Source organism: Heptranchias perlo, unplaced genomic scaffold (genome assembly GCF_035084215.1).
Source record: "Heptranchias perlo isolate sHepPer1 unplaced genomic scaffold, sHepPer1.hap1 HAP1_SCAFFOLD_808, whole genome shotgun sequence".
NCBI classification, from domain to species: domain Eukaryota; kingdom Metazoa; phylum Chordata; class Chondrichthyes; order Hexanchiformes; family Hexanchidae; genus Heptranchias; species Heptranchias perlo.
Window position 1 is genome coordinate 1 of NW_027139843.1, and position 72,089 is coordinate 72,089.

The window sequence follows — 72,089 nt, forward strand, 5'->3', positions numbered from 1 at the left end:
TGTGAGGGTTTCAAATCAGTAAAATAGGTCCTTGAAATGTGGCTCATTCCAGCAGACAGGTCTCCTGGTCAAACCAGTCCTGCCCTGGGCTGTCCCTGGATTAACATGAGAACGGACAGGTCCCTGAGGGAGACACATTGAGATTCAGTCTAATATCTCAAATGATGTGGAGATGCCGGTGATGGACTGGGGTGGACAAATGTCAGGAATCTTACAACACCAGGTTATAGTCCAACAGTTTTATTTGAAAATCACAAGCTTTCGGAGGCTTTCTCCTTTGTCAGGTGAGTGTGGGATTCCATGAAAGGCACCGCTTTATAGTCAGAGCACAATGCCTGGTGATTACAGATAATCTTTCCAACTGCCCGTAGTCAAGGCAATCAAAGGAGTCGAATAGTGTTCAGAAAGAGATACGGGACAATCAGTATATTCAGTAGTCCCGTATGTAACGTCTCTCTGAACACTATTCGAATCCTTTGATTGCCTTGACAACGGGCAGTTGGAAAGATTATCTGTAATCACCAGGCATTGTGCTCTGACTGTGGAATCCCACACTCACCTGACAAAGGAGAAAGCCTCCGAAAGCTTGTGATTTTCAAATGAAACTGTTGGACTATAACCTGGTGTTGTAAGATTCCTTACAGAATATCTCAAAGGCTGAAGTGGAGAGCTCCCCGGGGGTAGGGGATGGCCGTGTGTCTCGTCCCAAACCCTCCCCAGGGGCGGGGGACAATCTCTCAGTCTGCCGGGGTCCTCCAGCCTGTCCTGAGTGTATTTCTCTCTCTCTCTCTCTCCCAACTTTTCTCTCTCTTCAGATTCTCTTGTTTGTAACCGGGATTTGTGTTTCAGTGTTGGGGCTGAGGGATTGTCGGTGTAACTGGGAGAGGGAGTGGGAGGGAGGGGGGAGAGAGAGGGGGAGTGGGAGGAGAGGAAACTCTGGGCTCTTGCTGTGCCTTTTTAATCCCTTGCTTTTGTGTTGTAATCAATTCCCTCTCTCCCCTCAGGAAACTTTTCGATGAAATGCTGCAAGGAGATGATCCAGGAAAGAGACATTTTGTGAGAAGGAGGAGGATGAGGGGGAATCCTGGGCCAAGAATCGTTCTCTCTGCTGGGGACTGACTGACTGAGACCTTCACCGCGGCCTGGACCCGATGGGGGCCACGTGAGTCATGTCTGGGTTACTCTGGGGTCACTGGGACATTCTGGGGATCACTGGGACATTCTGGGGACACTGGGGGATCACTGGGACATTCTGGGGACACTGGGGGATCACTGGGACATTCTGGGGACACTGGGGGTTCACTGGGACATTGTGCAGGAGCTGACACTGAGACACACACTGACCGTCTGACAGTGCAGCGCTCCCTCAGTACCGACCGTCCGACAGAATATCACCATCTGTTCACTGCAAGTGCAACTTTTCAGAAATAACACAAAGTGGATCAAACTATTCTTCAGAGGCTGACAATGTGACATATCTCGGGTCTTAATTGAAATTAAAAGCTCTTTCAGGGAGCGTCCTGCAGCACCCAGAGGGCCCAAATGTGAAAACAGACTCCAAATGTTTTCTTAGTTTGAAGTTTAATTTTTGAAAAGGTCACTGACAACTCAGAAAGAAATCGTGTTAATTCTCAAGCCATTTTGGGCCCCCATGTGAAATTGTATTGTAATGGAACCACACAGACACATGGGGAAGCTCGGGTGCAAACTGATTGGAATTTGAGATTTTAATCCCATATTCATTTGTGGCACAGCTCAGCTCAATTCAAACCCAATGTCTGTGCAAGGGACACGTGTCTCCTGACTGTACAGTCTGTGTGTGTGTGTGTGTGTGTGTGTGTGTGTGTGTGTCTCAGTCTCACTGGTCTCATAACATAACTTTAAAGCAGTAAAATTAACCAGAACTTGCTCCAAAGACAAAACCGATCCGCACCCATGAGGACGGCCTCAACCGGGATCTTGGATTCATGTCACGCTGCACGTAACCCCACCAGCGAACAAAAGCTATCTGTTTTTAATATAACGGGTCATATGCTGGCTTTCTCTGCCTTCTGGATGTTTCTGCCTCTCTCTTTTCTGTTTTTATTTGTGTTGACTGTATATTCGGGGGCTCTGTAGGTAACACCTCTCTGTCTGAACACTGTGATTGCCTTGGCAACGGGCAGTTGCAAAGACTATCTGTAATCACCATGTATTGTTCTGTGATTTATAAATGCGTAGGCTTCGAGGAGTTCCTGACATTTACCTGAGGAAGGAGGAAGCCTCCAAAAGCTTGTAAATTTCAAATAAAATCGTTGGACTATAACTTGGTGTTGTAAAATTGTTTACAATTGTCAACCCCAGTCCATCACCGGCATCTCCACATCATGGCTAAAACCGATCCAGATCTTGAAGGTGTGATGATTTCCTCCTTCTCTCTGCTCTGTTGGTGGGAGGCTCATTTCCAGTCCCAGGTATTTGTCTATTCCCCATGTCTGATGGGTTGGTTCCTGTGAACAGTTTGTCAGAGAGTGTTTCACTGCCTCAGGGTGTTTACAGAGAGTGCCTCAGGGTGTTTACAGTTTTTTTCCACACCGTTCACCTGAGGAAGGAGGAAGCCTCCGAAAGCTTGTGGAATTTAAAATAAATTTGTTGGACTATAACTTGGTGTTGTAAAATTGTTTAGAATTTACAGAGAGAGAGATAAGCAGCTCCCATCCTGGTCTGAAAGACCCAGTCAATGAGAGATTTATAAACAATCCAGCCCAGTGCAGTTAAACCTTGTCCCCCATTAATCCAAACACACCATATTGTGAGCAAAATTCAATATTTCACAGGGCCAGTGAGTCCAAGACACAGATTGTACCCACCTCCCGAAACTCAACTCCTTACTGTAAAAAGTGTCTGTCAAAACACAGCCCGTTTAGGGACTGAACCCCTCAAATAACCGTTACACTCAACATTGCAATCTCTCAGTGAATCATTCCCTTTTACCCACTGTGTGCTGTGCATGTCCAGGAGCTGACACTGAGACACACACGGGCCGTACAGTACCTGAGTACTTTTCAATCAAGAGAAATTCAGAAAGACAACAGAGAGAGAGGGGCAGAGAGAGAGAAAAGGACAGAGAGAGAGGGGGAGAGAGGCAGAGAGAGAGAGAGAAAAAGGCAGAGCGGGGAGAGAGTCAGAGAGAGAAAGACAGAGAGGGTGAGAGAGAGAGGAGCGAGAGGCAGAAGGAGAGAGGGGGACAGAGAGAAAGAAAAAGAGAGAGAGAGGGGCAGAGAGTGTGGTAGAGAGGCAGAGAGTGGATTGGTCCTGCCTGGTGATTTACCCATTTCCCGCGAGCAGCCAGGCCTTTCTGGGCTGTTTAATGGCTTCTCACCAGCAAGGGAGGGCCCCATCTCCCACCTCGCAATAAACTCTTTCAATCAGATGCTTCCTCTCACCCTCACACATTACCACTGTCACAAGCCGCACACCCACAACCCACAGGTCACACACACTGGCACCTATTCAACCATGACAGGCACATCACCCAAACAACCACCAGGTCCCTCACCGACACACGTCCCGTTTTCTTGCAGGGAGTCCCTCTCTCTCTGTCCCCCCTCTCTCTGTCCCCCCTCTCTCTGTCCCCCCTCTCTCTGTCCCCCCTCTCTCTGTCCCCCCTCTCTCTGTCTTTTTCTCTCTCTGTCTTTTTCTCTCTCTGTCTTTTTCTCTCTCTGTCTTTTTCTCGCTCTGTCTTTTTCTCGCTCTGTCTTTTTCTCGCTCTGTCTTTTTCTCGCTCTGTCTTTTTTTCTCTCTCTGTCTTTTTCTCTCTCTGTCTTTTTCTCTCTCTGTCTTTTTCTCTCTCTGTCTTTTTCTCTCTCTGTCTTTTTCTCTCTCTGTCTTTTTCTCTCTCTGTCTTTTTCTCTCTCTGTCTTTTTCTCTCTCTGTCTTTTTCTCTCTCTGTCTTTTTCTCTCTCTGTCTTTTTCTCTCTCTGTCTTTTTCTCTCTCTGTCTTTTTCTCTCTCTGTCTTTTTCTCTCTCTGTCTTTTTCTCTCTCTGTCTTTTTCTCTCTCTGTCTTTTTCTCTCTCTCTCTTTTTCTCTCTCTGTCTTTTTCTCTCTCTGTCTTTTTCTCTCTCTGTCTTTTTCTCTCTCTGTCTTTTTCTCTCTCTCTCCCACTCTCTCTCTCTACCGCTATCTCTGTCACTCTCTCTCTCTCCCTCAGCCCTCTCACTGTCTTTTTCTCTCTCTCTCTCTGCCTCTCTCCCGCTCTCTCTCTTCCCCTCTCTCTTTGTGACTCCCTCTCTCCATCCCTCTCTCTGTCCCCATCTCTCTCTTTCTTTTTCTCTCCACCTGTCTCTCTCTCTCTCTCTCTCTCTCCCCCCCCCCCCTCGCTGCCGCTCTTCCTCTCTCTGTCCCTATCTCTCTCCCCCTGTCTCTCTCTCTCTCTCGCTGCCTCTCTCCCTTCTCTGTCTTTTTCTCTCTCTCTCTCTCTCTCTCTATCTTTTTCTCTGTCTCTCTGTCCCTCTCTCTCCCTCTGCCTCTTTGCCCCTCTCTCTCTCTGTCTCTCTCTCTGTCTTTTTCTCTCTCTCTGTCCCTCTCACCCCTCTCTCTCTCTCACCCCTCCCACTCTGTCTTTTTCTCTCTCTCTCTGTCTCTCCCCCTCTCTCTCACCCCCCCCTCTCTCTGCCTCTCTCCTGCTCTCACTCTGTCTCTCTCTCTTCCCCTCTCTTTCGCTGCCTCTCTTCCTCTCTCTGTCTTTTTCTCTCTCTCTCTCTCTCTCTCTATCTCTCTCTGCCTCTCTCTCTGTCTTATTCTCTGTCTCTCCCCCATCCTCTGTCGTTTTCGCTCTCTCTCTCTGCCTCTTTCCCCCTCTTCCTCTGTCTCTCTCTCTCTCTGTCTTTTTCTCTGTCTCTCTGTCCCTCTCTCTCCCTCTGCCTCTTTCCCCCTCTCTCTCTGTTTCTCTCTTTCTCTGTGTGTGTCTCTCTCTCTCTGCCTCTCTCCCTCGTCTCTCCGTCCTTTTCTCTCTCTCTATCCCTCTCTCCCGCTCTCTCTGTCTTTTTCTCTCTCTATCCCTCTCTCCATCATTCTCTCTCTCTCTCTGCCTCTCTCCTCCACTCTCTCTGTCCCTCCCTCTCTCAGCCTCTCTTCTCCTCTCTCTGACCTTTTCTCTCTCTCTCTCTCCCCCTCTCTCTCTCTGTTTTATTCTCTATCTATCTGTCCCCCTCGCTTTCTCGCTGCCTATCTCCCCCTCTCCCTCTGTCTTTTTCTCTCTCTGACCTTCTCTCTCTCTCTCTCTCTCTCTCCCCCTCTCTCTCTCTGTCCATTTCTCTCTCTCCCCCTCTCTCTCTCTCTCTCTCTCGGCCTCTCACACCCTCTGACACTGAGACACACATGGGCCGTACAGTACCAGACAGGAGTGAATCGTTCCCTTTTACCCACTGTGTACTATACATGTACAGGAGCTGACACTGAGACACACACAGGCCGTACAGTACCTGAGTACTTTCCTAACAAGAGAAATTCGGAAAGACAACAGAGAGAGAGGGACAGAGAGAGAGGGGGTGAGAGGCAGAGAGAGAGAGAGAGAGAAAAAGACAGAGCGGGGAGACAGAGAGAGAGGAGGCGAGAGGCAGAGAGAGAGAGAAAAAGATGGAGACAGGGCGAGAGAGAGGCAGAGAGTGAATTGGTACTGCCTGGTGATTTACCCGATTCCTGCGAGCAGCCAGGCCTCTCTGGGCTGTTTAATGGCTTCTCAACAGCAAGGGGGGCCCCCATCTCCCACCCACCAAAAAACTCTTTCAATCAGATGCTTCCTCTCACCCTCACACATTACCACTGTTGCAAGCCGCACACCCACAACTCACAGGTCACACACACTGGCAGCTATTCAACCATGACAGGCACATCACCCAAACACCCTGCAGGACCCTCACCGACACAAGTCCCGCTTTCTGGCAGGAGACCCCCTCACACTCTCTCTCCCCCTCGCTCTGTCTTTTTCTCTCACCCTCTGTTCGCTGTCTTTCTCTGCCTCTCTCCCCTCTCTGTCATTTTCTCTCTCTCTCTTTCTCTCTCTCTATCTCTCTGCCTCTCTCTGTTATTCTCTCTCTCTCCCCCCACTCTCTCTGTCTTTTTCTGTCTCTGCCTCTGTCTCTCTCTGCCTCTCTCCCCTTCTCTCTGTCCCTCTCTCTCCCTCTGCCTCTTTACCCCTCTCTCTGTCTCTCTCTGCCTCTCTCGCCCTGTCTTTGCCTTTTTCTCTGTCTCTCTCTCGCTCTCTTTCTATCTCTCTCTCCATCATTCTCTCTCTCTCTCTCCTCCTCTCCCTCTCTATCCCCCTCTCTCTCTCTCGGCCTCTCTTCCCCTCTCTGACTTTTTCTCTCTCTCTCTCCCCCTCGCTCTCTTTCTCTCTCTCTCTGTTTTTCTCACGACCTATCTGTCCCCCTCGCTGTCTCTCTGCCTATCTCCCACTCTCCCGCTGTGTTTTTCGCAATCTGTCTCTCTCTCTCTCTCTCTCTCTCTCTCGCTGTTACTCTCTCTCTCTCTCTCTATCTCTGTCACCCTCTCTCTGTCTCGGCCTCTCACACCTTTGACACTGAGACACACACGGGCCGTACAGTACCAGACAGGAGTGAATCGTTCCCTTTAACCCACCATGTGCTGTACATGTACAGGAGCTGACACTGAGACACACAGTAACAAACTTTATATGGTATCAGGAGTTAACCCCTTACATGCTGTTTCTAGCAATACAAAAATATAAGTTAAATTAGATGGTGGGGAGGGCAGGAATGCTGTGGACCAAATCGCTCATCTCTGCCCAGCTCCGTCATGCCAGAATATCAGCATCTGTTCGAGCCCAAATTCCTCCCTTCGTTCACTGCAAGTGCAACTTTTCAGAAATAACACAAAGTGGATCAAACTATTATTCAGAGGCTGACAATGTGACATATCTCGGGTCTTAATTGAAATTAAAAGCTCTTTCAGGGAGCGTCCTGCAGCACCCAGAGGGCCCAAATGTGAAAACAGCCTCCAAATGTTTTCTTAGTTTGAAGTTTAATTTTTGAAAAGGTCACTGACAACTCAGAAAGAAATCGTGTTAATTCCGAAGCCATTTTGGGCCCCCATGTGAAATTGTATTGTAATGGAACCACACAGACACATGGGGAAGCTCGGGAGCAAACTGATTGGAATTTGAGATTTTAATCCCATATTCATTTGTGGCACAGCTCAGCTCAATTCAAACCCAATGTCTGTGCAAGGGCCACGTGTCTCCTGACTGTACAGTCTGTGTGTGTGTGTGTGTGTGTGTGTGTCTCAGTCTCACTGGTCCCATAACATAACTTTAAAGCAGTAAAATTAACCAGAACCTGCTCCAATGACAAAACCGATCCAGATCTTGAAGGTGTGATGATTTCCTCCTTCTCTCTGCTCTGTTGGTGGGAGGCTCATTTCCAGTCCCAGGTATTTGTCTATTCCCCATGTCTGATGGGTTGGTTCCTGTGAACAGTTTGTCAGAGAGTGTTTCACTGCCTCAGGGTGTTTACAGAGAGAGAGAGAGAAGCAGCTCCCATCCTGGTCGGAAAGACCCAGTCAATGAGAGATTTATAAAACAATCCAGCCCAGTGCAGTTAAACCTTGTCCCCCATTGATCCAAACACACCATATTGTGAGCAAAATTCAATATTTCACAGGGCCAGTGAGTCCCAGACACGGATTGTACCCACCTCCCTAAACTAAACTCAACTCCTTACTGGAAAAAGTGTCTGTCAAAACACAGCCCGTTTAGGGACTGAACCCCTCAAATAACCGTTACACTCAACATTGCAATCTCTCAGTGAATCGTTCCCTTTTACCCACTGTGTGCTGTACATGAACAGGAGCTCACACTGAGACACACACGGGCCGTACAGTACCAGACAGGAGTGAATCCTTCCCTTTTACCCACCGTGTGCTGTACATGTACAGGAGCTGACACTGAGACACACACGGGCCGTACAGTACCAGACAGGAGTGAATCGTTCCCTTTTACCCACTGTGTACTGTACATGTACAGGAGCTGACACTGAGACACACACGGGCCGTACAGTACCAGACAGGAGTGAATCGTTCCCTTTTACCCACTCTGTGCTGTACACGTACAGTACAGTTGTGGTGGTGGTTGTTGTGGCGGCCCAAACGCAAAGGCCGCCGCTCTGGCATCGCTCTGGGATCCCCAGCTGCACCCTGGCCTCTGGGCTGACTGGGTGCACGCTGGGATCCCGGCATCACTCTGGGGTCACTGGGACATTCTGGGGTCACTGCGGGATCACTGGGACATTCTGGGGTCACTGCGGGATCACTGGCGACACTCTGTCGGCCTCTTGCCGCCATCTGATAAGATGACGGCGGCGGCCATTTTTTCCAAGATGGTGGCCGTGCTTGCCGCCATTTTATCCAAGATGTCGGCCGCGCCTGCTGCCATGTTTTCCAAGATGGCGGCCGTGCTTGCTGCCATTTTTTCCAAGATGGTGGCCGCGCCGGCCGCCATTTTGTCCAATACGGACTCTGCGCTTGCCTCCATTTTGTCCAAGCTGGCTTCATTTATTATATAAATAATTGAAAAGTTTAAAATGTAAAATAAATAACTCAATATTTTAATTCATTAAATAAATGCTTATTTTATTATATCAATAATCAAATTGTTTTCAAGTGTTTAATTTATTATATGAATACTTCAAATGTTTCATTTATTATAAAGTGAATTCAATAGTTTAAATTATTCGATTGATTAATTTATTATGTAAATAACCGAGTTTAATTTATTGTATAAAAAATTCAACAGCTAAATTTATTATGTAAATAGTTCAATTGTTTAATATTTTATAAATAATTCAAGCGTTTAATTTTTATGTAAATTATTGAATTGTTTAATTTATTATATGAATAATTAAATTGATATATTTGATAAATAATTCAGTAGTTTAATTATATAATTGAAGTGTATAATTTACTATATAAATAGCTCCGTTTAATTTATTGTATAAATAATTCAATTTGTGAATTTATTATACAAATAAACAAGTGTTTAATTTATTATATGAAGCATTCAAGTGTATAATTTATTACGTAAATACTTCATTTGTTTAATTTATTATCTAAATAATTCAACTGTTTCATTTATTATATAAATAATTCAATAGTTTAATTCATTATATAAATAATCATTTGTTTAATTTCTTACATAACTACGTCAGTTGTTAAATTAAACTATTGAATTATTTTCATAATAAATTAAATATCCAAATCATTCAATAGTTTAATTTATTATATAATAATGCATGTCTAATTTATTATATAAAAAAATCAATTGTTTAATTTATTATATAAATAATTCAAGTGTTAAATTTATTCTATGAAGAAACAATGGTTTAATTCATTATACAAATAATTTGTGTTTAATTTATTATATAAATAATTCAACAGCTTAATTTATTACATAAATCACACAAGTGTTAAATTTATTATATAAATAACCAATTATATTGTTTAGTTTATTATATAAATAATCCAAGTGTTAAAATTATTATATAAAGAGGTCAAGTGTTTAAATTGTATAATTAATTCACAGGTTTAACTTATCATACAAAGATTCAAGTGTTTATTTAATCATATTAATAATCCATTATTTAATTTATTGAATGAAGAATTTCAAAACGTTATTCATTATATAAATAATCAAGTGTTTCATTCATTATATAAATAATCAAGTGTTTCATTTATTATATAAATAATCAAGTGTTTCATTTATTATATAAATAATCAAGTGTTTCATTTATTATATAAATAATCAATTGTTGACTTTATTACATAAAGAAGTCTCGTGTTTAATTTATTATATAAATAATTCACCTAAATATTGAGTTCTTTATATAATAAATTAAACGAAGGAATATTTATATAATGAATTAAACTATTGAATTATTTCTATGATAAATTAAACACTAATTTTTTATGTAATAAATTAAAGAATTGATTATTTAATGAATTGAACTATTCAATTATTTATGAAATGAATTGAATGATTGAATTATTTAGAAAATAAATTAAACACTTGAATTATATGCTTCCAATGTCTTTGTTTTTCGGTCTGATATTAAGATCATCAATGGCGGCTGCATCACCCAGCATGCAGCGCGGTTCAGATTGTGCCCTGTCTGAATCAGTGGAGCCCAGTGCGCAGGCGCAGTAGTGACTCATTACCGGTCAGTGTGTCCTGAGCATGCGCGGCCAGTCGAGGCTGCGGGAGGAGCGCGTTCGGTGCAGGTCAGAGGATCGGAGCAAGAGGCTCAATAAACCCCGGGGCCCGGGTCCGGGCTCAGGCCCAGGCTCAGGCTTTACAAACCCCGAGTGCGGCCCCAGACCCGAATATAAAACAGTGAACATTATCCCCCCCTCACTCCCCGCCGGGAAATGAAGGGGAAATGGGGATCGGTCAGGGAGCGTCTGTAAATGAAGGGGAAATGGTGATCGGTCAGGGAGCGTCTGTAAATGAAGGAGAAATGGTGATTGGTCAGGGAGCGTCTGTAAATGAAGGAGAAATGGAGATCGGTCAGGGAGCGTCTGTAAATGAAGGAGAAATGGAGATCGGTCAGGGAGCGTCTGTAAATGAAGGAGAACTGGTGATCGGTCAGGGAGCGTCTGTAAATGAAGGAGAACTGGTGATCGGTCAGGGAGCGTCTGTAAATGAAGGGGAAATGGGGATCGGTCAGGGAGCGTCTGTAAATGAAGGAGAAATGTTGATCGGTCAGGGAGCGTCTGTAAATGAAGGAGAAATGGAGATCGGTCAGGGAGCGTCTGCAAATGAAGGGGAAATGGGGATCGGTCAGGGAGCGTCTGTAAATGAAGGAGAAATGGGGATCGGTCAGGGAGCGTCTGTAAATGAAGGAGAAATGGAGATCGGTCAGGGAGCGTCTGTAAATGAAGGAGAAATGGAGATCGGTCAGGGAGCGTCTGTAAATGAAGGAGAACTGGTGATCGGTCAGGGAGCGTCTGTAAATGAAGGAGAACTGGTGATCGGTCAGGGAGCGTCTGTAAATGAAGGGGAAATGGGGATCGGTCAGGGAGCGTCTGTAAATGAAGGAGAAATGGAGATCGGTCAGGGAGCGTCTGCAAATGAAGGGGAAATGGGGATCGGTCAGGGAGCGTCTGTAAATGAAGGAGAAATGGGGATCGGTCAGGGAGCGTCTGTAAATGAAGGAGAAATGGAGATCCGTCAGGGAGCGTCTGCAAATGAAGGGGAAATGGTGATCGGTCAGGGAGCGTCTGTAAATGATGGAGAAATGGTGATCGGTCAGGGAGCGTCTGTAAATGAAGGAGAAATGGTGATCTCTATATCTTCAGTCATCCAGGGAGCTCTAGCTTTGGATGCTGTTCCTTTCCTCCTCGTGGGAATTTGTCTACTCTGTACCCAAACCCACTCCTCCTTGAAGGCCTCCCACTGTTCAATTACTGTTCTGCCTGCCAATTTTTGATTCCAATCCACCTGGACAAGATCCCTTTTTAACTCACTGGAATTTGCCCTCCTCCAGTTAAGTATTTTCACATTTGACTGTCCCCTGTCCTTTTCCATAACTGTTCTAAACCGAATGAGATTATGATCACTGCTGCCCCACTGAAACATGCTCCACCTGCCCCACTTCATTCTCCACACCGAGCCCACTGCTGCTCTCACACTCACTCACTCTCTCACCCTTTCACTCATGGTTTTGGGCCACTGAAAGATGATGCGATGGGTTTGGATTTCAGCACAGGGAGGAGGGAGAGTGTGTGGGACGGGGATTTACAGCTTTGAGGAATGAGAGAGGAAATAATGTTCCATAGAAAGTAGAGTTATCTGATCTGAATTTCTATCCTGCAATTACAGTGATAACTTTTATAAACTCCTTTTACAGGGGAGGATTTACAGAGGGAAACTCAAACCAAAGATCACGTCAAGATCTGACAGAGTCACTCGATTCATCAGGACCTGAATATCATCGGCCTTTGAATGTTGAAGGAGAAATGTTTGTCTGTTCTATCCGTGGGAGAAGATTTCAAACATCAGTGTGAGTGGAAAAGCACCGAGACACACACACCCGAGTGAGAGTGTTCCAGTGCACTGATTGTGGAAAGAGCTTTAACCAGTTGCACAGCCAGAAAAAACATCGCACCATTCACAGCGGGGAGAAACCGTACACGGGTTCTGTGCTTGGACGAGGCTTCAACTGATCGTCCAACCTGGAGAGACACAAGGACACCCAGACCATGGAGAAACCGTGGAAATGTGGGGACTGTGGGAAGGGATTCAATTACCCTTCAGAGCTGGAAACTCATCGACGCAGTCACACTGGGGAGAGGCCGTTCACCTGCTCCTTGTGTGGGAAGGGATTCACTCAGTCATCCGACCTGCTGAAACACCAGCGAGTTCACACTGGGGAGAGACCTTTCAAATGTTCTGACTGTGAGAAGAGATTTAAAAGCAAAATTGAACTGCTGAGACACCAACGCACCCACACTGGGGAGAGGCCGTTCACCTGCTCCGTGTGTGGGAAAGGATTCACTCAGTCATCTGCCCTGCTGACACACCAGCGAGTTCACACTGGGGAGAGACCTTTTAAATGTTCTGACTGTGAGAAGAGGTTTAAAAGCAAATTTAATCTGCTGAAACACCAACGCACTCACACTGGGGAGAGGCCGTTCACCTGCTCCGTGTGTGGGAAAGGATTCACTCAGTCATCTGCCCTGCTGACACACCAGCGAGTTCACACTGGGGAGAGACCTTTTAAATGTTCTGACTGTGAGAAGAGGTTTAAAAGCAAATTTAATCTGCTGAAACACCAACGCACTCACCAGCGAGTTCACACTGGGGAGAGGCCGTTCTCCTGCTCTGTGTGAAAGAAGAGATTCACTCGGTCATCCCTCCTTCTGTCACACCAGCGAGTTCACACTGAAGAGAGACCTTTCAATGTTCTGACTGTGAGAAAAGATTTAAAATCAGAAATGATCCGCTGAGACATCGACGCACTCACACTGGGGAGAGACTGTTCACCTGCTCCGTGTGTGGGAAGGGATTCACGAATTCATCCCACCTTCTGAAACATCCACTTGTTGACACTATTGAGTGACCTTTTAACTCAGTGACTGTGAGAAGAGCTTTAAAAGCAGAAATGAACTGCTGACACATCAACGCATGCCCATTGGTTGAGAGACTGTTCACCTGCTCTGTGTGTGGGAAGGGATTCACTCAGTCATCACACATGCTGAGACTCCAGCGAGTTCACAGATGACTGCAGGGGTTGGATTCTGCTGTTAATCCCATCCAGGACTGAACCATGTTCATTCTGACAGTTGGGGTTTGTTTCTGCTGATGTTAATAAGCCCTATAACTGGGCTGGAGTTTAATATTCTGCGGTACCAGAGGAATCCTTACTAAGGAACCGTCTGGGGTTTTACCTCTCAGTGTGGGTCTAGCGGTGAATGATTCCTGACTCCCCGAACTGTCTTACATTTAACCCAGATCGGATCAGGATGAATTCAGTTTACAGGAGAATTGGGTCAAATATCACCCACAATCGAGGGAGACAAAAGCAGCCATTAGAGAAGCTCAGAGATCTTTGGAAAAGAAGATGGTGCCCAATTCTGAGAATAATAGCAAATGTCTTTCCAGCTACGTCAGGAGTCAGAAGACCATTAAAGATGCTTTAGGGCCACTGAAAGACAGTTCAGGACAGATTCCTGGGCTATGGCAGAGCTGTTGAATGACTATTTCTCATCAGTCTGTGGATGAGGCTCAGATTCCAGCTGTGGGATGTGCTGTCAACAATAACATCATAAATATTAAAATAGAATGGGATGTCACTTTGGTTAAAATATGAACTCTCAAAATGCATTGTGCTCCAGGTCCAGATGATATCCACCCCCGGGTGTTTAAAGAGATGGGACGGGTGCTCTGTGAGCCCCTTGCCTGTATCTTCAACAGCTCAATAGAGTCAGGGATTGTCCCCTGAGATTGGAAGGGAGCTCATGTAGTTCCCATTTTCATTAAAGGGGACAAATCAGAGCCGGGGAATGACAGGCCCATCAGTGTGACCTCGATCAGAGGGAAGATGCTTGAAGGGATCCTAAGAGATGCTGTTTATGATCACGGGGAAAGAGAGGGAGCCATTAGAGATACTCAACACGGCTTCTGGGAAAGAAAATGGTGTCTGACAAACTTGCTTGAGTTTTTTGAAGAAGTTGCTGGGTTAGTGGATGAGGGTAATCCGGTTCACATTGTCTATCTCAGGGATGTCAAACTCATTTCCGATGGTGAACCTGACCCGATATCCTGGCACTTGGCCTGGGCCACATTCAGCAAAAGTTATTAAACTAGAAATAGATGAAGATGAACTGTATTGGTATTTACTTACATTTAGATTTTATTTACAGCTGCTGCTGCTCCCGATACCTGGCACCTCTGAGCTTGAACTATTGCACCAACATTTGGAGTAAATGACTGGGCTGAGGCCTGTCTTGGATAAAAACATGAGGACCACTTGTCATTACAGAACTGTGTGCCCCAAACACTAACCGTGGAAGTGAATTCCACAGACTGCCTACTCCCTGTGTAAAGAAGTTTCTCTTGACTACTGCTCTAAAACAGAGAGTGGGGTTAATTGTAGCGACTCACACTGTATAAGGTGGAAAGTGGGGCTCCACAAGGATTGGTTCTGGGACCACTGTTCACAATTCACATCAACGAATTGGACTCGGGAATCGGAAGTACAATTTCAAAATTTACAGATGACACCAGATTGGCGGGGTGGGGTGGAGTTTGGATAATATTGATGAAGATTGCGACCAAATACAAAATACATTAATAAACTTGCAAAATGGGTGTATAATTGGCCGATGAATTTTAATGCAGATGACAGTGAAGTGGAGCATTTTGGTAGCAAGAATTTGGAAATTGTGCCCTGTATCCCCAAGTCCAAGTCATTAATGTATATCAAGGAAAGCAGTGGTCCCAGCACCGACCCCTGGGGAACACCACTGTACACCTCCCTCCATTCCGAAAAACAACCGTTCACCACTACACTCTGTTTCCTGTTATTTAGCCAATTCTGTATCCATGCTGCTCCTGCTCCTTTTATTCCATGGGCTTCAATCTTGATGACAAACCCATTATGCGGCACTTTATCTGACGCCTTTTCGAAGTCCATACACACCACATTAACTGCATTGCCCTCATCTACTCTCTGTTACCTCATCAAAAAACTATCAATTTAATTAAACACGATTTGCCTTTAACAAATCCGTGCTGGCTTTCCCTAATCCTTGTCCAATTGACTGCTAATTCTATCCCGGATTATCGTTGCTAGAACTTTCTCCACTACCGAGGTTAAACTGACTGGTCAGTAGTTGCTGGATTTTTTCTTTCACCCTTTCTTGAACAGGGGTGTAACATTTGTAATTCTCCAGTCCTCTGGCATCACCCCCATATCTAAGGATGTTTGGAGGTTTTTTGCCAGTACCTCTGCAATTTCCACCGTTACTTCCCTCAGCAACCGAGGATGCATCCCATCCGGACCAGATGACGGATCTACTTTAAGTACAGCCAGCCTTTCCAGTACCTCCTGTTTATGAATTTTGAGCCAATCCAGTATCTCTACAACATCTTCCTTTACTGACACTCTGGCAGCGTCTTCTTCCTTGGGAAAGACAGATGCAATGTATTTATTTCGTACCTCCGCCATGCCCACTGCCTCCCACTGCTACTAATTCGTTATAATCTGGGCCAGTGGTGCAATGGATAACGCATTAGGTTCGATTCCGACCTGGCTTGGATTTTTTAATGCAAAATTTTATGGCATTCAATACCTTGCAAGCTGTCCTACTTGGTGGTGCTGCCTGGCTCCATACCTGGTAAGTGCCTTCTCAGTGCAGCAAGCAGTGCATCAGTGTCATAATCTGAAGGTCCTGAATTCAATCTTCAGAGAAGGCATCAAGGATTACGAAGCTTTTTTTCCATCTCTCACCTCATCTTTCCATCTTTGCTGCATAGCAAAATCAAGAACTTTTGCTTACTGCAGCACATCAAAAGATTTGCTGCCCCTTGATCTCTCTGTACCCAAACACACAGTGAAGTTTAGGAAGTCCATGGGCGATGGACTCACTGACAACACTCTTGTTTCTGTATAATTGCCCCAAGACAAACGGTGAGTGGAGAATATAATCAACGATCCCGCTACTTCTCACAGGCCAAGTGAGCGCTCCACCAGTTGAGCTAATTCCTCGTTTGCTGTTTGTAAATCGCCCCTCACAGTTCCTGCCTCACACTCGCCTTCAAGCTGCTCCAAGACCAGCAGAGAAATCTTGCCTTGGGTTGCCGCTCCCTGAATATATTAAATACTTTGCTCCAATCGGCGGTATCGAGCATCAGCAAGTGAGGAACAGCAGAACGGGAAGCCACAGTAATCATGAGTGATGCTGAGAAGAGCCCGAGCCTTCGGAAGGAAGACGAGGTCACCGGAAAGCAACAGCCGCCCGAGCTCGAGGAGCAGCGAGAGCCCTGACTGACTGACTGATCGAAGACCATTTTGCCTGAAATTGAGGGCGATTTGAAGTGTTGCTGCTCAAAGGCACTCCCTGCTGGTGAGCAGAGGGAAATGCTCGAGTGAAACAGCCGTGTTCAGGCAGACACAGAAAGTCTTTTGGTTTTGGAAAGGAGAAGAGGCGTCCTGTGCCTGAGTGACAACATGTTAATCTGTGAGCTGCCTGCAAAGTTCAGAGAGTGACCTTGAGGTAATTGCTGCTTATTCCAAAATCACACTCACTCCTTCGAGCCGGAATTGAACCAGCGACCTCAGGATGACTTTATTTTGTTTCATTCACTACAGTCCTCCGCTCTACCAGCTGAGCTATCGAAGGGAAGTAATAAACAGTGTTGTCTTTGGTGATTGTTCACCGTGCGCCTGTTGACACGTTCAGACTCGTGGAGTCCGGTGCTGATCGAAGACTTCTTTTGCCTGAAAGCGAGAGCTGAGTGTTTTGAAGTATTGCTGCTCAAAAGCGCTCCCTGCTGGTGAGCAGAGGCAGAGCAGCCTTGTTTGGGCAGACACAGAAAGTTTTCAGGTTTGAGAAAGGAAAAGAGGCGTCCTGTGCCTTCATGGCAACATGTTAATCTGTGAGGTGCCTGTAAAGTTCAGAGAGCGACCTTGAACTAATTGCTGCTTATTGCAAAATCACACGTTCTCCTTCGAGCAGGAATTGAACAAATGACGGAAGGATGACTTTGTCTTATTTTCCACGACAGTCTTGTCGCTCGACCAGCTGAGGTATCGAAGGGAAGCGGAAAAATGTTTCACTTTGGAGATTGTTCACCATGCACCTTTGACACACCCGGACTCGTGGATTCCAGTGCTCATGACTGAGGCTGACTCGGTACCTGCTCATACCGCAGTGCTGTGGGAGTGGGAGCTGCTCCGTGTTCTCCACAGCCTGGGCCAGTGACACAATGAATAATGGGACTGATTATTGATCTGGAGATTGTGGGTTCAAGTTTACGGAGGGTGTAAAGTGGATGGCCGGGCCTGGAGAGCATTGGAATAGTCGAGTCTGGAGGTAAACAAAGGCACGGATGAGGGTTTCAGCAGCAGAACATCATTCTGGAAGTTGGGATTTGTTTCTGCTGATGTTAATAACCGCAATAACTGGGCTGAAATTCAATCGATGTCAAATAAATCAACTTTGTTTCAAATAGAATGGGTCAATTACTTGATGAATTCAAGATAAGAGACTAATTGATGTCCTCATTACCGATTATTTTGCCTTTTCTCCTTTCTCACTGGAGATTATTTCAGTTCTCATACCTTCAATTACTCTCATGGCCAAGTCCCAGCTCCCCGGTCCTTCCCGAGTGCCTCTCCCAGCCTTGGGATCCAGGGAAGGTATCAGTAATGTACCCGGGATCACTAAACACAAAACCCAGTCTGTGAATCACTTTCAGCTACTGCACTTATCGTGTGTCCCACAGCATCTCTCTCACCTTCGATGTGTGAATAGAGCATCAGGCCTGGGAATCTCGTCTTAAATTTAAATACACTCAGCAAATGTATTTAACAAAATACAAACAAGTAAACACATCACGGCCCAATAATCCAGCACTAAATTCAAAGGAGTAAGTCTGTTATCAAACTCCTTGAGTGGACAGAATAAAGAAAAATCCCAACTCTGAGATCCCCTCGAATCCTTTGCAAATACCTTACAAATCTTGACAATAATCAACAAGTCTAATTGAATGTTGACCTTTATCTCGAGTGGGGTTGGAATACAGAAGTGATGCTTCAGTTGTAATGAACCTTGGTCAGACCCCACCTGGAGAACTGGGCACCGAACCGAGGGAGAGATAAATCGGCCTTAGAAAAGGTCCAGTGCAGATTCACCAGAATGATGCCGGGGTTAAAAGGGTTAAATTATGAGGAGAGGTGGCATAAACTTGGTTTTTATTCCCATAAGTTTAGAACATTGAGATGTGACCTCATCGAGGTGTTTAAAATAATAAAGGGATTCAATAAGGTAGATACAGAGAAATGATTTCTTCTGGAGGGGAATCCAGAACAAGAGTCATAAGAAATAGGAGCAGGAGTGGGCCATCCGGCCCCTCGAGGCTGCTCTGCCATTCAGTCAGAACATGGCTGATCTTCGACCTTAACTCCACTTTCCTGCCTGATTCCTTGATTCCCTTGGTGTCCAAAAATCTCTCGATCTCATTCTTGAATATACTCAATGACGGAGCATCCACAGCCCTCTGAGGTGGAGAATTCCAAATATTCACAATCCTCTGAATGAATAATTTTTTCCTCATCTCAGTCCTAAATGGCTGATCCCTTATCCTGAGACTGTGCCCCCTCGTTCTAGACTCTCCAGCAAGGAGAAACAGCCTCTCAGCATCTATCCTGTCAAGCCCTCCAAGAATTTTAGACGTTTCAATGAGATCACCTCTCATTCTTCTAAACTCCAGAGAATATAGGGCCATTCTGCTCAATCTCTCCTCATACAAGAACCCTCTCATCCCAGGAATCAATCTAGTGAACCTTTGTTGCACCCCCTCTAAGGCAAGTATATCCTTCCTCAGGTAAGGAGACCAAAACTGTACACAGTACTCCAGGTGTGGTCTCACCAAAGCCCGATATAATTGCAGCAAGGCTCCCTTACTCTTATTCTCCAACCCACTTGCAATAAAGGCCAACATAAGATTTGCTTTCCTAATTGTTTGCTGCACCTGCATATTAACTTTCTGTGATCCGTGTACAAGGACACACAAATCCCTCTGAACACCAACATTTCATGGTCTCTCACCTGTTCAAAAAATATTCTGCTTTTCTATTCTTCCGACCAAAGTGAATAATTTCACATTTCCCCACATTATACTCCATCTGCCACCTTCTTGATAATCTTAAAATTCGAGCTCGGTCATTTACGAGCAAAATAAGATGGCAATTTTTCACACAAAGGGTGGTGGAAATCTCAAGCTCAACTCCCCAAAAGGCTGTGGATGCTGGGGCTCGATTGAAATGTTCAATATTGAGATCGATAGATTTGTGTTGTGTGAGGGTTGAAAGGGATATGAAGCAAAGAAGAGCAAATGGAGTTGTGGTACAGATTAGTCCTGATCCAATTGAACGGCGGAGTGGGCTTCAGGGGCTAAATGGTTAATTCCAGTTCCTGAAACAAGTCACTGACACCAATCTCATCCACTCTGATATAAACCAATCCCACAGTCACTGACACCAATCTCACTGAATGGTGGAACAGGATCGAGGGGCTGAATGGCCTAATCCTGTTCCTAATGTTCCGATGTCACACTGAAGTTGCTAACATTCATCTTCACAGTTCTTAATGCTCCCGATCTTGGTGTTGTCAGGAAATGTTGATCTGATGCCCTTGTACCCAAGCCCAGGTCATTGCTCCATACTGAGAAGAGCAATGGTCCCAACACTGCCCCTGGGGGACACCACTGTTTACATCCCCACAGTCTGAAAAACATCCATTAACCAATACTCTGCCCATTATCCAACTTCCCATCCACACTGACCCACTCCCTGTAACACCGTGAGCTTTAATCTGATCAACAAGCCTCCTGTCCGGCATCTTATCAAACACTTTTTAACAATCCATCTTCACAACATCCATTGCATTTTATCCCTACACTGTGTTATTTCCTCCAATATTCCCTGCTGTCTGTCCTGAATTAATCCATTTTATCCCTACACTGTGTTATTCCCTCCAATAATCCCTGCTGTCTGTCCTGAATTAATCCATTTTATCCCTACACTGTGTTATTCCCTCCAATAATCCCTGCTGTCTGTCCTGAATTAATCCATTTTATCCCTACACTGTGTTATTTCCTCCAATAATCCCTGCTGTCTGTCCTGAATTAATCCATTTTATCCCTACACTGTGTTATTCCCTCCAATAATCCCTGCTGTCTGTCCTGAATTAATCCATTTTATCCCTACACTGTGTTATTCCCTCCAATATTCCCTGCTGTCTGTCCTGAATTAATCCATTTTATCCCTACACTGTGTTATTTCCTCCAATAATCCCTGCTGTCTGTCCTGAATTAATCCATTTTATCCCTACACTCTGTTATTCCCTCCAATATTCCCTGCTGTCTGTCCTGAATTAATCCATTTTATCCCTACACTGTGTTATTTCCTCCAATAATCCCTGCTGTCTGTCCTGAATTAATCCATTTTATCCCTACACTGTGTTATTCCCTCCAATATTCCCTGCTGTCTGTCCTGAATTAATCCATTTTATCCCTACACTGTGTTATTCCCTCCAATATTCCCTGCTGTCTGTCCTGAATTAATCCATTTTATCCCTACACTGTGTTATTTCCTCCAATATTCCCTGCTGTCTGTCCTGAATTAATCCATTTTATCCCCACACTGTGTTATTCCCTCCAATAATCCCTGCTGTCTGTCCTGAATTAATCCATTTTATCTCTACACTGTGTTATTCCCTCCAATATTCCCTGCTGTCTGTCCTGAATTAATCCATTTTATCCCTACACTGTGTTATTTCCTCCAATATTCCCTGCTGTCTGTCCTGAATTAATCCATTTTATCCCTACACTGTGTTATTCCCTCCAATATTCCCTGCTGTCTGTCCTGAATTAATCCATTTTATCCCTACACTGTGTTATTTCCTCCAATATTCCCTGCTGTCTGTCCTGAATTAATCCATTTTATCCCTACACTGTGTTATTCCCTCCAATATTCCCTGCTGTCTGTCCTGAATTAATCCATTTTATCCCTACACTGTGTTATTCCCTCCAATATTCCCTGCTGTCTGTCCTGAATTAATCCATTTTATCCCTACACTGTGTTATTTCCTCCAATATTCCCTGCTGTCTGTCCTGAATTAATCCATTTTATCCCTACACTGTGTTATTCCCTCCAATAATCCCTGCTGTCTGTCCTGAATTAATCCATTTTATCCCTACACTGTGTTATTCCCTCCAATATTCCCTGCTGTCTGTCCTGAATTAATCCATTTTATCCCTACACTGTGTTATTCCCTCCAATAATCCCTGCTGTCTGTCCTGAATTAATCCATTTTATCCCCACACTGTGTTATTCCCTCCAATAATCCCTGCTGTCTGTCCTGAATTAATCCATTTTATCCCCACACTGTGTTATTTCCTCCAATATTCCCTGCTGTCTGTCCTGAATTAATCCATTTTATCCCTACACTGTGTTATTCCCTCCAATAATCCCTGCTGTCTGTCCTGAATTAATCCATTTTATCCCTACACTGTGTTATTTCCTCCAATATTCCCTGCTGTCTGTCCTGAATTAATCCATTTTATCCCTACACTGTGTTATTCCCTCCAATATTCCCTGCTGTCTGTCCTGAATTAATCCATTTTATCCCTACACTGTGTTATTCCCTCCAATATTCCCTGCTGTCTGTCCTGAATTAATCCATTTTATCCCTACACTGTGTTATTCCCTCCAATATTCCCTGCTGTCTGTCCTGAATTAATCCATTTTATCCCTACAATGTGTTATTCCCTCCAATAATCCCTGCTGTCTGTCCTGAATTAATCCATTTTATCCCCACACTGTGTTATTTCCTCCAATATTCCCTGCTGTCTGTCCTGAATTAATCCATTTTATCCCTACACTGTGTTATTCCCTCCAATAATCCCTGCTGTCTGTCCTGAATTAATCCATTTTATCCCTACACTGTGTTATTCCCTCCAATATTCCCTGCTGTCTGTCCTGAATTAATCCATTTTATCCCTACACTGTGTTATTTCCTCCAATATTCCCTGCTGTCTGTCCTGAATTAATCCATTTTATCCCTACACTGTGTTATTCCCTCCAATATTCCCTGCTGTCTGTCCTGAATTAATCCATTTTATCCCTACACTGTGTTATTCCCTCCAATATTCCCTGCTGTCTGTCCTGAATTAATCCATTTTATCCCTACACTGTGTTATTCCCTCCAATATTCCCTGCTGTCTGTCCTGAATTAATCCATTTTATCCCTACAATGTGTTATTCCCTCCAATAATCCCTGCTGTCTGTCCTGAATTAATCCATTTTATCCCCACACTGTGTTATTCCCTCCAATATTCCCTGCTGTCTGTCCTGAATTAATCCATTTTATCCCTACACTGTGTTATTTCCTCCAATATTCCCTGCTGTCTGTCCTGAATTAATCCATTTTATCCCTACACTGTGTTATTCCCTCCAATATTCCCTGCTGTCTGTCCTGAATTAATCCATTTTATCCCTACACTGTGTTATTCCCTCCAATATTCCCTGCTGTCTGTCCTGAATTAATCCATTTTATCCCTACAATGTGTTATTCCCTCCAATAATCCCTGCTGTCTGTCCTGAATTAATCCATTTTATCCCCACACTGTGTTATTCCCTCCAATATTCCCTGCTGTCTGTCCTGAATTAATCCATTTTATCCCTACACTGTGTTATTCCCTCCAATATTCCCTGCTGTCTGTCCTGAATTAATCCATTTTATCCCTACACTGTGTTATTTCCTCCAATAATCCCTGCTGTCTGTCCTGAATTAATCCATTTTATCCCTACACTGTGTTATTTCCTCCAATAATCCCTGCTGTCTGTCCTGAATTAATCCATTTTATCCCTACACTGTGTTATTTCCTCCAATATTCCCTGCTGTCTGTCCTGAATTAATCCATTTTATCCCCACACTGTGTTATTCCCTCCAATATTCCCTGCTGTCTGTCCTGAATTAATCCATTTTATCCCTACACTGTGTTATTCCCTCCAATATTCCCTGCTGTCTGTCCTGAATTAATCCATTTTATCCCTACACTGTGTTATTTCCTCCAATAATCCCTGCTGTCTGTCCTGAATTAATCCATTTTATCCCTACACTGTGTTATTTCCTCCAATATTCCCTGCTGTCTGTCCTGAATTAATCCATTTTATCCCTACACTGTGTTATTTCCTCCAATATTCCCTGCTGTCTGTCCTGAATTAATCCATTTTATCCCTACACTGTGTTATTCCCTCCAATATTCCCTGCTGTCTGTCCTGAATTAATCCATTTTATCCCTACACTGTGTTATTCCCTCCAATATTCCCTCCTCTTTGTCCTTTATTCAAGTCCAGTTTTTCCCTCGAGTTTGACATCAATCAGGTTTAAAATTGATGCAGAGTTTCAGCCAATGAGGGAGATCCGGGCTCAGCCCCGCCCACTCGGTGCCGCAAGTCCCGCCCCTCACCCACTCCCATTGGTTGGAGGACCAACCGCCCGCTCGGTCCTCCAGCCCCTCTCCGCTCTTCCTATTGGTCCGGAGCTCCCGTCAATCACCCGGGCAGTGTGAGCTGAGCATGCGCGGCGGGCGGGGAGTGAGGCCGAGATCGTGTCGGCAACAGGTGAGAGATGGGCGGGGGGAGCGGGTTAATAAACCCCGGGGGAGGGGGCGGGGGCTTCACAAACCCCGAGTGCGGCCCCGGGCCCGAATATCAAACAGTGAACATTCTCCTCTCTCTCTCTACACTCCGGGGGCTCCGGTTTAGATCAGACCCGAAACTCAACACACGGCCCGCGGCCTCCGAGCATGCGCAGTGTCAGCGTCAAACCTCGTGACTCATCGAATCAGGGAGCGTCTGTAAATGAAGGAGAAATGGGGATCGGTCAGGGAGCGTCTGTAAATGAAGGAGAAATGGTGATCGGTCAGGGAGCGTCTGTAAATGAAGCGGAAATGGTGTTCGTTCGGGAGCGTCTGTTAATGAAGGAGATGCTGTGATCATCAGGGAGTGTCTGTAAATGAAGGAGAAACGGTGATCGGTCAGGGAGCATCTGTAAATGAAGGAGAAATTGTTATCGGTCAGGGAGCGTTTGTAAATGAAGGAGAAATGGTGATCGGTCAGGGAGCGTCTGTAAATGAAGGAGAAATTGTGATCGGTCAGGGAGCGTTTGTAAATGAAGGAGAAATGGTGATCGGTCAGGGAGCGTCTGTAAATGAAGGAGAAATGGTGATTGGTCAGGGAGCGTCTGTCAATGAAGGAGAAATGGAGATCAGTCAGGGAGCGTCTGCAAATGACGGAGAAATGGTGATCGGTCAGGGAGCGTCCATAAATGAAGGGGAAATGGTGATCGGTCAGGGAGCGTCTGTAAATGAAGGAGAAATGGGGATCGGTCAGGGAGCGTCCGTAAATGAAGGAGAAATGGAGATCGGTCAGGGAGCGTCTGTAAATGAAGGAGAAATGGTGACGGTCAGGGAGCGTTTGTAAATGAAGGAGAAATGGTGATCGGTCAGGGAGCGTCTGTAAATGAAGGAGAAATGGTGATTGGTCAGGGAGCGTCTGTCAATGAAGGAGAAATGGAGATCAGTCAGGGAGCGTCTGTAAATGAAGGAGAAATGGTGATCGGTCAGGGAGCGTCCATAAATGAAGGAGAAATGGAGATCGGTCAGGGAGCGTCTGTAAATGAAGGAGAAATGGGGATCGGTCAGGGAGCGTCCGTAAATGAAGGAGAAATGGAGATCGGTCAGGGAGCGTCTGTAAATGAAGGAGAAATGGTGATCGGTCAGGGAGCGTCCGTAAATGAAGGAGAAATGGAGATCGGTCAGGGAGCGTCTGTGAATGAAGGAGAAATGGTGATCGGCCATGGAGCGTCTATAAAAGAAGGAGAAATGGTGATGAGTCGGGGAGCGTCTGTAAATGAAGGAGAGATCGAGATAAGTTAGGGAGTATCTGTAAATGAAGGAGAAGTGGTGATGAGTCGGGGAGCATCCGTTGATAAAGGACAAATGGTGATCGGTTTGGGAGCTGCTCCAACCGCCTTGCAATAAATTCCATCATTCCATTTGCTTTCCTGATTGCTCGCTGTACCTGCAAGTTAACTTTCTGTGTTTCTTGTACGAGGACACCCAAATCCCTCTGAACACCAACATTTAATAGTTTCTCACCATTTAAAAAGTATTCTGTTTTTCTATTCTTCCTACCAAAGTGAATAACCTCACATTTCCCCACATGATACTCTATCTGCCACCTTCTCGCCCACTCACTTAACCTGTCCATATCCCTTTGCAGACTCTTTGTGTCCCCCTCACAACTTACTTTCCCACTTAGCTTTGTATCATCAGCAAACTTGGATACATTGCACTTGGTTCCATCATCTAAGTCATTGATATATATTGTAAACAGCTGAGGCCCAAGCACTGATCCTTGCGGCACCCACTGGTTACACTTCTCGGTCATTAATATATCTCAAAAAAGAGTCATGGTCCGAATACCAACCCCTGTGGAACATCACTGTATACTTCCTTCCAGTCTGTAAAACAACGGTTCATCACTGATCTCCACGTTCTGTCTCTCAGCCAATTTTGTATCCATGCTGCCATGGGCTTCAATTTTACCAACAGGTCCATTTGGTGCTACTTTACCAAACGCCTTTTAAATGTCCATGTGCACAACATCGAGTCACTACCCTCATCAACCCTCTCGTTATTTCATTGAAGAACTCAATCAAATTAGTCAGACATGATTTTACTTTTATCAAATCTATATTGACTGTCATTTATTAACCCATGTTCTTCCAAGTGAGAATTAATTTTGTCCCAGATTCTGGTCTCTCGAAGTTTCCCACCACCGACGTTAGGCTGACTGGCCTGTAATTGCCGGGTTTATCCCTCTCCCACATTTATGAACGGGGTGTGACACTTGCAATCCTCCAGTCCTCAGACACCACTCCCACATCCAAGGAGGATTGGAAGATTGTGGTCAGAGCCTCTGCTATCTACACCCTTACTTCCCTCAGTAATCGAGGAGGCATCCCATCTGGACCGAAAGACTTTTTTACTTTGAGCACTGCCAATCTTTTAAGTACCTCCTCTTTATCGATTTTTATCGTCTCCAATATCAGAACGACCTCCTCCTTTCCTGCTAAAATGGCAGAATCCTCTTCTCTTGTGAAGACGGATGTAAAGTAATCATTTAGTGCCTCAGCCATGCCCTCTGCCTCCACAAGAAGATCTCCTTTTTTGTCCCGAATCGACCCCACCCTTCCTCTGACTCCCCTTTTACTATTTGTATGTTTATAAAAGACTTTTGGATTCCCTTTTATGTTTACCACCAATATATTCTCATACTCCCTCTTTGCACCTCTTATTCCCTTTTTTAGATCTCTGTACTTTCTTCGTTCAGCCTGGTTCACGACTGTATTATGAACCTTACATTCCTCATAAGCCTCCTTTTTCTGTTTCATTTTAATCTTTATCTCTTTCGTCATACAGGGAGCTCTAGCTTTGGATGCCCTTCCTTTCTCTCCCGTGGACATCTGTCTACTCTGCACCCAAACCAACTCCTCCTTGAAGGCCTCCCATTGTTCTGCCTGCCAATTTTTGATTCCAATCCACCTGGACAAGATCCCTTTTTAACTCACTGGAATTTGCCCTCCTCCAGTTAAGTATTTTCACATTTGACTGTCCCCTGTCCTTTTCTGTAACTATTCTAAACCTAATGAGATTATGATCACTGCTGCCCCACTGAAACATGCTCCACCTGCCCCACTTCATTCTCCACACCGAGCCCACTGCTGCACTCACACTCTCTCACACTCACTCTCTCACACTCACACTTTCTCACACTCACTCTCACACTCACTCTCACATTCACTCTCACATTCTTCTCTCAACCTTTCACTCACGGTTTAGGCCCACTGAAAGATGATGCGATGGGTTTGGATTTCAGCACAGGGAGGAGGGAGAGTGTGTGGGACGGGGATTTACAGCTTTGAGGAATGAGAGAGGAAGTAATGTTCCATAGAAAGTAAAGTTATCTGATCTGAATTTCTATCCTGTACTTACAGTGATAACTTTTATAAACTCCTTTCACAGGGGAGGATTTGCAGAGGGAAACTCAAATCAAAGATCACGTCAAGATCTGACAGAGTCACTCGATTCATCAGGACCTGAATATCATCGGCCTTTGAATGTGGAAGGAGAAATGTTTGTCTGTTCTATCTGTGGGAGAAGATTTCAAACATCAGTGTGAGTGGGAAAGCACCGAGACACACACACCCGAGTGAGAGTGTTCCAGTGCACTGACTGTGGAAAGAGCTTTAACCAGTTACACAGCCTGAAAAAACATCGCACCATTCACAGCGGGGAGAAACCGTACACGTGTTCTGTGTGTGGACGAGGTTTCAACTGATCGTCCAACCTGGAGAGACACAAGGACACCCGGACCACGGAGAAACCGTGGAAATGTGGGGACTGTGGGAAGGGATTCAATTACCCTTCAGAGCTGGAAACTCATCGACACAATCACACTGGGGAGAGGCCGTTCACCTGCTCCATGTGTGGGAAGGGATTCACTCAGTCATCCATCCTGCTGAGACACCAGCGAGTTCACTCTGATGAGAGACCTTTTAAATGTTCTGACTGTAAGAAGAGGTTTAAAAGGAAAACTATTCTGCTGATGCACCAACGCACTCACACGGGGGAGAGGCCGTTCACCTGCACCGTGTGTGGGAAGAGATTCGCTCAGTCATCCAACCTGCTGTCACACCAGCGAGTTCACACTGATGAGAGACCTTTTAAATGTTCTGACTGTAAGAAGAGGTTTAAAAGCAAAATTGAACTGATGAAACACCAACGCACTCACACTGGGGAGAAGCCGTTCACCTGCTCCGTGTGTGGGAAAGGATTCACTCAGTCATCCGCCCTGCTGACACACCAGCGAGTTCACACTGGGGAGAGACCTTTCAAATGTTCTGACTGTGAGAAGAGGTTTAAAAGCAAATTTAATCTGCTGAAACACCAACGCACTCACACTGGGGAGAGACCGTTCTCCTGCTCTGTGTGAAAGAAGAGATTCACTCGGTCATCCCTCCTTCTGTCACACCAGCGAGTTCACACTGAAGAGAGACCTTTAAATGTTCTGACTGTGAGAAAAGATTTAAAATCAGAAATGATCTGCTGAGACATCAACGCACTCACACTGGGGAGAGACTGTTCAGCTGCTCCGTGTGTGGGAAGGGATTCACTAATTCATCCCACCTTCTGAAACATCCACTTGTTCACACTATTGAGTGACCTTTTAACTCAGTGACTGTGAGAAGAGCTTGAGAAGCAGAAATGAACTGCTGACACATCAACTCACCCACATTGTGGAGAGACTGTTCACCTGCTCCGTGTGTGGGAAGGGATTCACTCAGTCATCACACGTGCTGAGACTCCAGCGAGTTCACATATGACTGCAGGGGTTGGATTCTGCAGTTAATCCCATCCAGGACTGAACCATGTTCATTCTGACAGTTGGGGTTTGTTTCTCCTGATGTTAATAACCCCTATAACTGGGCTAGAGTTTAATATTCTGGATATCTGTTCAATAAATCAGCTTTGTTTTAAACACCTTGTTGTAGATTTTGGCCTTTCCCACCTGAGTGTTTAGCATCACCTGACTGGAGCTCAGAAAGGACAATCTGGGGGGAGGATTGTCCGGTGGGAACAGAACTTCAGCCTGGACACAGTCCTTCAGGGCCACACTGAGAGGGGCAAACGGCACTTTGGTCTTTCTCGTCTCTCTTCACAGACAGAAAAGTCACTGTGTGGCGTCCAGTCTAAAAATGACTGTGGTAATTATTCTATGAAGATTTAACCTGTTTGTGTGACAGTCCTGAGTCGACCATTTAAGGCAGGCGTTGACTCATTTAAAATAAACCCACTTAAAATAAATGATTTAAAGTCTGAATTAAAATAGCAGAGGGAGGAGTTCCCAGGAGCCTGTGAACTGCTGGTACAATTATACAACAGTCATTTGATCTCCAGATAAAGAAGGACCTGCAGTGTGTTTCCAGAATTCCCGGTTTTATTGATGTGTGCGTGTTAGACACCAGGATCACTAAAAATACACGATCCGGACCATCCACAGGGTGGGAGCGATCCCGACAGTTACTCTGGGATCACTCACACTGCGGAACTCCACCACTGACCCTGCTGAAGGTTGTAGGCTCAGGGAGTGGGGCCTCCAGGAGTGGACTGTAAGATAGCTGACAAAGATATGCTGAGGTACCAGAGGAATCCTTACTAAGGAACCGTCTGGGGTTTTACCTCTCAGTGTGGGTCTAGCGGTGAATGATTCCTGACTCCCCGAACTGTCTTACATTTAACCCAGATCGGATCAGGATGAATTCAGTTTACAGGAGAATTGGGTCAAATATCACCCACAATCGAGGGAGACAAAAGCAGCCATTAGAGAAGCTCAGAGATCTTTGGAAAAGAAGATGGTGCCCAATTCTGAGAATAATAGCAAATGTCTCTCCAGCTACGTCAGGAGTCAGAAGACCATTAAAGATGCTTTAGGGCCACTGAAAGACAGTTCAGGACAGATTCCCGGGCTATGGCAGAGCTGTTGAATGACTATTTCTCATCAGTCTACACTCCTGTGGATGATGCTCAGATTCCAGCTGTGGGATGTGCTGTCAACAATAACATCATAAATATTAAAATAGAATGGGATGTCACTTTGGATAAAATATGAACTCTCAAGATGCATTGTGCTCCAGGTCCAGATGATATCCACCCCCGGGTGTTTAAAGAGATGGGACGGGTGCTCTGTGAGCCCCTTGCCTGTATCTTCAACAGCTCAATAGAGTCAGGGATTGTCCCCTGAGATTGGAAGGGAGCTCACGTAGTTCCCATTTTCATTAAAGGGGACAAATCAGAGCCGGGGAATGACAGGCCCATCAGTGTGACCTCGATCAGAGGGAAGATGCTTGAAGGGATCCTAAGAGATGCTGTTTATGATCACGGGGAAAGAGAAGGAGCCATTAGAGATACTCAACACGGCTTCTGGGAAAGAAAATGGTGTCTTACAAACTTGCTTGAGTTTTTTGAAGAAGTTGCTGGGTTAGTGGATGAGGGTTATCCGGTTCACATTGTCTATCTCAGGGATGTCAAACTCATTTCCGATGGTGAACCTGACCCGATATCCTGGCACTTGGCCTGGGCCACATTCAGCAAACGTTATTAAACTAGAAATAGATGAAGATGAACTGTATTGGTATTTACTTACATTTAGATTTTATTTACAGCTACTGCTGCTCCCGATACCTGGCACCTCTGAGCTTGAACTATTGCACCAACATTTGGAGTAAATGACTGGGCTGAGGCCTGTCTTGGATAAAAACATGAGGACCACTTGTCATTACAGAACTGTGTGCCCCAAACACTAACCGTGGAAGTGAATTCCACAGACTGCCTACTCCCTATGTAAAGAAGTTTCTCTTGACTACTGCTCTAAAACAGAGAGTGGGGTTAATTGTAGCGACTCACACTGTATAAGGTGGAAAGTGGGGCTCCACAAGGATTGGTTCTGGGACCACTGTTCACAATTCACATCAACGAATTGGACTCGGGAATCGGAAGTACAATTTCAAAATTTACAGATGACACCAGATTGGCGGGGTGGGGTGGAGTTTGGATAATATTGATGAAGATTGCGACCAAATACAAAATACATTAATAAACTTGCAAAATGGGTGTATAATTGGCCGATGAATTTTAATGCAGATGACAGTGAAGTGGAGCATTTTGGTAGCAAGAATTTGGAAATTGTGCCCTGTATCCCCAAGTCCAAGTCATTAATGTATATCAAGGAAAGCAGTGGTCCCAGCACCGACCCCTGGGGAACACCACTGTACACCTCCCTCCATTCCGAAAAACAACCGTTCACCACTACACTCTGTTTCCTGTTATTTAGCCAATTCTGTATCCATGCTGCTACTGCCCCTTTTATTCCATGGGCTTCAATCTTGATGACAAACCCATTATGCGGCACTTTATCTGACGCCTTTTCGAAGTCCATACACACCACATGAACTGCATTGCCCTCATCTACTCTCTGTTGCCTCATCAAAAAACTGTATCAATTTAATTAAACACGATTTGCCTTTAACAAATCCGTGCTGGCTTTCCCTAATCCTTGTCCAATTGACTGCTAATTCTGTCCCGGATTATCGTTGCTCGAACTTTCTCCACTACCGAGGTTAAACTGACTGGTCAGTAGTTGCTGGATTTTTTCTTTCACCCTTTCTTGAACAGGGGTGTAACATTTGCAATTCTCCAGTCCTCTGGCATCACCCCCATATCTAAGGATGTTTGGAGGTTTTTTGCCAGTACCTCTGCAATTTCCACCGTTACTTCCCTCAGCAACCGAGGATGCATCCCATCCGGACCAGATGACGGATCTACTTTAAGTACAGCCAGCCTTTCCAGTACCTCCTGTTTATGAATTTTGAGCCAATCCAGTATCTCTACAACATCTTCCTTTACTGACACTCTGGCAGCGTCTTCTTCCTTGGGAAAGACAGATGCAATGTATTTATTTAGTACCTCCGCCATGCCCACTGCCTCCCACTGCTACCAATTCGTTATAATCTGGGCCAGTGGTGCAATGGATAATGCATTAGGTTCGATTCCTACCTGGCTTGGATTTTTTAATGCAAAATTTTATGGCCTTCAATACCTTTCAAGCTGTCCTACTTGGTGGTGCTGCCTGGCTCCATACCTGGTAAGTGCCTTCTCAGTGCAGCAAGCAGTGCATCAGTGTCATAATCTGAAGGTCCTGAATCCAATCTTCAGAGAAGGCATCAAGGATTACGAAGCTTTTTTTCCATCTCTCACCTCATCTTTCCATCTTTGCTGCACAGCAAAATCAAGAACTTTTGCTTCCTGCAGCGCATCAAAAGATTTGCTGCCCCTTGATCTCTCTGTACCCAAACACACAGTGAAGTTTAGGAAGTCCATGGGCGATGGACTCACTGACAACACTCTTGTTTCTGTATAATTGCACCAGGACAAACGGTGAGTGGAGAATATAATCAACGATCCCGCTACTTCTCACAGGCCAAGTGAGCGCTCCACCAGTTGAGCTAATTCCTCGTTTGCTGTTTGTAAATCGCCCCTCACAGTTCCTGCCTCACACTCGCCTTCAAGCTGCTCCAAGACCAGCAGAGAAATCTTGCCTTGGGTTGCCGCTCCCTGAATATATTAAATACTTTGCTCCAATCGGCGGTATCGAGCATCAGCAAGTGAGGAACAGCAGAACGGGAAGCCACAGTAATCATGAGTGATGCTGAGAAGAGCCCGAGCCTTCGGAAGGAAGACGAGGTCACCGGAAAGCAACAGCCGCCCGAGCTCGAGGAGCAGCGAGAGCCCTGACTGACTGACTGATCGAAGACCATTTTGCCTGAAATTGAGGGCGATTTGAAGTGTTGCTGCTCAAAGGCACTCCCTGCTGGTGAGCAGAGGGAAATGCTCGAGTGAAACAGCCGTGCTCGGGCAGACACAGAAAGCTTTTTGGTTTTGGAAAGGAGAAGAGGTGTCCTGTGCCTGAGTGACAACATGTTAATCTGTGAGCTGCCTGTGAAGTTCAGAGAGTGACCTTGAGGTAATTGCTGCTTATTCCAAAATCACACTCACTCCTTCGAGCCGGAATTGAACCAGCGACCTAAGGATGACTTTATTTTGTTTTATTCACTACAGTCCTCCGCTCTACCAGCTGAGCTATCGAAGGGAAGTGATAAACAGTGCTGTCTTTGGTGATTGTTCACCGTGCGCCTGTTGACACGTTCAGACTCGTGGAGTCCGGTGCTGATCGAAGACTTCTTTTGCCTGAAAGCGAGAGCTGAGTGTTTTGAAGTATTGCTGCTCAAAAGCGCTCCCTGCTGGTGAGCAGAGGCAGAGCAGCCTTGTTTGGGCAGACACAGAAAGTTTTCAGGTTTGAGAAAGGAAAAGAGACGTCCTGTGCCTTCATGGCAACATGTTAATCTGTGAGGTGCCTGTAAAGTTCAGAGAGCGACCTTGAACTAATTGCTGCTTATTGCAAAATCACGCGTTCTCCTTCGAGCAGGAATTGAACAAATGACGGAAGGATGACTTTGTCTTATTTTCCACGACAGTCTTGTCGCTCGACCAGCTGAGGTATCGAAGGGAAGCGGCAAAAATGTTTCACTTTGGTGATTGTTCACCGTGCACCTTTGACACACCCGGACTCGTGGATTCCAGTGCTCATGACTGAGGCTGACTCGGTACCTGCTCATACCGCAGTGCTGTGGGAGTGGGAGCTGCTCCGTGTTCTCCACAGCCTGGGCCAGTGACACAATGAATAATGGGACTGATTATTGATCTGGAGATTGTGGGTTCAAGTTTACGGAGGGTGTAAAGTGGAAGGCCGGGCCTGGAGAGCATTGGAATAGTCGAGTCTGGAGGTAAACAAAGGCACGGATGAGGGTTTCAGCAGCAGAACTTCATTCTGGAAGTTGGGATTTGTTTCTGCTGATGTTAATAACCGCTACAACTGGGCTGAAATTCAATATTCTGGATCGATGTCAAATAAATCAACTTTGTTTCAAACAGAATGGGTCAATTACTTGATGAATTCAAGATAAGAGACTAATTGATGTCCTCATTACCGATTATTTTGCCTTTTCTCCTTTCTCACTGCAGATTATTTCAGTTCTCATACCTTCAATTACTCTCATGGCCAAGTCCCAGCTCCCCGGTCCTTCCCGAGTGCCTCTCCCAGCCTTGGGATCCAGGGAAGGTATCAGTAATGTCCCCGGGATCACTAAACACAAAACCCAGTCTGTGAATCACTTTCAGCTACTGGACTTATCGTGTGTCCCACAGCATCTCCCTCACCTTCGATGTGTGAATAGAGCATCAGGCCTGGGAATCTCGTCTTCAATTTAAATACACTCAGCAAATGTATTTAACAAAATACAAACAAGTAAACACATCACGGCCCAATAATCCAGCACTAAATTCAAAGGAGTAAGTCTGTTATCAAACTCCTTGAGTGGACAGAATAAAGAAACATCCCAACTTGAAGATCCCCTCAAATCCTTTGCAAATTCCTTACAAATCTTGACAATAATCAACAAGTCTAATTGAATGTTGACCTTTATCTCGAGTGGGGTTGGAATACAGAAGTGATGCTTCAGTTGTAATGAACCTTGGTCAGACCCCACCTGGAGAACTGGGCACCGAACCGAGGGAGAGATAAATCGGCCTTAGAAAAGGTACAGTGCAGATTCACCAGAATTATGCCGGGGTTAAAAGGGTTAAATTATGAGGAGAGGTGGCATAAACTTGGTTTTTATTCCCATGAGTTTAGAACATTGAGATGTGACCTCATCGAGGTGTTTAAAATAATAAAGGGATTCAATAAGTTAGATACAGAGAAATGATTTCTTCTGGAGGGGGAATCCAGAACAAGAGAGCACAAGAAATCGGAGCAGGAGTGGGCCATACGGCCCCTCGAGCCTGCTCTGCCATTCAGTCAGAACGTGGCTGATCTTCTACCTTAACTCCACTTTCCTGCCCGATTCCTTGATTCACTTGGTGTCCAAAAATCTCTCGATCTCATTCTTGAATATATTCAATGACTGAGCATCCACAGCCCTCTGGGGTAGAGAATTCCAAAGATTCACCACCCTCTGAGTGAAGAAATTTTTCCTCATCTCAGTCCTAAATGGCCGATCACTTATCCTGAGACTGTGCCCCCTCGTTCTAGACTCTCCAGCCAGGGGAAACTTCCTCTCAGCATCAACCCTGTCAAGCCCTCTAAGAATTTTAGACGTTTCAATGAGATCACCTCTCATTCTTCTAAAATCCAGAGAATATCGGGCCATTCTACTCAATCTCCCCTCATACAACAACCCTCTCATCCCAGGAATCAATCTAGTGAACCTTCGTTGCACCCCTTCGAAGGCAAGTATATCCTTCCTCAGGTAAGGAGACCAAAACTGTACACAGTGCTCCAGGTGTGGTCTCACCAAGGCCCAATATAATTGCAGCAAGACTTCCTCACTCTTATTCTCCAACACACTTGCAATAAAGGCCAACATAATATTTGCTTTCCAAATTGTTTGCTGCACCTGCATATTAACTTTCTGTGATCCATGTACAAGGACACCCAAATCCCTCTGAACACCAACATTTCTTAGACTCTCACTTTTCAAAAAAATATTCTGCTTTTCTATTCTTCCGACCAAAGTGAATAATTTCCACATTTCCCCACATTATACTCCATCTGCCACCTTCTTGATAATCTTAAAATTAGAGCTCGGTCATTTACGAGCAAAATAAGGTGGCAATTTTTCAAACAAAGGTTAGTGGAAATTACAAACTCACTTCTCCGAAAGGCTGTGGATGCTCGGGCTCGATTGAAATTTTCAATATTGAGATTGATAGATTTGTGTTGTGTGAGGGGTGAAAGGGACGTGGAGCAAAGAAGAGCAAATGGAGTTGTGGTACAGATTAGTCCTGATCCAATTGAATGGCGGAGTGGACTTCAGGGGCTAAATGGTTAATTCCAGTTCCTGAAACAAGAAACTGACATCAATCACCTCCAGTCTGATATAAAAAAAACACAGTCACTGACACCAATCTCCTCCTGTTTGATATAAACCAACCCCACAGTCACTGACACCAATCACCTCCACACTGATATAAACCAATCCCACAGTCACTGACACCAATCACCTCCACTCTGATATAAACCAATCCCACAGTCACTGACACCAATCTCCTCCTGTCTGATATAAACCAACCCCACAGTCACTGACACAAATCGCACTGAATGGTGGAACAGGCTCGAGGGGCTGAATGGCCGACTCCTGTTCCTAATGTTCCGATGTCACACTGAAGTTGCGAACATTCCTCTTCACAGTTCTTAATGCTCCCAATCTTGGTGTTGTCAGGAAATGTTGATCTTATGCCCTTGTACCCAAGCCCAGGTCATTGCTCTGTATTGAGAAGAGCAATGGTCCCAACACTGCCCCTGGGGGACACCACTGTTTACATCCCCACAGTCTGAAAAACATCCATTAACCAATACTCTGCCCTTTATCAAACTTCCCATCCACACTGACCCATTCCCTGTAACACCGTGAGCTTTAATCTGATCAACAAGCCTCCTGTCCGGCATCTTATCAAACACTTTTTAACAATCCATCTTCACAACATCCATTGCATTTTATCCCTACACTGTGATATTTCCAACAATAATCCCTGCTGTCTGTCCTGAATTAATCCATTTTATCCCTACACTGTGTTATTTCCAACAATAATCCCTGCTGTCTGTCCTGAATTAATCCATTTTATCCCTACACTGTGTTATTTCCTCCAATATTCCCTGCTGTCTGTCCTGAATTAATCCATTTTATCCCTACACTGTGTTATTTCCTCCAATAATCCCTGCTGTCTGTCCTGAATTAATCCATTTTATCCCTACACTGTTATTTCCTCCAATAATCCCTGCTGTCTGTCCTGAATTAATCCATTTTATCCCTACACTGTTATTTCCTCCAATAATCCCTGCTGTCTGTCCTGAATTAATCCATTTTATCCCTACACTGTGTTATTCCCTCCAATATTCCCTGCTGTCCGTCCTGAATTAATCCATTTTATCCCTACACTGTGTTATTTCCTCCAATAATCCCTGCTGTCTGTCCTGAATTAATCCATTTTATCCCTACACTGTGTTATTCCCTCCAATAATCCCTGCTGTCTGTCCTGAATTAATCCATTTTATCCCTACACTGTGTTATTCCCTCCAATATTCCCTGCTGTCTGTCCTGAATTAATCCATTTTATCCCTACACTGTGTTATTTCCTCCAATAATCCCTGCTGTCTGTCCTGAATTAATCCATTTTATCCCTACACTGTGTTATTCCCTCCAATAATCCCTGCTGTCTGTCCTGAATTAATCCATTTTATCCCTACACTGTTATTTCCTCCAATAATCCCTGCTGTCTGTCCTGAATTAATCCATTTTATCCCGACACTGTGTTATTTCCTCCAATATTCCCTGCTGTCTGTCCTGAATTAATCCATTTTATCCCGACACTGTGTTATTTCCTCCAATATTCCCTGCTGTCTGTCCTGAATTAATCCATTTTATCCCTACACTGTGTTATTTCCTCCAATATTCCCTGCTGTCTGTCCTGAATTAATCCATTTTATCCCTACACTGTGTTATTTCCTCCAATAATCCCTGCTGTCTGTCCTGAATTAATCCATTTTATCCCTACACTGTGTTATTTCCTCCAATATTCCCTGCTGTCTGTCCTGAATTAATCCATTTTATCCCTACACTGTGATATTTCCTCCAATATTCCCTGCTGTCTGTCCTGAATTAATCCATTTTATCCCTACACTGTGTTATTTCCTCCAATAATCCCTGCTGTCTGTCCTGAATTAATCCATTTTATCACTACACTGTGTTATTTCCTCCAATAATCCCTGCTGTCTGTCCTGAATTAATCCATTTTATCCCCACACTGTGTTATTTCCTCCAATAATCCCTGCTGTCTGGCCTGAATGAATCCATTTTATCACTGCACTGTTATTTCCTCCAATAATCCCTGCTGTCTGTCCTGAATTAATCTATTTTATCCCTACACTGTGTTATTTCCTCCAATAATCCCTGCTGTCTGTCCTGAATTAATCAATTTTATCCCTACACTGTGTTATTTCCTCCAATAATCCCTGCTGTCTGTCCTGAATTAATCCATTTTATCCCTACACTGTGTTATTTCCTCCAATATTCCCCGCTGTCTGTCCTGAATTAATCCATTCTATCCCTACACTGTGTTATTTCCTCCAATAATCCCCGCTGTCTGTCCTGAATTAATCCATTTTATCCCTACACTGTGTTATTTCCTACAATAATCCCTGCTGTCTGTCCTGAATTAATCCATTTTATCCCTACACTGTGTTATTCCCTCCAATAATCCCTGCTGTCTGTCCTGAATTAATCCATTTTATCCCTACACTGTGTTATTCCCTCCAATAATCCCTGCTGTCTGTCCTGAATTAATCCATTTTATCCCTACACTGTGTTATTCCCTCCAATAATCCCTGCTGTCTGTCCTGAATTAATCCATTTTATCCCTACACTGTGTTATTTCCACCAATAATCCCTGCTGTCTGTCCTGAATTAATCCATTTTATCCCGACACTGTGTTATTTCCTCCAATAATCCCTGCTGTCTGTCCTGAATTAATCCATTTTATCCCTACACTGGGTTATGTCCTCCAATAATCCCTGCTGTCTGTCCTGAATTAATCCATTTTATCCCGACACTGTGTTATTTCCTCCAATAATCCCTGCTGTCTGTCCTGAATTAATCCATTTTATCCCTACACTGTGTTATTTCCTCCAATAATCCCTGCTGTCTGTCCTGAATTACTCCATTTTATCCCTACACTGTGTTATTTCCTCCAATATTCCCTGCTGTCTGTCCTGAATTAATCCATTTTATCCCTACACTGTGTTATTTCCTCCAATATTCCCTGCTGTCTGTCCTGAATTAATCCATTTTATCACTACACTGTGTTATTTCCTCCAATATTCCCTGCTGTCTGTCCTGAATTAATCCATTTTATCCCTACACTGTGTTATTTCCTCCAATAATCCCTGCTGTCTGTCCTGAATTAATCCATTTTATCACTACACTGTGTTATTTCCTCCAATAATCCCCCCTGTCTGTCCTGAATTAATCCATTTTATCCCTACACTGTGTTATTTCCTCCAATATTCCCTGCTGTCTGTCCTGAATTAATCCATTTTATCCCTACACTGTGTTATTTCCTCCAATAATCCCCGCTGTCTGTCCTGAATTAATCAATTTTATCCCTACACTGTGTTATTTCCTCCAATAATCCCTGCTGTCTGTCCTGAATTAATCCATTTTATCCCCACACTGTGTTATTCCCTCCAATAATCCCTGCTGTCTGTCCTGAATTAATCCATTTTATCCCTACACTGTGTTATTTCCTCCAATATTCACTGCTGTCTGTCCTGAATTAATCCATTTTATCCCTACACTGTGTTATTCCCTCCAATATTCCCTGCTGTCTGTCCTGAATTAATCCATTTTATCCCTACACTGTGTTATTCCCTCCAATAATCCCTGCTGTCTGTCCTGAATTAATCCATTTTATCCCTACACTGTGTTATTTCCTCCAATAATCCCTGCTGTCTGTCCTGAATTAATCCATTTTATCCCTACACTGTGTTATTTCCTCCAATATTCCCTGCTGTCTGTCCTGAATTAATCCATTTTATCCCTACACTGTGTTATTTCCTCCAATATTCCCTGCTGTCTGTCCTGAATTAATCCATTTTATCCCTACACTGTGTTATTCCCTCCAATAATCCCTGCTGTCTGTCCTGAATTAATCCATTTTATCCCTACACTGTGTTATTCCCTCCAATAATCCCTGCTGTCTGTCCTGAATTAATCCATTTTATCCCTACACTGTGTTATTTCCTCCAATAATCCCTGCTGTCTGTCCTGAATTAATCCATTTGATCCCTACACTGGGTTATTTCCTCCAATAATCCCTGCTGTCTGTCCTGAATTAATCCATTTTATCCCTACACTGTGTTATTTCCTCCAATAATCCCTGCCGTCTGTCCTGAATTAATCCATTTGATCCCTACACTGTGTTATTTCCTCCAATAATCCCTGCTGTCTGTCCTGAATTAATCCATTTTATCCCGACACTGTGTTATTTCCTCCAATAATCCCTGCTGTCTGTCCTGAATTAATCCATTTTATCCCTACACTGTGTTATTTCCTCCAATAATCCCTGCTGTCTGTCCTGAATTACTCCATTTTATCCCTACACTGTGTTATTCCCTCCAATAATCCCTGCTGTCTGTCCTGAATTAATCCATTTTATCCCCACACTGTGTTATTTCCTCCAATAATCCCCCCTGTCTGTCCTGAATTAATCCATTTTATCCCTACACTGTGTTATTTCCTCCAATAATCCCCCCTGTCTGTCCTGAATTAATCCATTTTATCCCTACACTGTGTTATTTCCTCCAATATTCCCTGCTGTCTGTCCTGAATTAATCCATTTTATCCCTACACTGTGTTATTTCCTCCAATAATCCCCGCTGTCTGTCCTGAATTAATCCATTTTATCCCTACACTGTGTTATTTCCTCCAATAATCCCTGCTGTCTGTCCTGAATTAATCCATTTTATCCCTACACTGTGTTATTTCCTCCAATATTCCCTGCTGTCTGTCCTGAATTAATCCATTTTATCCCTACACTCTGTTATTTCCTCCAATAATCCCTGCTGTCTGTCCTGAATTAATCCATTTTATCCCTACACTGTGTTATTTCCTCCAATAATCCCTGCTGTCTGTCCTGAATTAATCCATTTTATCCCTACACTGTGATATTCCCTCCAATAATCCCTGCTGTCTATCCTGAATTAATCCATTTTATCCCTACACTGTGTTATTTCCTCCAATAATCCCTGCTGTCTGTCCTGAATTAATCCATTTTATCCCTACACTGTGTTATTCCCTCCAATAATCCCTGCTGTCTGTCCTGAATTAATCCATTTTATCCCTACACTGTGTTATTTCCTCCTATATTCCCTGCTGTCTGTCCTGAATTAATCCATTTTATCCCTACACTGTGTTATTTCCTCCAATAATCCCTGCTGTCTGTCCTGAATTAATCCATTTTATCCCGACACTGTGTTATTTCCTCCAATATTCCCTGCTGTCTGTCCTGAATTAATCCATTTTATCCCTACACTGTGTTATTTCCTCCAATATTCCCTGCTGTCTGTCCTGAATTAATCCATTTTATCCCTACACTGTGTTATTTCCTCCAATAATCCCTGCTGTCTGTCCTGAATTAATCTATTTTATCCCGACACTGTGTTATTTCCTCCAATATTCCCTGCTGTCTGTCCTGAATTAATCCATTTTATACCTACACTGTGTTATTTCCTCCAATAATCCCTGCTGTCTGTCCTGAATTAATCCATTTTATCCCTACACTGTGATATTCCCTCCAATAATCCCTGCTGTCTATCCTGAATTAATCCATTTTATCCCTACACTGTGTTATTTCCTCCAATAATCCCTGCTGTCTGTCCTGAATTAATCCATTTTATCCCTACACTGTGTTATTTCCTCCAATATTCCCTGCTGTCTGTCCTGAATTAATCCATTTTATCCCTACACTGTGTTATTTCCTCCAATATTCCCTGCTGTCTGTCCTGAATTAATCCATTTTATCCCTACACTGTGTTATTCCCTCCAATAATCCCTGCTGTCTGTCCTGAATTAATCCATTTTATCCCTACACTGTGTTATTTCCTCCAATATTCCCTGCTGTCTGTCCTGAATTAATCCATTTTATCCCTACACTGTGTTATTTCCTCCAATAATCCCTGCTGTCTGTCCTGAATTAATCCATTTTATACCTACACTGTGTTATTTCCTCCAATAATCCCTGCTGTCTGTCCTGAATTAATCCATTTTATCCCTACACTGTGTTATTTCCTCCAATAATCCCTGCTGTCTGTCCTGAATTAATCCATTTTATCCCTACACTGTGTTATTTCCTCCAATATTCCCTGCTGTCTGTCCTGAATTAATCCATTTTATCCCTACACTGTGTTATTTCCTCCAATAATCCCTGCTGTCTGTCCTGAATTAATCCATTTTATCCCGACACTGTGTTATTTCCTCCAATATTCCCTGCTGTCTGTCCTGAATTAATCCATTTTATCCCTACACTGTGTTATTTCCTCCAATATTCCCTGCTGTCTGTCCTGAATTAATCCATTTTATCCCTACACTGTGTTATTTCCTCCAATAATCCCTGCTGTCTGTCCTGAATTAATCCATTTTATCCCGACACTGTGTTATTTCCTCCAATATTCCCTGCTGTCTGTCCTGAATTAATCCATTTTATACCTACACTGTGTTATTTCCTCCAATAATCCCTGCTGTCTGTCCTGAATTAATCCATTTTATCCCTACACTGTGATATTCCCTCCAATAATCCCTGCTGTCTATCCTGAATTAATCCATTTTATCCCTACACTGTGTTATTTCCTCCAATAATCCCTGCTGTCTGTCCTGAATTAATCCATTTTATCCCTACACTGTGTTATTTCCTCCAATAATCCCTGCTGTCTGTCCTGAATTAATCCATTTTATCCCTGCACTGTGTTATTCCCTCCAATAATCCCTGCTGTCTGTCCTGAATTAATCCATTTTATCCCTACACTGTGTTATTTCCTCCAATAATCCCTGCTGTCTGTCCTGAATTAATCCATTTTATCCCTACACTGTGTTATTCCCTCCAATAATCCCTGCTGTCTGTCCTGAATTAATCCATTTTATCCCTACACTGTGTTATTTCCTCCAATATTCCCTGCTGTCTGTCCTGAATTAATCCATTTTATCCCTACACTGTGTTATTCCCTCCAATATTCCCTGCTGTCTGTCCTGAATTAATCCATTTTATCCCTACACTGTGTTATTCCCTCCAATAATCCCTGCTGTCTGTCCTGAATTAATCCATTTTATCCCTACACTGTGTTATTTCCTCCAATAATCCCTGCTGTATGTCCTGAATTAATCCATTTTATCCCTACACTGTGTTATTCCCTCCAATAATCCCTGCTGTTTGTCCTGAATTAATCCATTTTATCCCTACACTGTGTTATTTCCTCCAATAATCCCTGCTGTCTGTCCTGAATTAATCCATTTTATCCCTACACTGTGTTATTTCCTCCAATATTCCCTGCTGTCTGTCCTGAATTAATCCATTTTATCCCTACACTGTGTTATTTCCTCCAATATTCCCTGCTGTCTGTCCTGAATTAATCCATTTTATCCCTACACTGTGTTATTTCCTCCAATATTCCCTGCTGTCTGTCCTGAATTAATCCATTTTATCCCTACACTGTGTTATTTCCTCCAATATTCCCTGCTGTCTGTCCTGAATTAATCCATTTTATCCCTACACTGTGTTATTTCCTCCAATAATCCCTGCTGTCTGTCCTGAATTAATCCATTTTATACCTACACTGTGTTATTTCCTCCAATAATCCCTGCTGTCTGTCCTGAATTAATCCATTTTATCCCTACACTGTGTTATTTCCTCCAATATTCCCTGCTGTCTGTCCTGAATTAATCCATTTTATCCCTACACTGTGTTATTTCCTCCAATAATCCCTGCTGTCTGTCCTGAATTAATCCATTTTATACCTACACTGTGTTATTTCCTCCAATAATCCCTGCTGTCTGTCCTGAATTAATCCATTTTATCCCTACACTGTGTTATTTCCTCCAATAATCCCTGCTGTCTGTCCTGAATTAATCCATTTTATCCCCACACTGTGTTATTCCCTCCAATAATCCCTGCTGTCTGTCCTGAATTAATCCATTTTATCCCTACACTGTGTTATTCCCTCCAATATTCCCTGCTGTCTGTCCTGAATTAATCCATTTTATCCCTACACTGTGTTATTCCCTCCAATATTCCCTGCTGTCTGTCCTGAATTAATCCATTTTATCCCTACACTGTGTTATTCCCTCCAATATTCCCTGCTGTCTGTCCTGAATTAATCCATTTTATCCCTACACTGTGTTATTCCCTCCAATATTCCCTGCTGTCTGTCCTGAATTAATCCATTTTATCCCTACACTGTGTTATTCCCTCCAATAATCCCTGCTGTCTGTCCTGAATTAATCCATTTTATCCCTACACTGTGTTATTTCCTCCAATATTCCCTGCTGTCTGTCCTGAATTAATCCATTTTATCCCTACACTGTGTTATTTCCTCCAATATTCCCTGCTGTCTGTCCTGAATTAATCCATTTTATCCCTACACTGTGTTATTCCCTCCAATATTCCCTGCTGTCTGTCCTGAATTAATCCATTTTATCCCTACACTGTGTTATTTCCTCCAATAATCCCTGCTGTCTGTCCTGAATTAATCCATTTTATCCCTACACTGTGTTATTTCCTCCAATAATCCCTGCTGTCTGTCCTGAATTAATCCATTTTATCCCTACACTGTGTTATTTCCTCCAATAATCCCTGCTGTCTGTCCTGAATTAATCCATTTTATCCCTACACTGTGTTATTCCCTCCAATATTCCCTGCTGTCTGTCCTGAATTAATCCATTTTATCCCTACACTGTGTTATTCCCTCCAATATTCCCTGCTGTCTGTCCTGAATTAATCCATTTTATCCCTACACTGTGTTATTCCCTCCAATATTCCCTGCTGTCTGTCCTGAATTAATCCATTTTATCCCTACACTGTGTTATTTCCTCCAATAATCCCTGCTGTCTGTCCTGAATTAATCCATTTTATCCCTACACTGTGTTATTCCCTCCAATATTCCCTGCTGTCTGCCCTGAATTAATCCATTTTATCCCGACACTGTGTTATTCCCTCCAATATTCCCTGCTGTCTGTCCTGAATTAATCCATTTTATCCCTACACTGTGTTATTCCCTCCAATAATCCCTGCTGTCTGTCCTGAATTAATCCATTTTATCCCTACACTGTGTTATTCCCTCCAATAATCCCTGCTGTCTGTCCTGAATTAATCCATTTTATCCCCACACTGTGTTATTTCCTCCAATATTCCCTGCTGTCTGTCCTGAATTAATCCATTTTATCCCTACACTGTGTTATTTCCTCCAATATTCCCTGCTGTCTGTCCTGAATTAATCCATTTTATCCCTACACTGTGTTATTTCCTCCAATAATCCCTGCTGTCTGTCCTGAATTAATCCATTTTATCCCTACACTGTGTTATTTCCTCCAATAATCCCTGCTGTCTGTCCTGAATTAATCCATTTTATCCCCACACTGTGTTATTCCCTCCAATAATCCCTGCTGTCTGTCCTGAATTAATCCATTTTATCCCTACACTGTGTTATTCCCTCCAATATTCCCTGCTGTCTGTCCTGAATTAATCCATTTTATCCCTACACTGTGTTATTCCCTCCAATATTCCCTGCTGTCTGTCCTGAATTAATCCATTTTATCCCTACACTGTGTTATTTCCTCCAATAATCCCTGCTGTCTGTCCTGAATTAATCCATTTTATCCTACACTGTGTTATTTCCTCCAATATTCCCTGCTGTCTGTCCTGAATTAATCCATTTTATCACTACACTGTGTTATTCCCTCCAATAATCCCTGCTGTCTGTCCTGAATTAATCCATTTTATCCCTACACTGTGTTATTCCCTCCAATATTCCCTGCTGTCTGTCCTGAATTAATCCATTTTATCCCTACACTGTGTTATTCCCTCCAATATTCCCTGCTGTCTGTCCTGAATTAATCCATTTTATCCCTACACTGTGTTATTCCCTCCAATAATCCCTGCTGTCTGTCCTGAATTAATCCATTTTATCCCTACACTGTGTTATTTCCTCCAATATTCCCTGCTGTCTGTCCTGAATTAATCCATTTTATCCCTACACTGTGTTATTCCCTCCAATATTCCCTGCTGTCTGCCCTGAATTAATCCATTTTATCCCGACACTGTGTTATTTCCTCCAATATTCCCTGCTGTCTGCCCTGAATTAATCCATTTTATCCCTACACTGTGTTATTCCCTCCAATATTCCCTGCTGTCTGTCCTGAATTAATCCATTTTATCCCTACACTGTGTTATTCCCTCCAATAATCCCTGCTGTCTGTCCTGAATTAATCCATTTTATCCCTACACTGTGTTATTCCCTCCAATATTCCCTGCTGTCTGTCCTGAATTAATCCATTTTATCCCTACACTGTGTTATTTCCTCCAATATTCCCTGCTGTCTGTCCTGAATTAATCCATTTTATCCCTACACTGTGTTATTCCCTCCAATAATCCCTGCTGTCTGCCCTGAATTAATCCATTTTATCCCGACACTGTGTTATTCCCTCCAATATTCCCTGCTGTCTGCCCTGAATTAATCCATTTTATCCCGACACTGTGTTATTCCCTCCAATATTCCCTGCTGTCTGTCCTGAATTAATCCATTTTATCCCTGCACTGTGTTATTTCCTCCAATAATCCCTGCTGTCTGTCCTGAATTAATCCATTTTATCCCTACACTGTGTTATTCCCTCCAATAATCCCTGCTGTCTGTCCTGAATGAATCCATTTTATCCCTACACTGTGTTATTCCCTCCAATATTCCCTGCTGTCTGTCCTGAATTAATCCATTTTATCCCTACACTGTGTTATTCCCTCCAATATTCCCTGCTGTCTGTCCTGAATTAATCCATTTTATCCCTACACTGTGTTATTCCCTCCAATAATCCCTGCTGTCTGTCCTGAATTAATCCATTTTATCCCTACACTGTGTTATTCCCTCCAATAATCCCTGCTGTCTGTCCTGAATTAATCCATTTTATCCCGACACTGTGTTATTCCCTCCAATAATCCCTGCTGTCTGTCCTGAATTAATCCATTTTATCCCTACACTGTGTTATTCCCTCCAATATTCCCTGCTGTCTGTCCTGAATTAATCCATTTTATCCCCACACTGTGTTATTCCCTCCAATAATCCCTGCTGTCTGTCCTGAATTAATCCATTTTATCCCTACACTGTGTTATTCCCTCCAATAATCCCTGCTGTCTGTCCTGAATTAATCCATTTTATCCCTACACTGTGTTATTCCCTCCAATATTCCCTGCTGTCTGTCCTGAATTAATCCATTTTATCCCTACACTGTGTTATTCCCTCCAATAATCCCTGCTGTCTGTCCTGAATTAATCCATTTTATCCCTACACTGTGTTATTTCCTCCAATATTCCCTGCTGTCTGTCCTGAATTAATCCATTTTATCCCTACACTGTGTTATTCCCTCCAATATTCCCTGCTGTCTGTCCTGAATTAATCCATTTTATCCCTACACTGTGTTATTCCCTCCAATATTCCCTGCTGTCTGTCCTGAATTAATCCATTTTATCCCTACACTGTGTTATTCCCTCCAATATTCCCTCCTCTTTGTCCTTTATTAAAGTCCAGTTTTTTCCCTCGAGTTTGACATCAATCAGGTTTAAAATTGATGCAGAGTTTCAGCCAATGAGGGAGATCCGGGCTCAGCCCCGCCCACTCGGTGCCGCAAGTCCCGCCCCTCACCCACCCCAATTGGTTGGAGGACCAACCGCCCGCTCGGTCCTCCAGCCCCTCTCCGCTCTTCCTATTGGTCCGGAGCTCCCGTCAATCACCCGGGCAGTGTGAGCTGAGCATGCGCGGCGGGCGGGGAGTGAGGCCGAGATCGTGTCGGCAACAGGTGAGAGATGGGCGGGGGGAGCGGGTTAATAAACCCCGGGGGAGGGGGCGGGGGCTTCACAAACCCCGAGTGCGGCCCCGGGCCCGAATATCAAACAGTGAACATTCTCCTCTCTCTCTCTACACTCCGGGGGCTCCGGTTTAGATCAGACCCGAAACTCAACACACGGCCCGCGGCCTCCGAGCATGCGCAGTGTCAGCGTCAAACCTCGTGACTCATCGAATCAGGGAGCGTCTGTAAATGAAGGAGAAATGGGGATCGGTCAGGGAGCGTCTGTAAATGCAGGAGAAATGGTGATCGGTCAGGGAGCGTCTGTAAATGAAGGAGAAATGGTGATCGGTCAGGGAGCGTCTGTAAATGAAGGAGAAATGGTGATCGGTCAGGGAGCGTCTGTAAATGCAGGAGAAATGGTGATCGGTCAGGGAGCGTCTGTAAATGCAGGAGAAATGGTGATCGGTCAGGGAGCGTCTGTAAATGAAGGAGAAATGGTGATCTCCATATCTTCAGTCATCCAGGGAGCTCTCGCTTTGGATGCTGTTACTTTCCTCCTCATGGGAATCTGTCTACTCTGTTCCCAAACCCACTCCTCCTTGAAGGCCTCCCACTGTTCAATTACTGTTCTGCCTGCCAATTTTTGATTCCAATCCACCAGGACAAGATCCCTTTTTAACTCACTGGAATTAGCCCTCCTCCAGTTCAGAATTTTCACATTTGACTGTCCCCTGTCCTTTTCCATAACTGTTCCAAACCTAATGAGATTATGATCACTGCTGCCCCACTGAAACATGCTCCACCTGCCCCACTTCATTCTCCACACCGAGCGCACTGCTGTACTCACATTCACTCTCTCACACTCATTCTCACACTCCCTCTCTCACTTTCTCACACTCACTCTCTCTCTCTCACCCTTTCACTCATGGTTTCGGGCCACTGAAAGATGATGCGATGGGTTTGGATTTCAGCACAGGGAGGAGGGAGAGTGTGTGGGATGGGGATTTTCAGCTTTGAGGAATGAGAGAGGAAATAATGTTCCATAGAAAGTAGAGCTATCTGATCTGAATTTCTATCCTGTACTTACAGTGATAACTTTTATAAACTCCTTTTACAGGGGAGGATTTACAGAGGGAAACTCAAACCAAAGATCACGTCAAGATCTGACAGAGTCTCTCGATTCATCAGGACCTGAATATCATCGGCCTTTGAATGTGGAAGGAGAAATGTTTGTCTGTTCTGTCTGTGGGAGAAGATTTCAAACATCAGTGTGAGTGGGAAAGCACCGAGACACACACACCCGAGTGAGAGTGTTCCAGTGCACTGACTGTGGAAAGAGCTTTAACCAGTTTCACAGCCAGAAAAAACACCGCACCGTCCACAGCGGGGAGACACCGTACACGTGTTCTGTGTGTGGACGAGGCTTCAACTGATTGTCCAACATGGAGAAACACAAGGACACCCGGACCACGGAGAAACCGTGGAAATGTGGGGACTGTGGGAAGGGATTCAATTACCCTTCAGAGCTGGAAACTCATCGACGCCGTCACACTGGGGAGAGGCCGTTCACCTGCTCCATGTGTGGGAAGGGATTCGCTCAGTCATCCGGCCTCCTGACACACCAGCGAGTTCACACTGGGGAGAGACCTTTTAAATGTTCTGACTGTGAGAAGAGGTTTAACTGCAAAAGGAATCTGCTGGAACACCAACGTACCCACACTGGGGAGAGGCCATTCTCCTGCTCCGTGTGTGGGAAGGGATTCGCTCAGTCATCCAACCTGCTGACACACCAGCGAGTTCACACTGATGAGAGACCTTTTAAATGTTCTGACTGTGAGAAGAGCTTTAAAAGCAAAATTGAACTGCTGAAACACCAACGCACTCACACTGGGGAGAGGCCGTTCACCTGCTCCGTGTGTGTGAAGGGATTCACTCGGTCATCACACTTTCTGTCACACCAGCGAGTTCACACTGGGAAGAGGCCGTTCACTTGCTCAGTGTGTGGGAAGGGATTCGCTCATTCATCCACCTTGCTGACACACCAGCGAGTTCACAATGGGGAGAGGCCGTTCTCCTGCTCCATGTGTGGGAAGGGATTTACTCAGTCATCCAACCTGCTGACACACCAGCGAGTTCACACTGATGAGAGACCTTTTAAATGTTCTGACTGTGAGAAGAGCTTTAAAAGCAAAATTGAACTGCTGAAACACCAACGCACTCACACTGGGGAGAGGCCGTTCTCCTGCTCCGTGTGTGGGAAGGGATTCACTCAGTCATCCACCCTGCTGAAACACCACCGAGTTCACACTGAGTGACCATTAAATGTTCTGACTGTGGGAAGAGATTTAAAATCAGAAACGAACTGCTGAGACATCGACGCACTCACACTGGGGAGAGACTGTTCACCTGCTCCGTGTGTGGGAAGAGATTCACTCGATCATCCCACCTTCTGAAACATTAACTTGTTGACACTATTGAGTGACCTTTTCATGCAGTGACTGTGAGAAGAGCTTAAAAGTAGAAATGAACTGCTGACACATCAACGCATGCCCATTGGTTGAGAGACTGTTCACCTGCTCCGTGTGTGGGAAGGGATTCACTCAGTCATCACACGTGCTGAGACACCAGTGAGTTCACGAAATGAGCAGGTCCAACGAGCCGGTCTGTAACACAGGCCAATGACTCAGTGCAGCTCGTTACCCAGTCACTGGGCTCCGTTATAGCCTCTCCTGTCAGTAACACACAAAGAGAAATTGTAAATCTGAAACAGAAAGAGATAATGTATAACACTTCATATCAACCACCAGTTTTTCCCTCTTTCCGGCTTTTAAAACAATCTGTTTCACAGTTTGTCAAACCCGAAACAGCCTCTGGGATTTGCTGATTGAGAATTTCAGTGGAAATTGGGACCGTCATTAAGTATCGGAACAAAAATACCCGCTGAGGTTTCGGGATTGTTACTGGTTTATTTATATCAGTGAGTGACCAATTTTAAACTAGGTGAGGGTCTAATCCAAAGGTAAGAGCCTGGGATAGACAAGAGATTCTTCAATGTATCAAGTTAAATTACACTGATTCCACCAACACTGGACATCACATCCCTCAAACATTGTTACCTGTTACTGTATAAAACTGGTGAGGGTGGAAATGGGAAATAACTGCAAAAAACTTCATTGTATCAAAGTTAATTCTGATCATTATTATTACACAAACATTCTACAGCCGGTCCCTTAAAAAGGACCCAATATCAAACCAGTCCCCAGTCCTTGGGCCTGTGCCTATGTTGTGATTTTCACCCGCTTCTGACTGACTTGGTATCAGACGCACTCCCGTCAACAGTAAACGGATGGAGCCGGATCCATAAGAGAAAAATGAGGACCGACCTCCGCGGTTCTCCCAGAGTGCGGGAGGTGGAGTAACAGCAGCAGACAGAGAGATCTCTCTAAACCAGCCGCTGCCGCCGGAGAGAAGCGAGTCCCGTTCCGAGCCGTGTCTGTCAGGCGCCCGCTGACCCTCTCTTCACTGAAGGGGACCGATTCAGCACCAACTCACACACCCACCATTGGATCATTGAATCACCTTCAACACCTGAATTACATCACCACTTAATCCTCTATACACGAGGAAATACAAACCTTGTCCACGCAACCTGTCCTCATAATTTAAACATTTTAGCCCCGGTATCATTCTGGTCTTTCTGCGCTGCACCTCCTGCAAGGCCAATATATCCTTCCTGAGGTCTGGTGCCCAGGACTGAATGCCGTACTCTAAATGTCGCCTTAGCAGAGTTTATAGAATTCTAACATAACTTCCACCCTTTTGAATTCCAGTTCCCTTGAGATAAAGGCCGATATTCCATTAGCCATTTTCATTATTTTTTGCACCTGTCTGCCAACTCTTCCTGATTTCCCGAAGTATCTCTGCTCACCCACAGTTCCTGGCTTCTCACCATTTTGAAAATACTCTGATTTATCTTGCTTCGGGCCAAAGTGGATGGTCTCACATTTCCCCAGATTGAAACTTTGTACACTCTGGGGCTCTTTTGTATCGAAAATAGAAGTCCTGATATGGGACTTTAAGATTATGCAAGGGTTTGATAGGTCAGATGTCGATAAGGTGTTTGTACTTTTGGGAGTGGGGACGTCAGAACTTAGGGCCATGAATATAATAGTCATCAATCAATCCAATCTGGCATTCAAGAGAAACATATTTATCCAGAGAGGCGTTAGAATGTGCAGCTCGCCACCACAAGGAGTAGTTAATGCGAATCGCATGGATGCATTTACGGTGAAGCTGGATAAACACATGGAGGAGAAAGGAATATTCAGGTTTGCTCATCGGGTTAGATGAAGAGGGGTTGGAGGAGGCTCGTCTGCAGCATAGTTGGGCCGAATTGCCTGTTTCTGTGATGTACATTCTATGTAATTCTATGTAAGCTCCATCTGACACAGTTTTACCACCTCACTGAATCTATCAATTTCCCTTTATAACTTTATGCTCCCATCTACACTGCTCACTGCGCCTCCTAACTTGGTGTCGTCAACAAACCTGGATATACCGCTCTCTATTCCTTTATCTGCCTCATTTATACAGATCCCTGGGGGACACCACTAATCAAATCCTGTCAATTTGAGTACATACCCATTAACCCTACTCTCTGTCTCCTACCTCCAAACCAACTCCCTCCCCATGTCAATGGGTTGCTATAAATTCCACGTGCTCTCATTTCTGTTCACAGTCTCTGATGCTAAACCTTAACGAGTGCCTCTGGAAGTCAATATACACATAACACCCATAGACACTCCATCATTTACCACGTTAGTTACATCTTCAAAAAGTTCAACTAGTTTTGTTAGACTTGACTTACACTTTACAAATCCATGCTGACTCTCTCTGATCAATTCATGTTTATCCAAGTGCTCAGTCATTCTTTCCCTAATAACAGATTCTGGTAACTTCCCCACAACAGACGTCAGACTAATAGGTCTATAATTTCCTGTTTTATCTCTCCTACCCTTCATATAAAACGGAATGACATTGGCAATTTTTTCAATCCATGGAACAATTCCTGAATCAAGAGAGTTTTGAACGATCATGACTAAAGCATGTACAATTTCCTCACCTATTCCCCTTCGTCCCCTGGGATGGTAAACATCAGGTCCTGGAGATTTGTCTATCTTCAGTCTAATTGTTTACTCCAATACCATTATTTTACTTACACTGAATCCCCTTGATTTATTTTCAGTTTTCCTCGTGTCTCTGGTATATTGTCCTCATGCTTTTCTGTGAGTATCAGCAACTCTGCCATTTCCTGATTTTCAATTACAATATCACCTCCATCTGTCTTTAAGGGCCCACATTACTCTTAGTCACCCTTCTTTCTCTTAATGTACGTGTGAAAACCTTGAAAGTTGTCCTTAATTTCACTCACAAGTTTTTCTCGTTTTCCCTCTTTGCACCTTTTACGATTTTTTTAGTTTCAGCACCAAAATAAACAACACTTCACTGTGAAATTTGCTCAATTCGTTCTTCAGTGTCAGAGCGAGAATTGTCCATCCCGAATTTATTTAAAGTAACAAACAGAAGCACAAATATTCATTCGTGTATCAAAGCACTGATGGACACAGAAAGATAAACACAGCCTGAAACGCAGTCAGTATCGGGATTCACAGGGAAACGGGCAAGCGAAAGAGACAAAGATCAAACAGTCTGAACCCCCAACAGAATGTGACGTGTAGCTGATAGATATTAATGAGAGGAGGTGGGAAACGCTCCCATGAATTGGCTCCATGGCTTCGTTGGTTAAAGCACCTGTCTCGTAAACAGGAGATTCTGGGTTCAACTCCCAGCGGTGCCTTTGTGTAATTCATGGTGTTTAGTGAATTTGAGAAGCACACAAGTGCTGTGTTTTGTTCAGGATCCAACACGGAACTGATCAGGAGGTCTCTTCAAAAATGCCTTTTCATGATACAGTCAGCCCTCTCATGGAATGTGTCCGTGATACGTTCTTGTTTCTGGGCTCGTTAAGGTCGGGGTATAATTCTTGATTCGAGGTTCATACCCTGGAGAAGCCCTTATTTGGAACTAGACTTTTGATCCTTGAACTGCGGTTCAGACTTTTGCAAAGAGAGAAAAGAAGTCCCCAAATCACTCCACCTGAATCTCACGCGGTCTCGGAAGAAGTTCAGTTCAAACAATCAGGACTTTAAAGGCACCTCAATGACCTGCACTTTCATTGAACGAGCTTTGCTTCCAATTGCATTCGACCTTGAAACCGCTCTGGGCTTTCATCTCACTGAAGCAGATTGTGGCCGCTCTGTATCTGTGAGCATGTCGGTGACGAGGTTAGCTCTGATATTAGTCGCTTTCAATTTTTAAGATCTCACCAAGCTCAGGGAAAAGAAACCGGGAATCGAATTGTCCCTGTAAGTGATGAATTGAAGGGATTGGTGCTCCAAGCAGATCTGGAAAATGTGCAGTGCGGTTGCTCAGGAATTCCAAATCCACCCTCTCACCACTCGGCGATCATATTAACTGAGCTTTACTCTGGCCCAGTGTCACCGCGCTGAAATCGAGTATTTCTCCGGCATGTTTCTCTTAACTTCACAGTTGCTGGTTTAAGAGTGAAGACCGGCTCGTTGGATTTTCACTCCTGCAAGTTTCAACCATTCATTTTGCAAAAGTGAACTGATAGTAGACAGCTGTTATATGGGCTCCTGCAGTCTCAAGGTTTAGCTCATGGAATTACACATTTAGCGTAGGGCTTTTCCGCTTGTCTCGGTGGTGTGAAAGTTTGATGATTCGAGTCCTTATTATATTTTTCCTCAGGATTCATCGCCTCAAAGTTCCAGGGTTTCAATGTGTGTTTTGTCTGCAAGAAAATGTACCGTGATCATTGCCGGCTGAGCAGGGCTGATATTTCACCATTTACCCTGTGGTCGGAAATCAGGCACATGAATCATATAAAGGAATGGAACATTGGCTTCACGGAAATCACAATTCATCTTGAGACAAGCCCCCGAAAGGCCCGAAGGGAGGTCACACTCGCAGTAGGAGAGCTGGTTCGCTGTGACAGAGAGATTTCTGCAGTGAGTGAGACCAGACTGTTTCTATTTTCAGAGGATAAATGTCACACCCTTTATTTTGGAAAAGCAAAACGGTGGGGATTTTTATCACAGCCCGATGCCTTTCGTGTCGTATCACATGTTCCCCGTTGCGTTACTTTCATCTTCATCGGAGAACCGGTTCGGGCGTTCCTGTGATAAGCGGCAACAATTGCCTGTTAATGTTAAATTTAACAACGGCTGCGCTGAGTTTTTAATCCCACTCTTAAGATGCAGTCTGTAGAATGATGAAATTTCATCACATGCAAAGCACAAAAATCTTATTAAAGTTTTGACTGACTCTCGGTAACCACGTCAGCATCTCCTTCAGTCTGAAATAGAAAGTTATCGGTTGATTAATGGTGATTAAAACAGTCATTCAACTACGAACAGGGTTTAATTAGCTTCATGTAATTATTTATTAAGTTCATAACTCTTGTTAAAGTTAATTCCCTGATTGGGAATGGAACCACTCGGCGGTGGGAGCACTGAATTTTCTCCGACAGGATTGCGCACGGGACACCTTGGGACACTGATTCTCTGATAGTTTACTGGGTAAAGGCCCTGATCCCTGGTCTGTGCTGATTCTCTGATCGTTTACTGGGTAAAGGCCCTGATCCCTGGTCTGTGCTGATTCTCTGATAGTTTACTGGGTAAAGGCCCTGATCCCTGGTCTGTGCTGATTCTCTGATAGTTTACTGGGTAAAGGCCCTGATCCCTGGTCTGTGCTGATTCTCTGATAGTTTACTGGGTAAAGGCCCTGATCCCTGGTCTGTGCTGATTCTATGATAGTTCAGTGGGATTCATTCCGTATCTGTCAGTCTCTGGTACTGTGTGAGAGTGTGGGATTCATTCTGTATCTCTCAGTCTCTGGTACTGTGTGTGAGTGGGATTCATTCTGTATCTCTCAGTCTCTGGTACTGTATGTTAGTGTGTGATTCATTCTGTATTTCTCAGTCTCTGGTACTGTGTGAGAGTGTGGGATTCATTCTGTATCTCTCAGTCTCTGGTACTGTGTGAGAGTGTGGGATTCATTCTGTATCTGTCAGTCTCTGGTACTGTGTGAGAGTGTGGGATTCATTCTGTATCTGTCAGTCTCTGGTACTGTGTGAGAGTGTGGGATTCATTCTGTATCTCTGTCTCTGGTACTGTGTGTGAGTGTGGGATTCATTCTGTATCTGTCAGTCTCTGGTACTGTGTGAGAGTGTGGGATTCATTCTGTATCTCTCAGTCTCTGGTACTGTGTGTGAGTGTGGGATTCATTCTGTATCTGTCAGTCTCTGGTACTGTGTGTGAGTGTGGGATTCATTCTGTATCTGTCAGTCTCTGGTACTGTGTGTGAGTGTGGGATTCATTCTGTATCTCTCAGTCTCTGGTACTGTGTGAGAGTGTGGGATTCATTCTGTATCTCTCAATCTCTGGTACAGTGTGTGAGTGTGGGATTCATTCTGTATCTGTCAGTCTCTGGTACTGTGTGTGAGTGTGGGATTCATTCTGTATCTGTCAGTCTCTGGTAGTGTGTGAGAGTGTGGGATTCATTCTGTATCTCTCAGTCTCTGGTACTGTGTGCGAGTGTGGGATTCATTCTGTATCTGTCAGTCTCTGATACTGTGTGTGAACTTGGGATTGATTCTCTATCTTGTCAGCAGTGTGTGTGAGAGTTTGTGATTCATTCTTTATATGCAGTCTCTCATACTGTGTGTTAGTGTGGGATTCTTTCGGTATCTGTCAGTCTCTGTTTCTCCATGTGAGTGTGGGACTCATTCTGTATATACAGTCCCCAGTACTGTATGTGGGAGTTGAATTCATCCTAAATATGCAGTTACTCATACTGCATGTTAGTGTGGGATTCATACTGTACCTATCAGTCCCTGGTACTTGATGAGAGTGTGGGATTAACTCTGTGTCTGTCAGTCTCTAGTACTGTATGTGAGTTTGGGATTCCTTCTGTATCTGTGAGTGTTGGATTCATTCTGTGTCTGTGTGTCTCTGGTACTGTATCTGAATGTGAGTTTCATTCTGTATCTGTACGTAATTATTCTCTCAGATTACATTATTGCGTTCAATACTTTAGCTTTAATATCTTAATGTTTGAAGAGTTTTACTCCTTATTTAATTTGTAAATATGGACGAACTTTAGGATTTAATGTTGGAGGTTTTAATCAGATAATTTGTGTGCTTTTTGGACTACTATTAAATCTGCATCTCTGTGAGTAATATTGTGGATGATAATGACTTTCAAACTGATAAGGTGACATTTTTGAATTGGTTTGTAATGTGTAGATCAGTCTGTAGAAATGGAATACTGTATCCTTCAGTCTAATATTGTATGAGATTTTTGGACTGGTATATAATGTGTATCTCAGTCTGCACTAATAGAATTGATACTCTATCTTTAAATTTCATTCTACGAGTGCATTCTGAACAGGTATCTAATTTGCTTCTCAGGTTTGCTATCTTTCAGTATTTCTCAATCGATACTGTACGTGAGGTTTGGATTTGTCTGCAATTTGTAGCAAATGGTTCACTTTTCGAATGGATATTGCATGTATTAAAGTCATGTGTGTGAGAGTTCTGGGATAGTATTCAATTGGAATCTCAGGTACATTATTGGGATTCATTCTGTCCCTTTCAATCGGATACCATGTGTGATTTCTCTCTGGTATTTAATTCGTAGCTGTGTTGCCCTATTGTGAGATTGACACAGTGCCTTTCAATCTGAGAGTGTGATTTTGGACTGGGATTTTTGTATCTACCTGTCAGCGGGACAGTGTTCGGGGCAAATGGAACAGTGTCTGCCTCACCCGCTCTGTTTGAATGTTGGATTGAAATTGTGTCTCTGGAACTTGGGATCAGTGTGGGACTGAGTACTTCTACTGTCTGAGACTGTGGAACTGATGACCTGTCTGTGTCTCTGTGCTCTGTGGGTGATAATGTACCTCCTGTGTGTGAGAAGGAGCTGGCTGCACTCCTCCTTGTGCCTCGGGTGGAGGAAACATCACATTCATTCTGGATCATTCAAGGATTCGCCTGTGGAAAGAAAATGATCTCTTGTAACTCAAGAACAGGTGAGGTTGAAAATGGAAAAGTGATCAGTTTAATATCTCTGCTAATGATCATTTTGAATATCGACAAATGAAAACCAGTGATACAAACAGTGTCAGTGTCTGACTCCACTGCAGCACTCAGCTTCTGCACACCAGGTGTGTTGGGCTGTTTTACAACAATTTAGTGACATCCAGACACAACCCAACCCCTGCACTGATCCATGAATGGGACTACCCGATGGGGCAGGGACCTTTGTCCAGGTCAGGTTTCTCATCCCCTCTCCCATGGGACTAACCGTTCAACCGAAAATAAACAGCCGCTGTTTAAATTGTGTCCTTCACACTTCTCACCTGGTGCCTGCAATAGATGCTCTTTGTATAACTCCCCACATCCTTACTGTCCGGCTCTGTTCCCACTCTTCACTGTCCAATAACAATAAACAGGGTGAGACTGGAACTAAACCAGGACCATTCACTCCTGGTTTGGGGAGAGAAAGCAGCAATGGTTTTAATAGCAGGTTCTTCCCATTCTCTCTCCCTTCCCCTGGACACACCCTGTCCACACCCAGCCCGAGAATGACCTCTCCCTTCCCCCCTCTCACTCCATGTTCCGGGACCAGTTCCTGATCCACTCCACCTCTTACAAACAGCCCCCGGACTCCCCCTGCCCTTCCCCCGGACTCAATGCCGATCTCTGAGCCCATCTGCGGACACGGTCCCGGAGCGATGAGCTGCTGTAACGAGGCTGCTCTTTGCTCCCTTCCCCCGGGGGCCGTGATCTCTCCATTCCCGCCTGTCTGAGCAAAGGAAGTGGGTCTGGGGGAAAGGTCAGAGGGAATGGGCTCCACAGGCAGTGCAGGAACAGGCACCAGAATGGGAAACAGATGGGATTCCACCAGTGCCTAACGCTGGAATCCAGACTGACTTTACAATCTCCAACTATTAAACTCGAGGTTTCCATCCCTGCTGTTTCTCTCGGGCTCTTTTGATGGGAAAGAGTCTTTCAGAGATAAAGTGAGCGGCTGTGGAATGAGCCAATGGGTTCTGTTCATTCTTGGCTCCCTTACTGATAAAGTGACGTTTGACTCCGAAACTGGAGGGAGGATTCCTCAAACCAATCCTGGAGAAACGGGGGAGGAAAGTGGGAGTCGGTGTATTTGCTGGGACCGTGTAGGATTAATATCAGGCAGCAACAGTCCCAGTTTATTTCAATCGGAGTGAAACTCTCGGTCACTGAGAGAAATACAGAGCGGCCCTGAGCTGCAAGATTGCAGAGGGGACAACATGCAAGAGAGGGTTAAATGTGTGACACTGTCCCTGAGAGTGGGATTAATAATGTGTCTGTCTCTGAAATAATATCAGTGAGAGATGAGACTGCATCTTCTGTCACTCCACCTTGGAATAGAAATTGGAATGGAATATTTTCCAATTTGTTACTCTGTGTGAACAGGACATTACAGGTCAGTTTCTCTCTCTCTCTTTACTGTTATTGAGCTTGAGACAGACACACTGATAGGAAGCGTAAGGCTGATACTGTGCCTGTCTGTATCTCTCTCTCGCGCTGTACATGAAGGTGGGATACTATTTGTTGAGTGTGAAACGGACATACTGATGGGAAGTGTGAGACTGATACTGTTTCTGTGTGCGTGTCTCTGTCTGTCTGTTTATCTGTCTTTCTCTCTCTCTAGCACTGTAAATGAAAGCGGGATACTGTTACTGAGCGTAATATGGACACCCTGTTGGAAGGTAAAGACTGATTCTGTGTCTGTGAACAGACCTCCGGTGCAGTTGGTGAGACGGTCACTGTCCCTTCTATTATGTATGAGACGGATTAACGGTGCATTTATCAGTCTCCAGTCCAGTATGCAAAGGAGGAGAGAAACAGCCTGTAACTGTCTGACACTGGACTGTCTCTGAGAGTTGAATTTATTCAGTAACGAGCCGTCTCTGGGTGTTGAGAATGGGACGGATAGGACACCAGTTAATATTGTCTGTCAGTCAGTTTAGGAGGAGAGAGAAACACAGAGAGAATGGAGGAGCCCAGAGCGGATAATTTGTAATATCGTCTTAACCGAACATATTTCAGTGTGCGAACAATATAATCATGTAAAACCAGATGTGGATTATCACAGTCACAGCTGTGATTGACTCCTGCCCCTGAATCTGGGGAGCGCCGGCCTCTGAGTGTTTAACAGTTCCTGAGCGGGGAAACTACAACTTACCCCCGAGAATCCGCAGCACAGGCCGAGCGGGGAGGAAAGCCTGTCCCGGGAATGGTCAATCTGGCGAGCAGTTTGTCCTGTGAATGTGAAGATGTGAAGATTGGGTCAGAGAGAGTGTGTTAAAGGGGCGGGCGGGTTAGATTAATGTCACTGTGTTTGTGTGGCCGGTCTCATCGCCGGATTTCCAAATCCCTTTTGAGTAAAATAATAAAAAATCCATGTCAAAGGATCGACCTCCTCCCCTGCCGAGCTCCGAAATGGAAATTTAAGGTAGAGTTTTCGTAAAATTGAAGATTTCAGCCGAAAAACGGAGATCATGTCAGCGATCGGGTGAGAGAGCGCGATCAGAGCAGCAATGAAACGGGTTAAAATCGAAACTGGTGCTTTTAATTCCAGTGAAAGTTTTTCGACAGCAAACATTCCGGTGTTAGAGATGGGGAGGGGCTAGTCTGGGAATCTGGAGTGCCCGATTTGAATTGGAATCGGGGAGTTTAAGAGGAGAGAGAAACACAGAGAGGCTGGAGGGGCCGGGAGCTGACAGCAGGGTGTCTCCGCCCAGTCCGCTCTGTGCCTTTAAGTTGCTCTGTGCCGCCGCCTCTCGTTTCATTTCTGACCCAGCTCTGACTGTCAGAGAGATTTTCCACAGAGTCCCGGAGATGACAGATACTGCAGCCGCCGAAACGGCTCCTCCAGCCGCCGCCGCTCAAACCAATGCTCCGAAGATGAAGAAGGCGGTTCCCCGACCCAGGACAGCCGGTCCCAAATTGAGCGAACAGATCCTCAAGATTGTGGCGGATTGCAAGGATCGCAAGGGGATCTCCCTGGCCGCGATCAAGAAGGTTCTGGCGACCAAAGGCCTGGATGTGGAGAAGCTCCGGTCCCAGATCAAATTAAGTATCAAGAGAAATGTGGAAAAAGGCTCCCTGGTGCAGATCAAGGGCACGGGCGCCTCGGGCTCCTTCAGAGTCGCTAAGAAGGAAACCCAGGGAAAAGTGGGAAAGAAGGTGAAGAAACAAGGAACCAAGAAATCTCCCGGAAAGAAACCAGCGGCAACGAAAACAGCAGCGAAGAAATTAACGGCAAAGAAACCAGCCGCCAAGAAATCTCCCGGAAAGAAACCAGCCGCCAAGAAATCTCCCGGAAAGAAACCAGCCGCCAAGAAATCTCCCGGAAAGAAACCAGCCGCCAAGAAAAAGGCGGCGAAATCCCCAATTAAGAAGAAAGCGGCGGCGAAGAAGCCCAAGACCCCCAAGCCGGTGAAGGCGAAGAAGGGAGAAAAACCGAGGGCCAAGCCCAAGCCGAGGTCAGCAAAGCCCAAGAAAGCAGCGGGCAAAAAGAAGTGAAAAATCAAGTGCAACTTGTGACCATCTGAAGCCAACGGCTCTTCTCAGAGCCACCCAGGTCTCTCCGAAAAGAGCTGATCCCGGAATCAGATGATTCCTGTCCCGGGGCCGGGCTCAGGTTTCAGATAGAAATCATTTCCAATAAACCCAGGGTCCTGGAGACTCGCTGACATTCGCTGCCCCGGCCCCACTCCCACTGTCTGGAATAAAATGGAGAGAATGGGATGTCCGGGCCGGGCCTCACTGGAACTGGCGGGTGTTCGGCTCCAGTCCCAGTTCATTGTTTTCACAGATTCAGGGCGAGAGTCGGTGACAGGGGAAAACTGGCGGAGATCCGCCGCAATCACAATTCAAACCCCAACACATGAGATTCTTCAAATCAGCGGGAATAAAGTGTTTGTAAACTGCTGAACCCGTCTGGGAGGGGATGTGTGGGGAGATCGAATCGGGTCTGGGGCTGAAATGGGAGGAGGCGGGTTGACTTGTTATAGAAGGGACTGTATTTAGGCAGGAATATTACTGACTGTTAATTGTAACGGGGCTTATTTAAAGGCTCCGGGTTTCTGGGAATCCTTGAATATGAAGCCCGAGTCTGTAAGGGTTTGTGCGGACCGCTGTGTTTCGGTTCAATTATCGAGAAACGGTTTGAAATTGGCGGGAGGAGAAAGCTGGAGGTGGAGCTGGAAGATCAGAGGCCGCTCTCCGCTCTGTCCATCACTCTGACTCTCTCCTCCCCTCCCTGTTTAATATCTCACTCTCTCTCCTCCCTTCTCTGTTTAATATCTCACTCTGTCTCCTCCCCTCTCTGTTTAATATCTCACTCTCTCTCCTCCCCTCTCTGTTTAATATCTCACTCTCTCTCCTCCCCTCCCTGTTTAATATCTCACTCTCTCTCCTCCCCTCCCTGTTTAATATCTCACTCTCTCTCCTCCCCTCTCTGTTTAATATCTCACTCTCTCTCCTCCCCTCTCTGTTTAATATCTCACTCTCTCTCCTCCCCTCCCTGTTTAATATCTCACTCTCTCTCCTCCCCTCCCTGTTTAATATCTCACTCTCTCTCCTCCCCTCCCTGTTTAATATCTCACTCTCCTCCCCTCCCCGTTTAATATCTCACTCTCTCTCCTCCCCACTCTGTTTAATATCTCACTCTCTCTCCTCCCCTCCCTGTTTAATATCTCACTCTCCTCCCCTCCCTGTTTAATATCTCACTCTCTCTCCTCCCCACTCTGTTTAATATCTCACTCTCTCTCCTCCCCTCTCTGTTTAGTATCTCACTCTCTCTCTCCTCCCCTCCCTGTTCAATATCTCACTCTCTCTCCTCCCCTCCCTGTTTAATATCTCACTCTCTCTCCTCCCCTCCCTGTTTAATATCTCACTCTGTCACTTCCCCTCCCTGTTTAATATCTCACTCTGTCTCCTCCCCTCCCTGTTTAATATCTCACTCTGTCTCCTCCCCTCTCTGTTTAATATCTCACTCTCTCTCCTCCCCTCTCTGTTTAATATCTCACTCTCTCTCCTCCCCTCTCTGTTTAATATCTCACTCTCTCTCCTCCCCTCTCTGTTTAATATCTCACTCTGTCTCCTCCCCTCTCTGTTTAATATCTCACTCTCTCCCCTCCCCTCTCTGTTTAATATCTCACTCTCTCTCCTCCCCTCTCTGTTTAATATCTCACTCTCTCTCCTCCCCTCTCTGTTTAATATCTCACTCTCTCTCCTCCCCTCTCTGTTTAATATCTCACTCTGTCTCCTCCCCTCTCTGTTTAATATCTCACTCTCTCCCCTCCCCTCTCTGTTTAATATCTCACTCTCTCCCCTCCCCTCTCTGTTTAATATCTCACTGTCTCTCCTCCCCTCTCTGTTCAATATCTCACTCTCTCTCCTCCCCTCTCTGTTTAATATCTCACTCTCTCTCCTCCCCTCTCTGTTTAATATCTCACTCTCTCTCCTCCCCTCTCTGTTTAATATCTCACTCTCTCTCCTCCCCTCCCTGTTTAATATCTCACTCTGTCTCCTCCCCTCTCTGTTTAATATCTCACTCTCTCTCCTCCCCTCCCTGTTTAATATCTCACTCTCTCGCCTCCCCTCTCTGTTTAATATCTCACTCTCTCTCCTCCCCTCCCTGTTTAATATCTCACTCTGTCTCCTCCCCTCTCTGTTTAATATCTCACTCTCTCTCCTCCCCTCTCTGTTTAATATCTCACTCTCTCTCCTCCCCTCAATCTTTCATCCTGTGCATGTTTCAGTCTGGTCGGCTCAGGCTGCATAAAAAGTGAACCAGCATAAGTTCGTTATTCATTCAACAGCGATCTGAGTGAAGAATCATCATGTCTGGCCGAGGTAAAGGAGGCAAAGGACTGGGCAAAGGTGGAGCCAAGCGGCACCGGAAAGTGCTTCGTGATAACATCCAGGGGATCACCAAACCAGCCATCCGCCGCCTGGCTCGCCGTGGCGGTGTCAAGCGGATCTCGGGTCTGATCTACGAGGAAACCCGCGGGGTGCTGAAGGTTTTCCTGGAGAATGTGATCAGGGACGCGGTCACCTACACTGAACACGCCAAGCGCAAGACGGTCACTGCCATGGATGTGGTGTACGCTCTGAAACGGCAGGGCCGCACCCTCTATGGATTCGGCGGCTGAACAACTCGACCCTTTCTGAGCCGCCCACCGCCTCACAGAGAGAGCACTGACCTGGGAACGGGGAGAGGAAAGATCTAGGAGTGGGGAAGCAGTTTCCGATATTTAATTAGTATGGGGAGTTTCCCCAACACTCGGTACAGGGAGATCAGGAACAACGGCCGGGGTTCTCGGCCATCCCGAGAGAAGGAGCGGAATTCCCGGTTTCACGGTATAAATGAACGGGCGGGGATACAGAATCTTTCCCCAGACATTACATCCTCCGCTCAGAGTAAAATCCCTCCTCACTCCCTCTCCCGCTGTGTCCTCTCTGCTCGCTCTTTATTTCCTGCCCTCATTCAATGATCAGTTCGATGTGAAGTTTGTGTTTGAGGAGCGGTTCAGCGGGCCGGAACTGGCGGGATTTTTGAAATTGAAGCTGGACTTTACAGACAGATCAGAGAATGAAGCGGAATGTGAAACAGCCTGAGATCTGAGCTGAGGAGTGAGAAATAATGGAGATTATAAAGAGAGAGATTCTTAAATTGCTGGAGGGAAATGAGATTTTCTTCAAACTGTTTTTTGATGCTCTGAAATTGGCGGGCTTTTTGAAATTGAAGATTAATTTCAGCTCAGCCAATTGGGGCCCAAAACCTCCCGCCGGGTCGGTCTGACTGTCAGAGCTCGGTTCAAACCTGCCCATCAAATTCCCGGACTGGTCCCTCCCTGACTGGGGGTGAGACTGCAGCCATTCACAGGCCAGGGCTGGTCCCTCACAGACACTTTAAAAGGCGGCCCCAGAGCGCGCCCTTCCTATTAACAGTCTCTGTGTCTCAGTTTGTGTTGAGATCTGTTCAGAAAATGGCCAGGACCAAGCAGACAGCGCGTAAATCGACCGGAGGGAAAGCTCCTCGCAAACAGTTGGCCACCAAAGCGGCGCGGAAGAGCGCTCCAGCCACGGGCGGAGTGAAGAAGCCTCATCGCTCCAGAGCCGGCACTGTGGCTCTGAGGGAGATCCGCCGCTACCAGAAATCCACCGAGCTGCTCATCCGCAAACTGCCCTTCCAGCGCCTGGTGCGAGAGATCGCTCAGGTCTTCAAGACCGACCTGCGCTTCCAGAGCTCGGCCGTCATGGCCCTGCAGGAGGCCAGCGAGGCTTACCTGGTGGGGCTGTTTGAGGACACCAACCTGTGCGCCATCCACGCCAAGCGAGTCACCATCATGCCCAAAGACATCCAGCTGGCCCGCCGCATCCGCGGGGAGCGCGCCTCAACCCGACCCGGCTTCAGCACCGAGAGCAACAAAGGCTCTTTTCAGAGCCACCAAATGGGCGGTGGAAAGAGCTCTGATCTCCTGGGTTGAAATGGTGGGACAGTGTCGATGAAAAATTTACTTAAACGGGAAGTTCATGAAGGGAGGGAGCGGATGGCAGGCGGGGCACGACTGGTATTTATAAACTATCCATATCATAGGCCGTTATAACACCAGAGAGAGTTCGGAGTCGAGCTGATCTGTGAGGTTTCGGGCAGGTACAGTAACAGTTAAATATCCACAAAGACCAGACCCAGACAGACAAGGGGGACAATTCCAGACTCACCAAGAGCAGGAATTTGAAACGGACACAGTTTAATTTCCACACATCACACCCAGGATTGGAGGGAGGTGAATTCCACTCATACTGCACGGACTCAGTCCCATCATCACATCCAGTGCCACGTTTAGACACGGAAAGTTCTGGAAACAGGTCCAGAAAGGTCTGATTTCGATCCTACTCTTTCACATCAGGTGTCTCCACCCCCAGTGTCAATCTAACTCGGACATATGGACAGGGAGAGGCTCGTGCACTTGGCAAAGTCCAAGAGATGCAAGTTCCCATTTCCAATATATGGGCAGCTTGGCTCGATTGACAGAATAAATCCCTCACTCACAGCCAATAACAGACAAATGTCATTCACTGATTCACCAATCGCTGACACAAGAATCAACACATCCGTCACCTTCTGGCGGACAAACCTGGGGAATGGAAGTCAGACCGAGTTAGTGTTGTGGGAGGATGAGACTGTAAATAACACTTACAATAATGGCCGGAACACAATCGAGTGCTTCTTGTTGCCGATGATCAAACTCACCTGGTATTTCTGTATCCCACCCGCCCAGTTTAATGAACTGATTATTTTGTGTCTCATTTCCGATACAATCTGCAAAATTCAACCGATTGGAGATTGTTGACATCTACTGTCCGGAAGCGAGATAATTTGTATTTAACAAGATATCGTTAGTTTCTAACTAATGGTTTTATTATTAAATTAAGCTCTGACTCGCTTCAGACAGTAACCAGCCCTTTCAGAGATACAGTGGGTGGCTCTGAAAAGAGCCTTTGGGTTATCAGATTAAATCTTGGCCGCTTTACTTGCTCTTGGAGCTCACATTGCTGGTTTTCTTCGGCAGCAGCACGGCCTGGATATTAGGCAGCACCCCGCCCTGAGCGATGGTCACCCGTCCCAGCAGCTTGTTGAGCTCCTCGTCGTTGCGGATGGCCAGCTGCAGGTGTCTGGGGATGATGCGGGCCTTCTCTGTCCTCCTAAACTGACTGACAGACAATATTAACTGGTGTCCTATCCGTCCCATTCTCAACACCCAGAGACGGCTAGTTACTGAATAAATTCAACTCTCACAGACAGTCCAATGTCAGACAGTTACAGGCTGTTTCTCTCCTCCTTTACTTACAGGACTGGAGACTGATAAATGCCCCGTCAGGCCGGCTCACACATAATAGAAGGGACAGTGACCGTCTCACCAACTGCACCGGAGGTCTGTTCACAGACACAGAATCAATCTTTACCTTCCATTTTACGCTCATTCACAGTATCCCACTTCCATTTACAGCCCTAGAGAGAGAGAAAGACAGACAGACAGATAAACAGACAGACAGAGACACGCACACAGAAACAGTCTCAGTCTCACACTTCCCATCAGTATGTCCGTTTCACACTCAGGAAATAGTATCCCACCTTCATGTACAGCGCGAGAGAGAGACAGGCACAGTATCCGCCTTACGCTTCCTATCAGTGTGTCTGTCTTTCGCTCAGGAACAGTATCCCACCTTCATGAGCTGTTCAAAAGAGAGAGAGAAACTGACCTATAATGTCCTGTTTTCACCCAGTAACAAATTGGAAAATATTCCTTTCCAATTTCTATTCCAAGATGGAGTGACAGAAGATGCAGTCTCATCTCTCACTGATATTATTTCAGAGACAGACACATTATTAATCCCACTCTCAGGGACAGTGTCACACATTTAACCCTCTCTTGCATGTTGTCCCCTCTGCAATCTTGCAGCTCAGGGCCGTTCTGTATTACTCTCAGGGACCGAGAGTTTCACTCCGATTGAAATAAACTGGGACTGTTGCTGCCTGATATTAATCCTACACGGTCCCAGCAAATACACCGACTCCCACTTTCCTCCCCCGTTTCTCCAGGATTGGTTTGAGGAATCCTCCCTCCAGTTTCGGAGTCAAACGTTACTTTATCAGTAAGGGAGCCAAGAATGAACAGAACCCATTGGCTCATTCCACAGCCGCTCACTTTATCTCTGAAAGACTCTTTACCATCAAAAGAGCCCGAGAGAAACAGCAGGGATGGAAACCTCGAGTTTAATAGTTGGAGATTGTAAAGTCAGTCTGGATTCCAGCGTTGGGCACTGGTGGAATCCCATCTGTTTCCCATTCTGGTGCCTGTTCCTGCACTGCCTGTGGAGCCCATTCCCTCTGACCTTTCCCCCAGACCCACTTCCTTTGCTCAGACAGGCGGGAATGGAGAGATCACGGCCCCCGGGGGAAGGGAGCAAAGAGCAGCCTCGTTACAGCAGCTCATCGCTCCGGGACCGTGTCCGCAGATGGGCTCAGAGATCGGCATTGAGTCCGGGGGAAGGGCAGGGGGAGTCCGGGGGCTGTTTGTAAGAGGCGGAGTGGATCAGGAACTGGTCCCGGAACATGGAGTGAGAGGGGGGAAGGGAGAGGTCATTCTCGGGCTGTGTGTGGACAGGGTGTGTCCAGGGGAAGGGAGAGAGAATGGGAAGAACCTGCTATTAAAACCATTGCTGCTTTCACTCCCCAAACCAGGAGTGAATGGTCCTGGTTTAGTTCCAGTCTCACCCTGTTTATTGTTATTGGACAGTGAAGAGTGGGAACAGAGCCGGACAGTAAGGATGTGGGGAGTTATACAAAGAGCATCTATTGCAGGCACCAGGTGAGAAGTGTGAAGGACACAATTTAAACAGCGGCTGTTTATTTTCGGTTGAACGGTTAGTCCCATGGGAGAGGGGATTAGAAACCTGACCTGGACAAAGGTCCCTGCCCCATCGGGTAGTCCCATTCATGGATCAGTGCAGGGGTTGGGTTGTGTCTGGATGTCAATAAATTGTTGTAAAACAGCCCAACACACCTGGTGTGCAGAAGCTGAGTGCTGCAGTGGAGTCAGACACTGACACTGTTTGTATCACTGGTTTTCATTTGTCGATATTCAAAATGATCATTAGCAGAGATATTAAACTGATCACTTTTCCATTTTCAACCTCACCTGTTCTTGAGTTACAAGAGATAATTTTTCTTCCCACAGGCGAATCCTTGAATGATCCAGAATGAATGTGATGTTTCCTCCACCCGAGGCACAAAGAGGAGTGCAGCCAGCTCCTTCTCACACACAGGAGGTACATTATCACCCACCGAGCACAGAGACACAGACAGGTCATCAGTTCCACAGTCTCAGACAGCAGAAGTACTCAGTCCCACACTGATCCCAAGTTCCAGAGACACAATTTCAATCCAACATTCAAACAGAGCGGGTGAGGCAGACACTGTTCCATTTGCCCCGAACTCAGTCCCGCTGACAGGTCGATACAAAAATCCCAGTCCAAAATCACACTCTCAGATTGAAAGGCACTGTGTCAATCTCACAATAGGGCAACATAGCTACGAATTAAATACCAGAGAGAAATCACACATGGTATCCGATTGAAAGGGACAGAATGAATCCCAATAATGTACCTGAGATTCCAATTGAATACTATCCCAGAACTCTCTCACACATGACTTTAATACATGAAATATCCATTCGAAAAGTGAACCATTTGCTACAAATTGCAGACAAATCCAAACCTCACGTACAGTATCGATTGAGAAATACTGAAAGATAGCAAACCTGAGAAGCAAATTAGATACCTGTTCAGAATGCACTCATAGAATGAAATTTAAAGATAGAGTATCAATTCTATTAGTGCAGACTGAGATACACATTATATACCAGTCCAAAAATCTCATACAATATTAGACTGAAGGATACAGTATTCCATTTCTACAGACTGATCTACACATTACAAACCAATTCAAAAATGTCACCTTATCAGTTTGAAAGAGTCATTATCATCCACAATATTACTCACAGAGATGCAGATTTAATAGTAGTCCAAAAAGCACACAAATTATCTGATTAAAACCTCCAACATTAAATCCTAAAGTTCGTCCATATTTACAAATTAAATAAGGAGTAAAACTCTTCAAACATTAAGATATTAAAGCTAAAGTATTGAACGCAATAATGTAATCTGAGAGAATAATTACGTACAGATACAGAATGAAACTCACATTCAGATACAGTACCAGAGACACACAGACACAGAATGAATCCAACACTCACAGATACAGAAGGAATCCCAAACTCACATACAGTACTAGAGACTGACAGACACAGAGTTAATCCCACACTCTCATCAAGTACCAGGGACTGATAGGTACAGTATGAATCCCACACTAACATGCAGTATGAGTAACTGCATATTTAGGATGAATTCAACTCCCACATACAGTACTGGGGACTGTATATACAGAATGAGTCCCACACTCACATGGAGAAACAGAGACTGACAGATACCGAAAGAATCCCACACTAACACACAGTATGAGAGACTGCATATAAAGAATGAATCACAAACTCTCACACACACTGCTGACAAGATAGAGAATCAATCCCAAGTTCACACACAGTATCAGAGACTGACAGATACAGAATGAATCCCACACTCGCACACAGTACCAGAGACTGAGAGATACAGAATGAATCCCACACTCTCACACAGTACCAGAGACTGACAGATACAGAATGAATCCCACACTCACACACAGTACCAGAGACTGACAGATACAGAATGAATCCCACACTCACACACTGTACCAGAGACTGAGAGATACAGAATGAATCCCACACTCTCACACAGTACCAGAGACTGAGAGATACAGAATGAATCCCACACTCACACACAGTACCAGAGACTGAGAGATACAGAATGAATCCCACACTCTCACACAGTACCAGAGACTGAGAGATACAGAATGAATCCCACACTCTCACACAGTACCAGAGACTGACAGATACAGAATGAATCCCACACTCTCACACAGTACCAGAGACTGAGAGATACAGAATGAATCCCACACTCTCACTCAGTACCAGAGACTGAGAAATACAGAATGAATCACACACTAACATACAGTACCAGAGACTGAGAGATACAGAATGAATCCCACACTCTCACACAGTACCAGAGACTGACAGATACGGAATGAATCCCACTAAACTATCATAGAATCAGCACAGACCAGGGATCAGGGCCTTTACCCAGTAAACTATCAGAGAATCAGCACAGACCAGGGATCAGGGCCTTTACCCAGTAAACTATCAGAGAATCAGCACAGACCAGGGATCAGGGCCTTTACCCAGTCAACTATCAGAGAATCAGCACAGACCAGGGATCAGGGCCTTTACCCAGTAAACTATCAGAGAATCAGTGTCCCAAGGTGTCCCGTGCGCAATCCTGTCGGAGAAAATTCAGTGCTCCCACCGCCGAGTGGTTCCATTCCCAATCAGGGAATTAACTTTAACAAGAGTTATGAACTTAATAAATAATTACATGAAGCTAATTAAACCCTGTTCGTAGTTGAATGACTGTTTTAATCACCATTAATCAACCGATAACTTTCTATTTCAGACTGAAGGAGATGCTGACGTGGTTACCGAGAGTCAGTCAAAACTTTAATAAGATTTTTGTGCTTTGCATGTGATGAAATTTCATCATTTTACAGACTGCATCTTAAGAGTGGGATTGAAAGCTCAGTGTAGCCGTTGTTAAATTTAACATTAACAGGCAATTGTTGCCGCTTATCACAGGAACGCCCGAACCGGTTCTCCGATGAAGATGAAAGTAACGCAACGGGGAACATGTGATACGACACGAAAGGCATCGGGCTATGATAAAAATCCCCACCGTTTTGCTTTTCCAAAATAAAGGGTGTGACATTTATCCTCTGAAAATAGAAACAGTCTGGTCTCACTCACTGCAGAAATCTCTCTGTCACAGCGAACCAGCTCTCCTACTGCGAGTGTGACCTCCCTTCGGGCCTTTCGGGGGCTTGTCTCAAGATGAATTGTGATTTCCGTGAAGCCAATGTTCCATTCCTTTATATGATTCATGTGCCTGATTTCCGACCACAGGGTAAATGGTGAAATATCAGCCCTGCTCAGCCGGCAATGATCACGGTACATTTTCTTGCAGACAAAACACACATTGAAACCCTGGAACTTTGAGGCGATGAATCCTGAGGAAAAATATAAGGACTCGAATCATCAAACTTTTGCGCCACCGAGACAGGCGGAAAAGCCCTACGCTAAATGTGTAATTCACTGAGCTAAACGTTGAGACTGCAGGAGCCCATATAACAGCTGTCTACTATCAGTTCACTTTTGCAAAATGAATGGTTGAAACTTGCAGGAGTGAAAATCCAACGAGCCGGTCTTCACTCTTAAACCAGCAACTGTGAAGTTAAGAGAAACGTGCCGGAGAAATACTCGATTTCAGCGCGGTGACACTGGGCCAGAGTAAAGCTCAGTTAATATGATCGCCGAGTGGTGAGAGGGTGGATTTGGAATTCCTGAGCAACCGCACTGCGCATTTTCCAGATCTGCTTGGAGCACCAATCCCTTCAATTCATCACTTACAGGGACAATTCGATTCCCGGTTTCTTTTCCCTGAGCTTGGTGAGATCTTAAAAATTGAAAGCGACTAATATCAGAGCTAACCTCGTCACCGAC

At 44.9% G+C, this 72,089-nt stretch overlaps 3 protein-coding genes, 2 non-coding genes and 2 pseudogenes across 8 annotated transcripts in view; 4 read left to right on the forward strand and 3 right to left on the reverse strand.

Annotated features, from left to right (window-relative positions):
• The first annotated feature begins 7 nt into the window (after positions 1–7).
• LOC137319299 (zinc finger protein 79-like) lies at positions 8–17,728 on the forward strand. 3 transcript variants are annotated; one of them, XM_067981584.1, is made up of 3 exons: positions 8–223; positions 1,005–1,162; positions 11,899–17,728. In XM_067981584.1, exon 3 carries the CDS (start codon positions 12,251–12,253, stop codon positions 12,878–12,880), a length of 630 nt encoding a protein of 209 aa, XP_067837685.1. In that variant the 5' UTR covers positions 8–223; positions 1,005–1,162; positions 11,899–12,250; the 3' UTR covers positions 12,881–17,728. The 3 variants fall into 3 exon arrangements, with proteins under 3 accessions (XP_067837685.1, XP_067837684.1, XP_067837686.1); XM_067981583.1 differs by lacking the exon at positions 8–223 and having other exon boundaries at positions 900–1,162; XM_067981585.1 differs by lacking the exons at positions 8–223; positions 1,005–1,162 and adding an exon at positions 1,618–2,394.
• Positions 16,801–16,894, reverse strand: trnay-gua (transfer RNA tyrosine (anticodon GUA)). The gene is made up of 2 exons: positions 16,858–16,894; positions 16,801–16,836 (listed from the first exon to the last, which is right to left on the reverse strand). It is a non-coding gene; the product is annotated as a tRNA-Tyr (tRNA).
• Positions 17,729–26,423: 8,695 nt separating the features above from the next.
• On the forward strand, positions 26,424–28,887 carry LOC137319300 (zinc finger protein 271-like; annotated as a pseudogene).
• A 217-nt stretch (positions 28,888–29,104) lies between these two features.
• Positions 29,105–53,133, forward strand: LOC137319301 (zinc finger protein 132-like; annotated as a pseudogene).
• trnay-gua (transfer RNA tyrosine (anticodon GUA)) lies at positions 32,961–33,054 on the reverse strand. The gene is made up of 2 exons: positions 33,018–33,054; positions 32,961–32,996 (listed from the first exon to the last, which is right to left on the reverse strand). It is a non-coding gene; the product is annotated as a tRNA-Tyr (tRNA).
• A 7,515-nt stretch (positions 53,134–60,648) lies between the features above and the next one.
• Positions 60,649–61,335, forward strand: LOC137319302 (histone H1-like). Its single transcript, XM_067981586.1, has one exon. It carries the CDS (start codon positions 60,649–60,651, stop codon positions 61,333–61,335), a length of 687 nt encoding a protein of 228 aa, XP_067837687.1.
• A 9,596-nt stretch (positions 61,336–70,931) lies between these two features.
• LOC137319303 (zinc finger protein 551-like) overlaps positions 70,932–72,089 on the reverse strand; it is a 10,538-nt gene continuing 9,380 nt past the window's right edge. For both annotated transcript variants that reach the window (XM_067981588.1, XM_067981589.1), the window contains exon 2: positions 70,932–72,089. This exon is cut by the window's right edge and continues 5,405 nt beyond it. The gene's annotated coding sequence lies outside the window, so the exon portion shown is untranslated.

Bases quoted from the DNA above. Each gene is read 5' to 3' on its own strand.
- LOC137319302 (XM_067981586.1), top strand. From the start codon at position 60,649: ATGACAGATACTGCAGCCGCCGAAACGGCTCCTCCAGCCGCCGCCGCT.
- LOC137319299 (XM_067981584.1), top strand. From the start codon at position 12,251: ATGGAGAAACCGTGGAAATGTGGGGACTGTGGGAAGGGATTCAATTAC.